General features: G+C 47.1%; 1 protein-coding gene across 1 annotated transcript; it reads right to left on the reverse strand.

Moving 5' to 3' along the window:
- Nucleotides 1-11,752: 11,752 nt before the first annotated feature.
- LOC147970422 (aminopeptidase M1-C-like) lies at nucleotides 11,753-54,914 on the reverse strand. The gene is made up of 5 exons (XM_087522651.1): nucleotides 54,774-54,914; nucleotides 51,679-51,945; nucleotides 51,416-51,570; nucleotides 11,959-12,036; nucleotides 11,753-11,837 (listed from the first exon to the last, which is right to left on the reverse strand). The coding sequence occupies exons 1-4, from the start codon at nucleotides 54,861-54,863 to the stop codon at nucleotides 12,015-12,017; spliced, it is 534 nt and encodes a 177-aa protein (XP_087378777.1). The 5' UTR covers nucleotides 54,864-54,914; the 3' UTR covers nucleotides 11,753-11,837; nucleotides 11,959-12,014.
- Nucleotides 54,915-72,089: the final 17,175 nt, after the last annotated feature.

The following is a 72,089-nucleotide window of genomic DNA, read 5'->3' on the forward strand; positions in this document are numbered from 1 at the left end:
GAGGAGAGTCATGCATGCAGATTAAATTAACCCCGCTAAAAACGATATTGTAAACGTGGCTACTCGGTCTGTGGCAACTGGCGAGCCACCGCGCTCCAAGTCGTTCACCTGTGGTCCCGACCATCAACTCCTACGGATCAAATTATCACACGAGCTGACTATTCATACAAAGGTGCTCCACCACGTACCCGGTACCCACGAATGCAGCAATCGTGCACCTAGGGTTTTAGGGTTTATTTCTTAATGTCACCTTTACGTAACACTCATGTGTGCGAGACAGCGAGAGGCCGACTGCGTGCGTGCGCCTCTTCTCTTCATATATGTACTCCACCGTTTGTCTGGTGTCCAAAAAATTATAATAACTACTAGCGATGTGCCAATGCGTTGCCACACGATCAAAGTAGATTAATACATATTCACCGATTTGATAGAAAAAAAAGTCTAGTTTTGAAATACATATATCACTAAAAATATGTTATGTTTCACTCAAAATATATTCCTTTGGCGGTTTTGATGAGATAAGGGAGGAATGTTGTTGGTTTCAAGATTCGATAAGTGGTATATGTCTAATTTCTACTCTTACTAGCAAGATGCCCGTGCGTTGCACGGAACATCAAGATCTTGTGGGAGAAAAGGATGAACGAGGGAAGGCCTTATCTGCAAATGTGGTGAAGAGTGCGGGTAAATTGCCATATTTTCCTTCCTGTCCGTCAGATATAAATCGGACGACCTACATTGCAAGATGGCAGGCCCACCATCATCACCAACTCTATTTTTTATCCCTACTCTTATAAAAAACATTGTTGGTGATGATGGTGTGCCTGCCATCCTGCAATATAGGCCATCCGATCTATATCTGATGGATAGGAAGGAAACTATGGCAATTTTGCAAAAAGATACCCACACCCCTCTCCACATTTGCAAATAAGGCCTTCCCTCGTTCATCCTTTTCCCCCACAAGATAAACTACTCATACAAATGCATCTTGATGTTCCGTGCAACGCATGGGCATCTTGCTAGTTGTTGCAAAAAGCCCATGTGTGTGAGAGAGACGGAGAGTGGAGGAGGACGGAGTGCATGTGTGACAAAGACACAAGGAGTGTGTGTGTGATAGGTATCAGCTTAAAATGAGGCGATAGTGTGTGTGTGCACGATCGAGAGGGCATGTCTCAAGAAGGGAAGAAAAATCTACATAGATACAAGGAGCGGGAGAGAGACATGTATGCGATGGTGGAAGCACGAGTGTGCGGGTGTATAAACCTATCTAGAGGCTAGCTAGTCGATAAATGTTTGTGAGAGAAATACGAGTCGGGGTGCGAAAGCGAGAGTTTTGTGTGTGTGAGAGAGACGGTAGTCGGGAAGGGGAGTGGAAGCAGGAGTTGTGTGTGTGTGTCTGTGAGAGAGAGAGAGAGAGAGAGAGGAGACGGTAGTCGGGGCTGTCTGATCGGTAAACAAATGAATAATGCCAGTCTGGGATGGAGATTAAAAGGAGACCGCAACAAATGTTGTGTCTATAGGAGAGAGAGAGTAATTTTAGTGGTATGAGTCATATGTAGAGACATACAGGGTGTGTGAGAGAATCCCATAGAGAGAAAGACAAAGTGAAAGACGAGTGGAAACTGTGTGTGACGGTGAAAAAGAAAGCTTAGGTACCGAGTGATACCAGAGAACAGTAGAGACGTGAGAGATAATGAAAACCGTGTAATGTATAATGATAGGGAGAGTGTGACACTTCTCAAGGGAGATGTCGAGAGACCATGTTTGCGAGGATAGGAGAAACATGAAGTGAGCGTGCGGGTGAGCTGGAGAAAAGAGAGTGATAGCTACCTGAAGGAGCATGCATGCGAGAGAGATGGGCGTGAAAGGAGTGAACAAAAAAGGGATTCAAATATTTGAATTTGAGATGATGATACATGTAATCCATACTTGAACCAAAATTGATCTATCAAACATGCATACTCATATGAATTCACGCACATCTATGTTATTTAATATGTCGATATTACTGATCCATATATTTTAGTAGAACATAATTCGGTTAAATTTTTTCGAATTCAACCTTAAGATTTCGAGATCGTTGTATTTGTAAATCATATTATACATATAAAGGATCACAATTCTTTGTTGTGCTTCTGAAAGTATATATAAAAAAATGACGTATATAGAATGTAATTCCAATTGAAAATGGATCCCGCCCGAAAAAAAGTAGAATACAAACGGGATTCGAATTGAGTTGGCACGGTAAACGTGCACTCTGCAAAATTTGAACAAAGCAGGAAAAGTCGCAGTAACCGCCCGAAACCAAAATCTGCGAGATGGAAATCACTACTGCCTATCCCTGCCACGCAAAGCCTATCTGCTGGATTTCTATAGGTTTCGATAGGGGTGGGTTTGTAATTTCACCCAAACGTGACGTAACCGCCTCTCACCTGGATTCATACACGGTGGGCACCAAAACACAGTGTGTCCTCAGCCGAAATCGACTCCCTCCCCGATTCATATTCATACACGGTGGGCGCCAAAAACAAACTCTCGTCGGCAATTATTCGGTGTATGCGAGATTACCGTCTTATCCCCAACCGACTAATGTTGCCGTGATGTAGTAGAAATTTGAAACGGAGGCTAAGTTTGTAAATTTCCTCGCATTTGAGACAAGCGCGCCCTGAATACATGGTTCCCCCCTTCCTCTCTACCTCCCTTTTCCCCATTCGTACTCCGTGGGCGCCAAAACACCCTCTCCACCCCACCCTCCTCCGTTCGCCGCCGTCCGCCACCCCATCCACCGCCGTCCTCCTCCACCATGCCGGAGCTAATACCCCGACGCTGCCGTCCATTACAAGAGATCGACCTCTCTCATCCATGGCTTCGGACTGGGATCCTTGCATCCCGTCCTCTCGCTTCATCCCCGTCGTCGTCCACCTTGCCGGCGCCGCTCCTACGACCGTCTCGTCCACCACGCCCCGCCACCACCGTCTACCCTCCTAGATGTGCTTCCACGCCGCCGACAGCCATCGCTGCCGCAGCACCGTCAAATTCTCAGCAGATGCATACACGGCGCCGCACCAGAGGCGGTACTCTTTCGTATCTGCTCAACTTATTTATCGCAGCAAGAAAATAGATCGCCACTGCTTTACTCTGATTTCTTGTCTTGGTTGTGAAGTTGCCTTTGTCCGGTTTGCACCTTCAGATCCTCCATGGCACGCTCAACACTATACTCCCAATGCTTATGGTTTTCCCCTTTTATATTCCACACTAGTTAAATCACAGTAGACTAAATTTCAAAATTGGGTCAGTCGATTTTTCAGAGCTCACCGGAGTTTGCCGGTCCGATCGAAGGGGCTCGGGTGGTTGTGGGGCCTCACCGAACGAAGAAAACTCGACGCGGATGGGGGTTGGGGCGGGGGTGGGGGTGGCGGAGGAACACAGGCGGTGGGGGCCGGTGGCCCGTGCGGTGTTCTGTATGGGAAGAATCAGAGACGAGGAAGAAGAAGGGTTAGGAGACGTAGGATCTTCATCCAACCGCCTGAAATGGTCGAGAGACAGCTGGGAGTTGCATTCTTAATGCGCTCTGGTTCATCATGTGTGGGCACTGCGCAACCAACATTTTATTATCCAAAATCTGCTTGCTCTTCTTTACCATGTTCCTCTTCTGTTCTTCTTTAATATGTACTCTCTCCGTTCCTAAATACAAGTCTTTGTATAGATTCCACCATGGACTACATATGGAGCAAAATGAGTGAATCTACACTCTAAAATGTATTTGGATACATCTGTATGTGATCCATAGTGGAAATCTCTACCAAGACTTTTATTTTGGAACGGAGGGAGTATGATAGTAGTACAGTATGTTCCTTGTACTGAAGATGAGCAGGGACATTTGCAGTGTAGAGTTCTATACGGTCGGTTGTGATGGACACTTTGAGCCTCTTTGATTCGTAGGATCTTGTAAACATAGGAATAGGATTTGTAGTGTCCTGCCCACTTGAATCCTATGAGAATAGCAAGGAAATGCGGGGAGTTGTGTCGCCTTTGAGAGTTACGCTGATATTAACAGTACCGCACCTTCACTTGAAGAGATCTGGTATCCGAAGCCTTTCTAGCCGTACCGGCAATACTAGCACATATATTCCAGCAAGTTCCACTTTGCTAATTTTACTCTGATGCTTAAGGTTTTCCCGTTATATCTACACGATGATCTGTGTAGCTGCTTTGTGTCGCACTAGCAGTAGTCCACTCTTGAAGCTAAACACTGCAATGACTTACAAAATTGGCACCAAGGCATTGAGTGCCATTCTGGATGCAATGAAACTCATACGCTCCCCACATGTTGATTCTTGTTCAGAATATGATCCTAATGACTATTCTAACCTCAAGGAGTCAAAGGCAGATGGCCTGTCCTATTCACCCATCAAGGTGTCTGTTCTAATTTGGCAATATTTTATTGATTGCGGGTATCTTGCATATGTTGTCTTGCATTTCTTCTACTTTGTTGCACCGCCATCTGCTTAGTTTACTCATCATATATGTCGAGATGCCATGCCCATCCATTATCAATACATATTCCAGCTGTCATCATACCATGTTTTTTCACTCAAATGTTGTTCTTGTGCATCAGACATCAAAAAGGAAGAGGGTGATTGCCGAACCTGAAGGAGCACTAGCAAAGTCCTTGAAAAACGTGGTGGTGCCGGAGAAATCAGACAACACCCCACTTATATTGGTTGTACAACCAATGAAACAAAACGTAGGACCGACTCCAGCAGACTGTACCCATACTTCACTGGCCACACCACTAGCCCCACCACACAGGACCTGCACTCCAGCAAAAGGTATACCGATTTCATTTGCCATAGCACCAGTTGTACCACAGAAAAATCCCACTCCAACAAAAAGTACAGCAAGTCCAGCGGCTGAAGACCTATCCCAACTGTAGAGACGGCCAATTCCTGCAAATTGGAACCCCATTCCATTTATTCCCAGTTTAAAAGACAATGCTTTCAATGTTGTTAGGGACTACGTGCATATATTCCCATCATGGGAAGATTATTGTGAAGACAAACACCATTTTCACATCTTCCTGTCCAACTTACGTGTAAGTGATATTATTCATGGTTATTATTTTCCTGTTTTCTGCTGATTGAACACATCAATGATTTACATTACATTGTTGTAACTAGGCGAGGGTCAATCTGGATAGTCATGACGAGCAAAGCTTGCTTGTGCTTTTCAAGGAAGCATTGCAGCAGTATCGGTGTTACCTGAGGAAATCACACTTTGATGGCAAGTCTATAAACGAATTTCTGGTGAAGTCTCCTGTGGTAAATTTAGAAGACATTGAATGGAAAAACCTTGTTATGCACTGGTCTTGTTCCCAGGATGAGGTACTGTCTATGAAATCACATGACAATTTGAACTTCTACTTTTCCGCATGTGCCTTACGGATCTTTTTTACAGGAAATCTGCTCGAAGAAGAATTCCGGTTTGACAAGAACGATAGGATATCGCAAATATGTTGCCCGCTGCTTTGCTCTTGTTAGTACCTGTTGTCCTGTATCACTATACTTGCATACATACCTGGTTCATTATGTGACAGCAGTATGCATGATAACTTGCTTATCAATTGTTCGCTCCAAATTATCTGATCTGTATGAATGGTTACATTAGTGTAGAATATATCCAATGTCAATGTTTTTTTAGCTCTGCATTGTTCTTGTAAGTACATGATGTCCTTTATCAGTGTACTTATAATGACAGGTAGTTGTTCATGTACCATCACTCTGCAGCTTATTTTCCTTTGCCCTCCATTTTCTACACATTAGATCTATATTTACTCTTACCATAAGGTTGGTACTGAACAAGTTTAGTTGTGCATTTCTCTTGGCTGTACCTTTTGCCTGTATCACTGCACTTACATTTATAGCTACTTGGTTATGTAGCATCACTGTTCATCTTATCTTAAATATTCTCCATTTGTTCGTATATTATCACATCTATATTTACTCTTAACAAAATGTAGAATAAAGGCAATGCTTTTGAAGAAGATTCTGTGGTAAACTTCTTGAATTGCCCCCCCCCATCAGCATGGACAAGGCCTTTATAGAGCCTGTCTTCACCAATAATGTAAGTTTGTCCATCTCAAGCCTTCAAACTTTGTTGTATATATTTGGTTGGGCATGACTGCAACAACTGTTTATTTTTGGTGTTTGCATCAAATTGCTTGTTTAAAGTTTATTATGTAGTTCATAAACAAAAGTTTGTCCTTTCTCAATTTAAGTTTTTAGTTGTACAACCAAGTTCCTTCTTCATACCATGTAAATTAAACTATACAGAGCAAGTGATCTTCTTTTGCACTGCATGTATGCTTCTGTTCTTCATCCGTAATCCAGTGGTGTGGTGAACCTACCCGCTACAACACAATGTCATATTCTGCAATGTCTTAACTATGAACAATGTCATATCATTCTACTATTATTTAAACCGTCTCTTTATTTGCCAATCTGAAATGGTATAAATTGACAACACACTAACCATTGATACTTATGAGTTCTTGATCTGTAATCCAGTGGTGTCGTGAAGCTGCCAACTCCTTCACAATGTCATTTCCTGCCATGTCTTGACCTGAACAATACCATATTGTGTTAATGCAATTTTAAATTGTGTCATTTTATTCGTCAGTAAGAAATGTGATGAATTGTCAGCACTGATACTTTTATGTGCAAAACATGTCATCTGTCTGCTTGTTTATCCTTCAGAGTGAGGAAGATATAAGTGTTGAACAAGCGCGGTTTCATCATCTTGCTCAGCTTCTTGCGCTGCAGCTCCCCAGTAGGGCTAACCTTTCTTGAACTCTATTGAAGTGCTGTCGGTTTTGTATATTATTTTGTCGGCGTGTTTATTTGCACTGGTGGCGATCTTTGATGCCCAGTGTATGTAATTTGTTGTCTGCTTGTGCTTTATTATCATAGTGGCGAACTTTGATGCCCAGTGGATGTAATATGACGTAATTTCTTTATTGTATAGTCTAGGTTTTTTCTTATTCACGATGCTGCAGTTATTTTACTGTATATATATCATGTCTTTGCAGTAAACCGGCCAAACCGTAAAATTACGGTACATAATCCGGCCGTCATGCAATCACGATGTAGGTTGGGCCTGAAACGCGCCGAACAGCTCACGGGCCGGCAGCAACCCGAAATGAACCCCGGCCCATGATTGTGTGAATCAAATCACAGACTTTTAACAGGCCAAAATTGTCTTGATCCTTATTTGTCCCAGTCAGATATCGACTGCGAGTAGGCCGGAGGCCGTAGTTAGGCCCAACTATATGACGGGCTTTTAACAGGCCGAAATTAATATAGAGCCGAAATGTTAAACGGACCCTTAACAGACCAAAACTAATATCAGGCCGAATTACTAAGTGGGCCTTTAGCAAGTGGGCCCAAAAGCATAGTGTCTAGTTAATGGGCCGAATCTGATATGGGCCATAATTGAGCCCAAAGCCTCTTAAAGGGTCGGACTTGATCTGGGCCGTAATTTGGCCCAAAACATGGTAGGCTTTTAACGGGCCGGATCTCATATGGGCCACTATTAGGCCCGGAGCGTGGCAGGCCATTAATGGACCGGATCAAATATGAGCCGGCATTTGGCCCAAAACATGGCAGCCAGTTAATGGGCCGGCCTACTAGGGTCCTCAAAATCTTGTGGCCCTACAGCTGGGCCGGCCCATTAATGTCGGCGAAATCTCATGGGCCTTTAGCTGGGCCGGCCCATTATGATCCGCAAGAATCTTGTGGGCCTTTACCTGGGCCGGCCCATTATGGCACACAAAAATCTTGTGGGCCTTTACATGGGCCGGCCCATTATGGCCCGCAAAATCTTGTGGGCCTTTAGATGGGCCAGCCCATTATGGTCCGCAGAATCTCGTGGGCCTTTAGCTAGGCCGGCCCATTATGGTCCGCAAAATCTTGTGGGCCTTCAGTTGGGCCGGCCCATTTAAACTTGATGGGCCAATCCACGTGTCAACATATCATAGGCGCGTCTCGCCCACTGGATGAGTGACACCTATGCCAACGCGGACCTGACACATGTCTCCTCCAGCCAATGATGATTTTACACGTGGAAAATCCCCATTGCCCGGGGCTGTTAACGGGTTATCGGATCCAAAACCCGACCCGATAGCTTAACGGTGTTCCGTTACGGTGGATGCCACGTGTCGGTCACCCTTGACGAAAGCACTTCTGTGACGCGCAATTTATTGTCATGGAAGTGGACACTTCCGTGATGATAACTTTCGTAATGTCATGGAACACTTCTACGACAGCACGGGTATGACTATCTTGATTCTGTCATAAAATCGTTATGGATGTACATGCATGACAGAAAACGCGACCTACTATGACAAACACGTATCATCACGGAAGTGTATTTTTTTAGTGTAATGAACAATTAATATATATATATATATTATGAATTCCATTTTCTATCTATTTTTGTATACTAATTTGAATCTAGCTGTTATCATCCACATATACAGAATGGAAAGCATATATACACACATTGAAAAAGAACATATAAGAATGAAAAACAGAGTACACATATTAAAACAAAGCAATAAACAGAGCAATACTATGATTGCTATGAATACATAGCTATCCACGTCGAAACGACTTTTCAAAATAAAACGTGTCCATGAGACCATGACCAGCAGCCCTTGCCTACGGTGGCTCTTGGCTCTGCCTGAACTCGTGCAGGCGTTCGTCCAAGCAGTCGACACGCTCGCGGTACATCTGGAGCGTGATCTCTAGCTTCAAGTTGGCTATTTCATCAAAGATCACCAGCTCGAGGATGCGGTTGCCATGTTTCTCTACTGCGCCCAGGTGGACACCTGGGCCAAGGAGGCGATGGAGCCTACGGACCAGTGCATTGGCATCCAGCGGGCCGCGGACAAGGCGAACGGCGGCACCCATGTGAACAGTGCGGCAGGCGTCCGGTGCAAGTACGGCGCGGCCGGCCTCTGGTGCAAGTATGGCGCTGAGGGCCTCTGTCCACTCCTGGCGAGGAATGGGGGTACTGATGGGATGTGTACCTAGCAAGCAAGAGCCGATGGATCCGCTCTTTTTGTGCGGCACACCGGGCATCTCGCTCTGCGGCGCTCCAACGGTCTCGCCGTGCGGTGAGCCGCAGCCTATCAGCGCGGACACGCCTAGCTTGCTCTGCGGTGTGCCATCGATCATGTTGTGCAGCGAGCTGCAGCCTGTCGGTGCTGACATGCCTATCTTGATCCGCGGCGCTCAAGCGCCATGCGCCAAAGGTCTGCTCAACCCTGGCGATGACGCGCATCACGGCATCGTCCATCGCGTTGCCGAGGAGCGCCTCGGCCTCGATGGACCGTGAGCCTGCTCGTTTTCCTCGTCGACGAGGTTGATGGCAGAGGCGGTGCTTTGGTGGGTTAGCATGCTTGGAAAAGGTGGATGTGCTATAGGCTGCGCTTGTCGCCTCTGTGTGTTGCACGCCGCCTATGCGTAATATCGCTGGGTGGCGGGAAACAGGTGAGGAAATGGCCGGAAACGGTGGTGTGTTCATAAAACGCCATCAATTAATGGAAACTTAGCATAGAAGAAACATCGAGCTAGCACAAGAAGTAGATGATGATCAGATGAACATGGACCACACTAGGGAACCCGTCGGTGATGAATTGATCAATCCCAAACGGAATTAGAAGCAATCGTCTGTGTCATTATCGGTCTTCGCACACATTTCTGATTACAGACCTATTTGCCGCGTATCACACACATCTTGTTATATTGAACCGTTTATGTTCTCTTGTCTCAACGCAAACAGTTCATCCGAGTGAACCGCATGCGGTATATCACACACACCTTCATCTGGCTGCCCGTTTCTTTTGTGTTTCCTAATCACAAATTGTTCATCCGAGTGAACCGTATGCTGTATATCGCACACACCTTCATCTGGCTGCCCGTTTCTTTTATTCCTCCTCATCGCAAATAGTTAATTGAGCTGAATCATATGCCCTGCATCGCACACGCAACTAAAATCTGAACCGTTTTTGATGCATCCTCCATCACAAACGTTTTGCACCTTTTTGACGGTTATTTTATGCCAACATTTGCAATTATGGCATCGCACATAGTTTCGTCGAAGGGTCTCTGATCGTAGTGTCGCGTTAGCAGCAACCTATAGTAGTGCATGCTGGATAGTGGTCGATGTGTGGAGTAATAGTAGTAGATGCAGGCAGGAGTCGGTCTACTAATCTTGGATGTGATGCCTATATAATGATCATTGCCTGGATATCGTCATGAGTATTTGAAGTTCTATCAATTGCCCAAGAGTAATTTGTTCACCCACCGTTTGCTATTTTTCTCGAGAGAAGCCACTAGTGAAACCTACGGCCCCCGGATCTTTTTCTCATATTATTTGCCTTTGCGGTCTACTTTTCCTTTTCTTTTATTTTCTTATCTATTAATCCAAAAATATAAAAATACTTTGCTGCACTTTATTTTATTTGCGATCTATTTATTCAATCTATTACAATTTTTTCCCGTCAACACACCAATTTCTGGCACCATTACCCGAAAGGGATTGACAACCCCTTTAACACGTTGGGTTGCGAGTATTTGTTATTTGTGTGCAGGGGTTGTTTACGTTGTGTTGCTTGGTTCTCCTACTGGTTCGATAACCTTGGTTTCATATCTGAGGGAAATACCTACCGCAGATGTGCTGCATCATCCCTTTGTCTTTGGGAAAATACCGACGTAGCTTTAAGAGACATCATGCATGCACTTAACAATGGGTATCAATGCAGTGTATTGCAATGTCTTATCTGTATCAATGCAATATTGCAGCCTATTGCTATTTTTATATGGGTATCAATGCTTTGTGTGCAAAATACCGCCATGACAACTTCTTTTTAATTTACTTGGGCGGGCTTTTCAGTGGCGGGCACTTAAAAAGTCCCACCACTCATGCAAACATTACCAATGGCGGGTGTCCCGTCGACCACTGATGCCATGTTAGAAATGATGGGATGTTAGTGGTCGGTGCCCTCCACAAGTAGACATTATGCGCCAACCACTACTAGCTTGTTGTGCACCCTTATTGCACTTCCATACTTGAATCACGTAAAAGGTTTAACCCACTGCTAGCTTGTTGTGCACCCTTATTGCACTTCCATACTTGAATCACGTAAAAGGTTTAACTGAGGAAACGATCTTCAAAATCTAGGTTCCATTATGTCCAATGAACATGCAAGGTGTTGTAACGGGTGAATCATGCTAGGGTATACAAATTTATGGAAATATGTGGGTGTTTAAACTTGTCTTAGAGATTTGAGAATGGTTACTTTAGGTTTGGGTACAAGAAAATCATTTTTTTGTTGATGTGAATGATATTTATCCCTAGGCATTCTCTTATTTACCACTATAGTTCATAGTTTAAGTGTAAATATTTCCTTGGTGCCTTTTGAACATCAACATAGATAGGTGGATTCTCATTCTAGAAAATAAGAGACATCTTCAATGCATAATAATTAAGAAAAACATGTTATTGCGGACAACAATAGTACATTCAAGAAGCAACTTGTAGCTTCCCCACTATTGTTGAGCACATAAATCATAACACTACAAGCAAACAACACATTAGGGCTTGTGAAGCAGTTCATCCACCATCTGTGCAAGGTTGGGCTCACTCTGGATACCGTCGATCCATCTCATGTTGATACGCACCATCTGAAGTTTCACTTGCAGTGCACTCTGAAGTTCCGGATCTGTGTAGTTTCTGAAGACCTTGGCAATCTCTTCTGCCTTTTCATTGGTAGTGAACTAACACCAAAAATAGGTAGTGCACTTAAGAAACGGTTAGATGTTAAAATTGACTAAGAGTCTTTTCAATGGGAAATTTAGAACTTGCCAACTAAAGCCATAAAAGTTCATGTGGATGTACCATTGGAAGAATGTTGTTCACAATACTCCACAATAGGTCTCTTTTGGGAATAACCTTCAGGACACGGTCCCAGTTTTCCTACAAATGTAATGAAAGACATAAATGTAATTATATTCAGCTAATTTTCTAAAATATGTAATGGCCTACTAGCACTAACATGAATCATTATCCATATCCCAAGGAAAAGCTGAATATATGAAAACTTGAAGCTTGTTTTAAAATTTCAGTGTCCCATGAGTACATTTCACGAGTTAGTTGAAGTTATAAGATATAAATAGTTTACAAAAGAAATATTCAAAACATTTGAGCTATTTTGTAAAGAATCTTCCTTGTGGTGCACCTGGTGACTTGTTGTAAATTCATAGGTTATATACAATTTTCTCTATGTGGTAATATGCTAGTTATCTTTTGGATTTAGTTAATAATAATTCCCTTTAACTATTTTCCTCTGCATTGATATACACAAACTAGTGACATACTGTTAGGAGCTAGGGTTCGGGCTCCTCTGGGTCGTAGGTGGTAGGGAAAAGAGGGAGCTGGGCGAGGGCTAGAACGCGGCGGCCGGCGGCGAGGCGCCATCCTTGCGGCTGGGTGGCGGCGGCGCAGGAGAGAGAGGCTAGGGTTTTAGGGTTCCGACTCCTCTGGGAGCCGGGCAATAGAATAGTCTTATTGCTTAATCCTCAAAATAGTCTTACAACTTGTATATATAACCATAATCTGAAAATAAACTAAGATAACTTGGACCTTAAGCCTGCCCAGTGGGCCCTCGGCGGCCATAGACCTGGCCGGTCATAACATCTCTCCCCGCCTGCGCAAACGGCTCGTCCTCGAGCTGAAAATCGGGGTAGTGCTGGCGGAACTCCTCGCGTTGCTCCCAAGTAGCGTCCTCCTCTGGTAGTCCAGCCCACCGAATCAACACGTACCAGGAGCCTCGGCGCAGCTGAGCCTTCAGCGCCTTCTCCGGTACAGGAAGGAGACGCAGCGCCGGCGGTGCCGCGGGTGGATCGCCCCGGAATGGCTTGAGCAGCCCGACATGGAAGACATCATGGATCCGTGCGCCTGCCGGAAGCTGAAGACGGTACGCCACTTTGCCAATGCATTCCAGGATAGCAAAGGGACCGGCATAGTGAGGACCGAGCTTCTTCCTCGCGCGTGGGTCCAACGACTGCGTAGAGCGGTGAAGTAGACGCAGCCAGACCCAATCACCCACCGTGAACTCTGCCTCACGATGGTGGCCATCATAGTATCGTTTGGCCAACTGCTGGGCCTGGAGGAGTCGTTGCTGGACCTCCGCGAGCATCTCATCACGGCTCCTCAAAAGAGCCCCGGCTGCCTTGGTCCGCGCCGAGGCCGGATCAACCGGCAGAATCGGCGGGGGCGGCCGGCCATACACCACCTCAAAGGGCGTATCACGGAGGGCGGAGTGGTAAGAGGTGTTGTAGCAGTACTCCGCCCACGAGAGCCAGTCCACCCAAGCGCGAGGGCGATCACCTGTAACACAACGCAAATACATGGCAATCACCTTGTTAACGATCTCAGACTGGCCGTCTGTCTGAGGGTGGAAGGCGGTACTCAGGCGAAGCTTCACACCCGCCAGTCAAAAGAGGACGCGCCATACATGGCCCGTGAACACAGGATCCCGATCACTGACGATCGAAGAAGGGAACCCGTGGAGACGGACAATGCCATCGAAGAAGGCCCGTGCGACAGATGCCGCTGAATATGGATGGCCAAGGGCGATGAAATGAGCATACTTGGAGAAGCGGTCGACCATCGTGAGAATGACGGATTTGCCGCCCACCTTGGGAAGGCCCTCGATGAAGTCCATGGAGATGTCCGCCCAAACCTGAGAAGGGACCTCCAAGGGCTGAAGCATACCAGCTGGCCGCAGTGTCTCCGTTTTGTTGCGCCGGCACGTCACACAAGACCGTACCTAGTCACGGACCAGGGCACGATCACCTGGAATGTAGAAGTTGGCACGGAGGCGATGGAGCGTCTTCTGCACGCCCTCATGGCCCACCGAGTGGGCGAGACACAGCACCTGCTGACGAAGATCGTCATGCGCCGAAACGAAGACGCGGCGCCCGTGGAGAAGCAGGCCGTCAGCTAGACGCCACGGCTCCTCCAGCTCGCCCGCCGCCAGCTGCTGCTGCAGGAGGAGGGCGTCGGCCGCGGCAGCGGTCGCCCGGCGGATGTCAGCGTAGAGGGCGAAAGAGGGACCGGTGATGATGCAGAAGGTAGCCCCTTCTGCCGCACCGTCGTCCACATCGGCGTCACGCCGAGACAGGGCGTCGATGACGGTGTTGAGGCGACCCGGCCAATACTCGATGGTGAAATCAAAGTCAAAGAGTTTACTGATCCACTGGTGCTGGGGAACCATCAAGAGCCTCTGATCCAGCATGAACTTGAGGCTGTAGTGGTTCGTGCGGATCAGGAAGGAACGGCCCCAAAGATAGGGCCGCCAATGGCGTACTGCCTGCACCAACCCAATGAGCTCACGCTCATACGCCGCCAATTTAAGATGGCGAGCAACAAAGGGGCGGCTGAAGAAGGCGAGGGGTCCATCGCCCTGGTGCAGGACCGCACCAAACCCCGCACCGGAAGCGTCGCAGTCGATGGTGAAGGGGAGGTCGAAGTCCGGCATCTGCAGTACGGGTCCCGTCGTGAGGGCCCCCTTGAGGGCCTTGAATGCTGAAGTGGCCTCCGCATCCCAAGAGAAGGCGTCGCGACGGAGCAGACGTGTGAGCGGGGCCGCGATAAGGCCAAACTCTCGGATGAACTTCCGGTAGTACCCGGCAAGACCAAGGAACCCGCGAAGAGCCCGCGGAGACTGCAGAATGGACCAGGCGGCGACGGCCGCCACCTTGTCAGCGTCGATGGCCACACCCTCGGCCGAGATGACGTGGCCGAGGTAAGCGACCGAAGGTGCCCCGAATGAGCACTTCGAGCGCTTAAGATGAAGATGATGCGCCCGAAGCTCGTTGAAGACGATGGCCAGAAGCTAGAGGTGCTCTGCCCAAGAGGCACTGTAGATAAGAATGTCATCAAAGAAAACGAGCACAACCCGACGTAAGTAGGGCCGGAGGACATCGTTCATCAAGGCCTGAAGTGTCGCCGGGGCGTTGGAGAGGCCAAAGGGAATCACCAAGAACTCGAAGTGGCCGTGATGGGTCCGGAACGCCGTCTTGGCGATGTCGTCGGGATGCATGCACACCTGATGATACCCCGACCGGAGGTCCAGTTTGGTGATGAAGCGCGCCCCATGTAGCTCATCCAGGAGTTCATCGACCACCGGAATAGGAAACTTATCCTTAAGTGTGAGAGCATTAAGGGCGCGGTAGTCGATGCAGAAGCGCCAAGTGCTGTCCGACTTACGTACGAGGAGGACCGGTGCCGTAAAGGGTGATGTAGAGATACGGATAATGCCCGCGGCAAGCATGATGGCACACTGCCGCTCCAACTCGTCCTTCTGCAACTGAGGGTACCGGTAGGGCCGTACTGCCACCGGAGCCGAGCCCGGCAGGAGATGAATACGGTGGTCGTAGACCCGGGCCAGCGGAAGGCCCTGGGGTTCCGCAAAAAGATCACCGTGCTGCTGCAGGAGGTGATCCAGCAGCAGATGCTCGGCCTCCCTGGTGGCCGCGGCTAGCTGGAGTGGGGGCGACGCCGGGGTGCCGCCAACGCCCTCCCACTGGATGCGGCGGCCGAGGCGCCAGAAGGTCATCGTCAGGGCATCGAAGTCCCAAAGGATGGGACCGAGAGTCCGCAAAAAGTCGACGCCAAGGATGAAGTCGAAACAGCCCAAGTCGATGCCGGCACACGTGATGGTGAAGTGCTCGTCGCCGATAGTAATAGGAACGTCCCGAGCGAGCCCATGGCATCGGAGGCGGTCACCATTAGCGACGGTGACCCGCAGCTGCTCCCCTCCTGTCGGCTGTAGTGCAAGGCGCCGCATAGTAGCCTCCGGAAGGAAGTTGTGTGTAGAGCCCGTGTCTAAGAGAGCCACCAGAGTCTCCCCGTGGATCGTGACTGGGATAAGCATAGTCCGCTCATTGCGGATGCCGGCCAACGCGTGGAGGGAGACGACAAGGGCCGTAGCCGGCGCGGGCGCGGGTGCCGGTGCGACCTCGGCGGCGGCTGGGTCGCCGAGTCCATCGTCGGTGGCAGCGTCCTCTGTCTCGTCGACTGTCTCCAAGTAGAAGAGGCGCGGGCAGACATGGCCCGGGGCATAGGGCGCATCACAGTTAAAGCACAGCCCCAGGCGGCGGCGCTCGAGCTGCTCGGCCTGCGAGAAGCGCCGGAAGGGCTACGTCGCGGCCAGAGTGGCCGTCGGTGAGGCGGCTGAAGAAGCTGGCGTGGCCGGCGGTGGTCGTAGAGGCACTCGGCTCCCCCGAGGTGGTGCGGGCCGTGTTAAGGCCTGGGCGCGCTGCTCGAACGCCCGATCGTAGTACATGGCCGTCTGCAGGTCCTGGGGTCCCTTCATCTCAACGTCCACGCGGATGTGGTCGGGAAGGCCGCCGACGAAGAGCTCAGCCCGCTGTAGTGCCGTCACCCCTGGTGCGTGACACGCCAGAGCCTGGAAGCGGTCGGCGAAATCCTGGACCATGGAGGTGAAGGGTAGGCGGCCCAGCTCGGACAAGCGGCTGCCACGCCGTGGTGGTCCGAAGCGAAGGAGACACAGCTCGCGGAAACGATCCCAGGGGGGCATGCCACCCTCGTCCTGCTCGAGGGCGTAGTACCATGTCTGGGCGGCACCCCGGAGGTGGTATGACGTGAGCCAAGTGCGCTCGGACGCAGGTGTGCGCTGCCCCCGGAAGAACTGATCACACTGGTTTAACCAGTTAAGAGGGTCCTCCGAGCCATCATACGTGGCAAAGTCGATCCGGGCGAAGCGAGGTGGTGTCGGGGTCGATGCGCCAGTGCCCACCGGTTCGTCGATGCGAAGGGCCGAGGATGGCGCGCCGAACTATAGCGTGGGCACCGCCGGGTCGCCGGCCTCCGTGTAGACCGGCGGTGGCGACGTTCCGGTGAGCCAAGCCGGAATCGGAGAGGGCGACGGTGGAAACCGCACCTGCTGGATCGGAAGCCCCCCGGAAGGGCCCTGACTCAGGCCGGCGCTAGGCGGTGGAGACGGCGTGGGGGCCGGCGCAGCCGGCGCGGAGGGGGCCGGGGCAGACCAGACCGGCCACGGGGTTGGGGCAGACGCGGCCGATGCCGCGGGTGCTGGCGCGGGCCAGTGTGGCCAGGCCGGCGCTGGAGCGGCCGGCTGCTGTAGTGCCGGGTAGCCGCCGGCGAGCACGGCAGGTACCGAGTACCACGGGAGCGCCGGCGGTCCGGAGGGCGCAGGCGGCGGGGGCGGCTGTGGCGGTCCGTACGGGCTGGCCCGGAAGAGCCGGATGCCCTGGACCGCGACGACCAAGTCGTTGAGGACCCCCGCCATGGCCTCCGAGGTGTAGTGGGCCAGTAGGGTTGATGGCGACGGCGGCGTAGCGGTGATGGGGACCGGCGAATGGCCGGTTGACGCGCCGGGGATGAGGTCCAGCGGCGCGGACGGGAGGAACGGCGGGAGTAGTATTTCTAGAGCATAACTTGTACTCTTTTACTTTTGGGGGATGGAAGGTTTTAATGAGGCAAGAGCTAATAAAACTCTAGATTTATCCCACATAATGCTCTACATTTTTTTGCATTTTTCTACATTTTTTGGACTTTTTTCACTGTACAGAGAGGAAAAATGCGCCATCCGAGGTAAATATGCGCCAGGTGGCCCAACGTGCGATAACGGGTCGGCGTGCCTGGGCGTGCTGCGTGCCGGCCCAGATAGGCTGCGTGACGTGCCTGGGCTGCGAGCTCCGCCCGTCGGCCGGCACGGCACGGCCCGACTAATAATCGTGTCATGGCGGGCCATGTCGTGCCAGGCACGATTGCAGTGGGCTGGGCCGGGCCGGCCCATTTGGCCAAGTATATCCAGCAGTGGTGGCGCGGGATGAGGGACTAGGCACCCCCGCTGATCTCCGGTTAGGTCCACTCGGATCTGGCCCCTTGGTCAATGACTGGTGCCTCGGGGGGATGGCAGCGGCCTGTCTGGTTGCTGGGACGGCATGGGCCACAACGGCTTGGTGGCAGTCCACAGTAGTGGTGCGGGCAGTTCGCGGCAGCGGCAGGATAGGCTCCAGCGTCGTGCCGTTGGTGAGCTGCTTGTGTGGATGCCCCTAGGTCCTCTCGCGGTGACAAGTTGTGCCATTTCCGGCACCTCGCGTTGTTGGGTGAGTGTCCTGTATCTACCAGATGCAGATCCAGGACGGGAGCCGAGGTCGGGCGTCGCAGGGGGTGGCGTTGGGAGAGGTGGCGGGAGTGATGGGCGGCCCCGATGCGGTTGGGCCACCCGTCACCGGTAGGGGTGTTGGACGTCGACATGGTCTGCTCCTGCTTCACCTCTTCTCTGACATGCTGGCTCCTCGATTGGTCGTTTTGGTTACTGCGGCCCTTTCATCGGCCGAAGCTTGTCGGTCGGTGCATTGCTTGCAGTCATGGAGGGCCTATGGTGTGATGAGGAGACTGGGAAGTAAAAAGAATTCCTAAACTCTCCGATATATAATTCCTAAATGACTCAAAACATTTTTTTCTAGACACAACTCGGCCGCTAATAACGATCAAGCAATGGGGCTCCTAAGGTCAGGGAAGGCTCTGATTACCAACATGTAACACCCTCAATGCGACTATAGCTCCCACGTGTTGAGGCACGATTTAGAGACATAATCGCATTGAAGGCATATGTCGCAAGTTAGGCAATCTTCACAACATCCCATGTGAAAGTGCAACTATCCCTAGGTGGTTTTGGTAATTCATAACAACATATAGCTCATTGAGCTAATACTATTCCAAGATAATTATTTCAAGAAAGCTCAATGATTGGCATGGCATGGATGTGAAAGTGGAACCCTCAAAATGCTAAGGACAATGGATTGGCTCAAGCTCAAAAGCTCAAGACGCTTCATTTTATATTTTAGTGATCCAAGATCACATTGAGTCTTTAGGAAAAGCCAATACTATTAAGGAGGGATGAGGTGTTGCTTAATGAGCCTCTTGCTTCATGTGCTTAGTGATATGCTCCAAAACCCTCAACTACTTTCCCATATCCACATATGACCTAAACTCTAAGCCAAACTCGGTCCTACCTATTCTTCCTATCCGGCGCCACCGAGTTTCACTTGTCATTAGCCACTGCCAAACCCTAGCAATTCGGTTCCACCGATAAGGATCTCGGTCTCACCGAGATGGGGTTGCAAACTCTCTGTTTCCCTTTCGTAACTTTTCGGTCCCACCGAAAGAGCGAATCGGTCCCACCGAGATTGCAATGTAAACTCAGTGTTTCCCCTTTGTAAATTTTCGGTCTCACCGAGTTCCACTCGGTCTCACCGAAAGAGCAAATCGGTCCCACCGAGTTTGCCTGACCAACTCTCTGGTTAGCTAATTACCAAATTTGGTCTCACCGAGTTTGTGTAATCGGTCTCACCGAGATTACGTTATGCCCAAACCCTAACCGAATCGGTCCTACCGAGTTGCATGTCAGTCCCACCGAAATTCCTAACGGTCACTAGGTTTACTATTTCGGTCAGACCGAGTTTTCTGATTCGGTCCCACCGAGATTGGTAAATTGTGTGTAATGGTTGGATTTTGTGTGGAGGCTATATATACCCCTCCACCTCTTTCTCATTCAGTGAGAGATCCATCAGAACACACACATCATTCCAACTCATATGTTCTGAGAGAGAACCACCTACTCATGTGTTGAGACCAAGACATTCCATTCCTACCATATGAATCTTGATCTCTAGCCTTCCCAAGTTGCTTTCCACTCAAATCTTCTTTCCACAAAATCCAAATCCTATGAGAGAGAGTTGAGTGTTGGGGAGACTATCATTTGAAGCACAAGAGCAAGGAGTTCATTACCTACACACCATTTGTTACTTCTTGGAGAGTGGTGTCTCCTAGATTGGCTAGGTGTCACTTGGGAGCCTCCGACAAGATTGTGGAGTTGAACCAAGGAGTTTTTAAGGGCAAGGAGATCGCCTACTTCGTGAAGATCTACCGCTAGTGAGGCAAGTCCTTCGTGGGCGATGGCCATGGTGGGATAGACGAGGTTGCTTCTTCGTGGACCCTTTGTGGGTGGTTTCTTCTTCGTGGACCCTTCGTGGGTGGAGCCCTGTGTGGACTCGCGCAACCGTTGCCCTTGGGTGGAGCCCTGTGTGAACTCGCGCAACCGTTACCCTTCGTGGGTTGAAGTCTCCATCAACGTGGATGTAGGATAGCACCACCTATCCGAACCACGGGAAAAACATCCATGTCTCCAATAGCGTTTGAATTCTCCAAACCCTTCCCTTTACATTCTTGCAAGTTGCATGCTTTACTTTTCGCTGCCTATAAACTCTTTGCATGCTTGCTTGAATTATGTTATGATTGCTTGACTTGTTCCAAAAATAGCTAAAATCTGCCAAGAACTAAAATTGGGAAAAGGTTAAGTTTTTATTTGGTCAAGTAGTCTAATCACCCCCCCTCTAGACATACTTTCGATCCTACAAGTGGTATCAGAGCTTTGGTCTCCATTTGCTTGATCTCCATATCTTTTGGTGGTCATAGCCTTGGTTTCACAACCTAGGAGAGTATGGCATCTAGCGAGGGAAATTATCACCGTAGAGGTCCTTACTTTGATGGCACTAATTTTGCTAGTTGGAAGCATAAAATGAAAATGCATATTCTTGGACATAACCCCACTGTTTGGGCTATTCTGTGTGTTGGTTTGCAAGGTGACTTCTTTGACGGGAGAGAACCAAACCATGAAGCTACCGCGGATGAGTTGAAGATGTTACAATACAATGCTCAAGCTTGTGATATTCTCTTCAACGGATTGTGCCCCGAAGAATTCAACAAAATCAGCCGCCTTGAGAATGCAAAGGTAATTTGGGACACTTTGATTGATATGCACGAAGGTACCGACTCCGTCAAGGAATCCAAGTTGGATGTGCTTCAAAGCCAACTTGACAAGTTCAAGATGAAGGATGGTGAAGGTGTCGCTGAAATGTACTCTATGCTTGCTCTCATCACAAATGAGATTTCCGGCTTAGGAAGTGAAGAGATGACCAATAGATTCATCATCAAGAAGATCCTAAGAGCCTTGGATGGAAAATATGATACCGTGTGCACATTGATCCAAATGATGCCCAATTACAAAGATTTCAAGCCAACGGAGGTGATTGGAAGAATTGTTGCTCATGAGATGTCACTTAAGGATAAAGAGGAACTTCACAACAAATCAAGTGGTGCCTATAAAGCCTCATGTGAAGCCCCTACATCATCAAGTGAGAAACAAGACTTCAATGAAGAATTGAGCCTAATGGTGAAGAACTTCAACAAGTTCTACAAGAGTAGAAGCAAAGATAGAAGCTCCAAGTCAAGGTCCTACAATGACAAAAGATCTTCCAGCCGAGAGCGAAACTGTTACAATTGTGGAAGACCCGGACACTATTCCAATGAGTGTACGGCTCCCTACAAGAGAAGAGAAGATTCTCCAAAAAGAAGAAGCAAAGGATCACCACCAAGAGAGAGAAGGAGTAGAGATGATCGTTATGAACGAAGATACTCACGGAGAAGCAAGGATTCAGAAAGGAAGGAGAAATCATCAAGGAGCTACACAAAACGAAGACATCAAGCTCATGTTGGTGAATGGGTATCCGGCTCCGACTCCGACAGCCACTCCGAGAGAAGTTATCACTCCGACTCCGAAGATACTCAAGATGAAGGTGTTGCCGGACTAGCACTTGTGTCAACCAACTCCTACGACATATTTGACTCACCAAATGAAGGAATCGGAAGATGCTTCATGGCCAAAGGTCCTAAAGTAACACACCCCGAGTATGTTGATTTCAATAGTGATGAAGATGACTTGTTAGGTGATGATTTGCTTGGTGACAACTCTAGTGATGAATACTATGATGAAAGACCAATTAATCATGCTAATCAAGATAAAATGAATGACAATGATAAGGAGAAGATTGAGGCTCTAACTAAAGAACTAAAAACTCTTAAGTTAGCTCATGACACTATCTTCGAAGATCATCGAGAACTTTTAAGAGCTCATGAGAAACTACGCTTTGAAAAGCTCAATCTTGAGCAAGAGCATGAGTTCTTAAAGGCAATCAATGATGATCTCCGCAAGAAAAGTTCTTCTTACATTGCCAAGCGTTTACTCTTATCCACTTACATGCCTCAAGTCAAGTCTAACAAGAAAGATTCTTCCTCTAGTAGTAACAATGATCATGCTAAATCCAATATTGTTGCTTCTAGTAGTTCTCTTGATTCCACTAATGATTCTCTTAGACAAGTTACACTTGAGCAAGAAAATAGCTTATTGAAGGGAATTATAGAGAAAGGAGTATACAAAAGCCTTGCGGGAGTAAGCAATTCGAGGAAATTGTGCGCAAGCAAGGAATGCACCGGAAGAATCAAGGTGTTGGTTTTGAACCAAAGTTCAATGCCAATGGAGTTGAATGGGAAGAAGATCAATACCCCAAGACAAAGTTTGTCCCTCAAAAAGAAAAGTGTACTTCTTTCAAGGGGACACAAGCTCAAGATGATCTTCCACCACAAGACTACGAGCAAAAAGGCAAGGACAAGCTTCAAGAGGAAATTGATGCATTTGAAGAAGCTCCTAAGACCTTAGTCAAGTGGATTCCCAAGACTACTTCAAGTTCCACTTCATCAAGTACGATTACAACTCCAAGGATTCCCATCAAGATGATGTGGATCCAAAAGAAGAAGAACTAGAGAATTCTTGAGGGTGACTCCGCCAACATACTCCACTCTTATCATTTTGGCAAGAACAAGTGCAATCAACTTCCACATCTTGCACTAGTTCAAGGAGTCACAAACCCTCTTGTTGGTAAGACAAGGGACAAGGTAACCTAAAAGTTTTCATGGACATCATCCTTTGTGTGCATCACTCTATGTCTATGGATATCCTTGTTTGTTCCTTGTGGGACTAACCCATGTAGGTATTGAAAGTGCAATTCACTCAAATGGATAGCTCCAAGAGATCTACATCAACATTGAGCATCCACATCTTCGATATCTACATGAAGTCATCATCGACAAAACCCAAGGTTAGTTCAGCCCTCTTAGGGGGGATATCACATCTAGGGGGAGCTTTACTCTAAGACTTGAACTAAAGCAACTCTAAAGATGTGAACACAACAATGCTTTATGTAAAAGTGGTAACCCCACTTGAGCTTAAACGATGAGTATGACCTATGATCAAGTGTTCTCACTTGACTCCTAAGTCAATATACTCATATATAGATGACCTAGTCATCGCAAATTGCTTGATAGATGCTAGAATTGGTTGTGCATGCCTTGCCACATATTTCATTCGCCATCTTATTGTGTGAGCATGCTGATTGCATATTTTACTCATTCGAGGACATCCACTTGTTGTTTTGATTGTTTGGCTTTATCTTCTCTTGCCAAGTGGATGGACAAGAATGCCTAAGAACCTCCTCTAGCTATCTATGTTTTTCTCGTCTCAAACTCTATTCATGCTGCATCACAAAATTTGATCAAGTCAGATTCGAACCACTCTGTGTGAGGAGCGCTCGGAGTCCCCGATTCGTCATAGACTTAAACTTCCAAAACCTCTTTATGATTCTCGGTCTGACCGATACTCCACTTTCGGTCCTACCGAGATCATTAAGTTGATCTAGGTTTTAGATCTCGGTGCAACCGATTTGAACCTTTCGGTCACACCGAGTTTCAGTAACTGCACGCAGTTATGAATCTCGGTGCCACCGAGTTGTTCCACTCGGTCACACTGACAGGGTCGGGCTATATATAGTCACGGGCAAAATTTGGAAATTTCTCCGAACCCCTTCGCCCGCGCGATAGCCTGCTCTGCCCTCGAGGTCTACGGATCGTCTTCTCGCCGCCAGCAGCCTCCAGTCGCTGGTCTCCGTCGCCGTCAACGGAAATTCTGCCCCGTCGTTGCCGCCGTAGCAAGTCCCCGCCGAACTAGGGTATGGACTTGATCTCTGTGCTATTCCTCAATCTGATTCCTAGCACATTGTGATCGTATTCATTCTTGCCACATTTGAGAAACTTCTATCCAGTCAAAACGCTCATAGATTAGGTTTGATTCGAAAATTCTAGGTTTAGGTTTCTGCCGAAACTATCTCGGACCCACCGAGTTGAAAAACTCGGTCCCACCGATTTGGCTTATGCCATTGCACAAGTGAGACTCGGTCTGACCGAGAATTACTTATCGGTGTGACCGATTTTTGAACCCAGTGAAACCCTAGCAGTCTCGGTGCCACCGAACTGTGACTCGGCCCTACCGAGTTCACTAGTTTAGGTTCCAAAACTGCTTCGGTATCACCGAGTTTGAAAATCGGTAGATCCGAGATGATTTCAGTGGGAAACTAAAACTAAGTTTTTGGATCATTCTTTTTGTAAAAATCTCTGCATTTTGTGATGCTCATCCACTCTATCTCCTCTATAATCTATTCACAGGGTCAGCAGTCAGTTTGCAACATGTCAGACCAGAGTGACAGCCAAAACTTGTTAGAGCAGCAAGTGCAGCTGAGTGAGGGCACTAGCCCCTCAAGTTCCTCAGATGATGGCAGCAGGAGCACACCCAGCAACCTGCCTAAAGCTGCCACGAGACAAAGGAAGAAGAAAACCTCAGATTCTGAAGATGAGGACTATGTGGCAGAGGAAGAGGCCACTTCCAAGAGAATTGAACCAGCTCAAGGCACTAAGCCAGGTATGAAAATCAAAAGGCCAGCAGGCAGGCAGCCCATGTCAAAGGCTAGAGCCTCAACTGAGAAGCCTGCTCCCATTGAGCCCGTTGCAGCTGAGGGCAAGAAGAGGAAAGAAAGAGTGAAGAAGACTGTGGCTAAAGTGCTTGGGAAGGCCTCCATCATGGTAGAAGAGGAGGAGGAAGAAGAGGCAGCTGCACCAGCGCCCAAGGCAGCCAAACTTATGGGATATGCCATAAGGTCAGGGGGAGCTGCATCCAAGCCCAAGGAAGCACCTAAGGCTGCATCTAAGCCTAAGAGTGCACCAAAGAGAAACACAAGAAGCATCCCAGCCACTGAGAAGAACAAGGCCCCAGTGCCTGAGACTGTTGCAGAGGAAGAAGAAGAGAGTGTCCTTCGGAAGCTCAAGCCCAAGATCCCAGACCACAACGATGTTCATCCTGTGGCTGAGGATATGAAGCTCAGGAGAGACTCAAGGCTCAGGAAGTGGAGAGAAGCAGATCCATATGCTTCTAGGAGAAGGACTGCAGTGGACTACAGGTTTCATACCAAGGAGCAGCAGGATTTCTATGAGACAGTGCTACTTGACAAGAAGCCAATTGTATGTGACATGAGATGGGTCGACTGGACCTATATCAAGGACAATGAAGAGTACTACCCAGGAGTTCAGGACAGCTTCATGGCGTGTGGAGTAGAGGACTTTGTTGGGCAGAAGCTCACAAAGTGGAACGAGGAACTCATCATGCAGTTCTACTCCACAGCTCACTTCTATCCAGATGGGAGGATTACATGGATGTCTGAGGGTACGAGGTACCACTCTACTGTTGAGGAATGGGCGAAGTTGATCAATGCCCTAGAGGAGCAAGCAGATGACTTGGACATTTATGCCAAGAAAAAGATGGACCACAACTCCATGTCCAACATGTACAAGGAGATTCCGAATGAAGCACTTGACACGTTCAAGTTTGGCTCAGTGCATTATCTGCTATCAGGATTGCCTACGATCAACTGGATCCTTAGGCACACCCTTCTTCCCAAGTCTGGAGATCACAAGATGATCAGAGGTCACGCGATCAACTTGCTTCATGTTTTTGACGTGCCTCAAAAATTCAAAGTCATGAGCCTCATAGTTGAAACAATCAAAAGGACTGCGGCAGATCAGAAGAGGAGCTGTGGATATGCCCCTCAGATTCAGGAGCTCATCAACTCCAAGATGGGCACGGGCATATATTTGTTGGATAAGGAACACCTGCCCATCCGTCCAGATTTTGAGAACAATGAAGTTGTTATGACTGAGAATGAACCATCATCTGTCCATGCACAAGCTCAGAAGGAGAAGGCGAAGAAGGAGAAAGCTGCCAGGATGCCTACTCAAGCGGAGGCATCTGATTACTTCCTGAAAACCAAACAAGAGCAGCTCAGTTACTTGATTGCGTCTAGCCTACGGATTGAGCAGAGTATAGCCACCCTGACTCAGAACCAGGCGAGTTTAGAGAGGATCATGGAACAGAGGTTCTATGACTTGGACATCAAGGTGACAGAGATACAGACTGCCGTAGAGCAGCTCCAGGAGGACATGAATGAGAGGAGAGGCAGGACCACGACTGATGCTTTTGCGAGGGTGCCACGAGGTCCGAGGTCGTCTGCACTGCCAGTTGCTGACACCAGAGCTACAACGTCTGCACCAGCCACAGCCTCAGTTCCACCAGCTCCAGCATCCACTACAGCCTCGACTCCGACCACGTCTACCGAAGGCTTCGTCCTTGGAGTGCTCCGGACTCCACCACCACCTGAAGATCAAGCCTGAGCGTCGATATAGTGCTATGCATTTTCTAGGAACTTTTTGGTAACTTGTTGCCAAAGGGGGAGAAGATGTATAGATCATAGGCTTCGAGAGAGAGTGTGTTGCTTGCTTTTCTCTCTTGCTTTATTTGGTGGTTTTTCGAACTTTGTTTGCTTCTGTGTGAGATACTACGTCCTTATGTTTGTGAGACATTGATGATCATGTGTTTGATCATAAGCTACACTTAATGCTTGCTTAAATATTATCATTCTATCTCTCATTTGTGATCATTCATTATTCTTGGTGATGAGTGCATGTATTTCATTCTTATCATTTTGAGCGCTCCACCAAGATGTATGTGACATGGAAGAGTAACCCATGACTCTAACTCTTTGTGCATTTGCAGTCCAAAGCAAATTTTAAATATGCACAAATTTAGGGGGAGCTCTTACTTATCACATACTTCTCAAAGCGACGATATATTTCATGCTTATTATCTTTTGTCGAAGCTTTGATCTATATGTTGTCATCAATTACCAAAAAGGGGGAGATTGAAAGTGCAACTATCCCTAGGTGGTTTTGGTAATTCATAACAACATATAGCTCATTGAGCTAATACTATTCCAAGATAATTATTTCAGGAAAGCTCAATGATTGGCATGGCATGGATGTGAAAGTGGAACCCTCAAAATGCTAAGGACAATGGATTGGCTCAAGCTCAAAAGCTCAAGACGCTTCATTTTATATTTTAGTGATCCAAGATCACATTGAGTCTTTAGGAAAAGCCAATACTATTAAGGAGGGATGAGGTGTTGCTTAATGAGCCTCTTGCTTCATGTGCTTAGTGATATGCTCCAAAACCCTCAACTACTTTCCCATATCCACATATGACCTAAACTCTAAGCCAAACTCGGTCCTACCGATTCTTCCTATCCGGCGCCACCGAGTTTCACTTGTCATTAGCCACTGCCAAACCCTAGCAATTCGGTTCCACCGATAAGGATCTCGGTCTCACCGAGATGGGGTTGCAAACTCTCTATTTCCCTTTCGTAACTTTTCGGTCCCACCGAAAGAGCGAATCGGTCCCACCGAGATTGCAATGTAAACTCAGTGTTTCCCCTTTGTAACTTTTCGGTCTCACCGAGTTCCACTCGGTCTCACCGAAAGAGCAAATCAGTCCCACCGAGTTTGCCTGACCAACTCTCTGGTTAGCTAATTACCAAATTCGGTCTCACCGAGTTTGTGTAATCGGTCTCACCGAGATTACGTTATGCCCAAACCCTAACCGAATCGGTCCTACCGAGTTGCATGTCAGTCCCACCGAAATTCCTAACGGTCACTAGGTTTACTATTTCGGTCAGACCGAGTTTTCTGATTCGGTCCAACCGAGATTGGTAAATTGTGTGTAACGGTTGGATTTTGTGTGGAGGCTATATATACCCCTCCACCTCTTTCTCATTCAGTGAGAGAGCCATCAGAACACACACATCATTCCAACTCATATGTTCTGAGAGAGAACCACCTACTCATGTGTTGAGACCAAGACATTCCGTTCCTACCATATGAATCTTGATCTCTAGCCTTCCCAAGTTGCTTTCCACTGAAATCTTCTTTCCACCAAATCCAAATCCTATGAGAGAGAGTTGAGTGTTGGGGAGACTATCATTTGAAGCACAAGAGCAAGGAGTTCATTACCTACACACCATTTGTTACTTCTTGGAGAGTGGTGTCTCCTAGATTGGCTAGGTGTCACTTGGGAGCCTCCGACAAGATTGTGGAGTTGAACCAAGGAGTTTGTAAGGGCAAGGAGATCGCCTACTTCGTGAAGATCTACCGCTAGTGAGGCAAGTCCTTCGTGGGCGATGGCCATGGTGGGATAGACAAGGTTGCTTCTTCGTGGACCCTTTGTGGGTGGTTGCTTCTTCGTGGACCCTTCGTGGGTGGAGCCCTGTGTGGACTCGCGCAACCGTTGCCCTTGGGTGGAGCCCTGTGTGGACTCGCGCAACCGTTACCCTTCGTGGGTTGAAGTCTCCATCAACGTGGATGTAGGATAGCACCACCTATCCGAACCATGGGAAAGACATCCGTGTCTCCAATAGCGTTTGAATTCTCCAAACCCTCCCTTTACATTCTTGCAAGTTGCATGCTTTACTTTTAGCTGCCTATAAACTCTTTGCATGCTTGCTTGAATTATGTTATGATTGCTTGACTTGTTCCAAAAATAGCTAAAATCTGCCAAGAACTAAAATTGGGAAAAGGTTAAGTTTTTATTTGGTGAAGTAGTCTAATCACCCCCCCTCTAGACATACTTTCGATCCTACACCATGTAATATAGATAATAAAAGGGGAGATAACATAGTTGGCTTACACTCGCCACGTCAATCAAGTACATAAATAACATTACATCATCCAAAACACTCATGGCCCGACTACGGTGCCAAAATAAAAGATAACCCAACATGCGACACGGTCCCGATCACCCCCAACTGGGCACCACTACTGATCATCAGGAAAGGAAACATAGTATCGTTGAGAGTCCTCGTCGAACTCCCACTTGAGCTCGAGCGCGTCACCTGGAGCGGAATCATCAGGCCCTGCATCTGGTGTAATAGTAATCTATGAGCCATAGGGACTCAGCAATCTCGCACCCTCGCGATCAAGACTATTTAAGCTTATAGGTAAGGCAAGGTAAAAAAATATATGTGGAGCTGCAGCAAGCAACTAGCATATGTGGTGGCTATCCTGTTCGCAAAAGAGAGCGAGAAGAGGAGGCAAAGCGCGAGCGAGAAACTAGAGAGCAACCTGCGCAAGCATTACTCCAACACCATGTCCACTTCCCGGACTCCGCCGAGAAGAGGCCATCACGGTAACACACTCAGTGGATTCATTTTAATTAAGTTAAGGTTCAAGTTATCTACAACCATACATTAACAAATTCCCATCTGCCCATAACCGCGGGCACGGCTTTCGAAAGTTCAAATCCTTGCAGGGGAGTCCCAACTTATCCCATGACAAGCTCTCACGGTCAACGAACGAATATACCTCCTCCCAAGACGTTCCGATCAGACTCGGTATCTTGGTTCTTCAAGACACTTCGACAGGTTAAAACAAGACCAGCAACACCGCCCGAATGTGCCGACAAATCCCGATAGGAGCTGCACATATCTCGTTCTCAGGGCACAATCAGATGAGCTCTCCATACAACTATAACCAAACCTCGAGTTTCCCCGAGGGGGCGCTGCACAGGACTCTAGTTTGGACCAACACTCAGAGGAGCACTGGCCCAGGGGGGGCTAAAATAAGATGACCCTCGGGCTCCGGAAACCCAAGGGAAAAAGAGGCTAGGTGGCAAATGGTAAAACCAAGGTTGGGCATTGCTGGAAAAGCTTTAATCAAGATGAAATATCAAGGGGTTCCCATTATAACCCAACCGCGTAAGGAACGCAAAAATCCGGGAACATAACACCGATATGACGGAAACTAGGGCGGCAAGAGTGGAACAAAACACTAGGCGAGAGGCCGAGCCTTCCACACTTTACCAAGTATATAGATGCATTAAGACAACAAGATAATATAATGATATCCCAACAAGTAAATAAATGTTCCAACAAGGAACGGCCTCCAATCTTCACCTGCAACTAGCAACGCTATAAGAGGGGCTGAGCAAAGCGGTAACATAGCCAATCAACGGTTTGCTAGGACATGGTGGGTTAGAGGTTTGACATGGCTATTTGGGAGGCTTGAAAGCAAGTGGTAGGCATCGTAGCATTGGCATAGCAAAAGAGCGAGCAATCTAGCATAGCAATGATAGTAGTGATTTCGAGGGTATGATCATCTTGCCTGCAAAGTGGTCAGAGTTGACTGGATCCTCGAAAGCAAACTCAACGGTCTCCTCGTTAGCGAACTCGTCTCCCGGCTCTACCCAAACAAGACAAACAAGCAACAAGGACACAATCAACCACGTGCAAGGATCAAACAATAGGATGCAAGGATGGTATGCTATGCGGGATGCGATGCGGGATGCATATGCAAGATTTGACAAGGAAAGCATGAACCTGGCCTCAACATGGAAATCCAAGTGTTCCACTGGAAAGATGAGATGAAATCGCTTGAAAACGATATAAAGAACGCCGGAATCGGAGTTACGGTTTGGAAATGGCAAGCGATTCAAATATGACATCGGTCTGCGATTTACAGCAAGTAGCCATCTAAATGCAAAGAGATGAACAAGCTACAGCACTCAAACATGGCATAAAAATACATGGCAGGGATGCATTCAAGATGCTTAACAAAAGTCTAGCACTAAGCTATGGCCAATTCATCCATTAACAGGTTCAAACAAGCATGGCAAAAATGCATATGGCAAACAGATTTCAGACTTAGTGAAATTAACACTTGTCTGGAATTTCAGATCAGGTAGCACTCTTCAGAGCAACAAAACTACATGCTACAGGACCTGAACATGGCAAAGTAAAGCATGGAATGGAGATACTCAAAGAGCTTAACAAAAGTCCCTTAGTGACCTTGAGCCGAAAGGGATCAGAAAATACAATTGCAAGCATGTGAACATGGCAAAAACATAATCAGTTCTCAGACTTAGTGAAAACTGGAGCATGCTGAAAACAGATATCAAGTAGGCATGTTTATGAGCTCGATGCACTCACTACGGAGCGAGTCATGACAAGCTAAGCATACACCCATCAAGAATACACAAAATGCAAGCTAGACATGGCAAGAACAATAGCATAGCATGCACGGATCAACTACAACATCCTCGGCAAAATCGCTAACAAGTAGACAATCTGCCCAGATTCACGAAGTAGCAAAAGTAGAGCTCGATTGACTCAAGCTAGGGGGCTGCATAATTGCAAACAAAGACATGGATGGATAGAGCACTACAAGATTAACAAAACATCCTTACTGATCATCCTCAAACGAGGCACGGATCACTAGGAAAAAACAAGAACATATGGCCATATGAGATAAACAGGTCAAGGACTTAGTGGAAATGCTAAGTCCCTGAAATCAGCATTACCAAGTGCCTCACTTTGCAAGCTTGTGCTAGTCACCACACACATCACAAAAATACATGGGTTGCACCTCTGGAAAGATGGCAAAACCCTTAACAAAACATATGTAGAGCTCATGGGCATATCATGCACACAATAATCATGGCAAAATGACAAATATCTAAATGGAGTAGCAGATCTGACAATTATCTCAAGTAGCCCTCTTCTAACAGCATTTCGGGCATCAAGATGAACTCAAATGAAAATGATGCAATGAGAAGAAATGATGTACTCTCTCAGACAAACATTTTGATATGCTATATGCCCAAAACGGAGCTACGGATGAGGAGTTACGATGCAATGAAGAGGAGCATATGAACTAGGGTTTCGGGCAAAAAGTCAACCGAGTTTTGGATCTCAGATCCAGATCGGGATCCGGGCGCGATTTACGAGGTTCGCCGGAGCTGTGGGAGACGGCGGCCGGACTTGACGCTTGGAGGATCTGGCGACGAGAGGAGGAGGAGGCCGGAGCCGGCGGTGGCGATGGCGGCGCCGGGAGGCGGCGGACGGCGGTGAGGCGGCGGCCGACGGGCGAGGCGGCGCGTCGGGCGGGCGCGCGGCGGCCGGCGTCGAGTGGCGGGGCGGCTGGCGTCGGCGGCCGCGGTCGGCGGCGGCTCGGAGTGGCCGGGCGTGGGGAAGACGCGGGCGGCGCCGGCTGGGGCGGCTCGGCCTAGTCGGGCGGCGGGAGGGCCGGCCACGGGCCTTGCGGGCCCGCGCGGCGCGGCGATGTGGGCACGGGCGGTGGCGAACAGGGTGGCGACACGTGGCGGCGGCGGGGCTGGGCGGACACATCCGGCTCCGTCCGGACACGTCCGGCGGCGGCGGAGACGGAATTTTAGGGTTTTGAAGAGGGGATCCGGGATTTGGAATGGGGGAGGTATATATAGGCATAGAGGGAGCTAGGAGTGTCCAAATGAGGTGCGGTTTTCGGCCACGCGATCGTGATCGAATGCTCTAGATGATGGAGAGGGTTTAGGTGGGTTTTGGGCCAAATTGGAGGGGTGTTGGGCTGCAACACACACGAGGCCTTTTCGGTCCCTCGGTTAACCGTTGGAGCATCAAACGAAGTCTAAATGGTACGAAACTTGATAGGCGGTCTACCGGTAGTAAACCAAGGCCGCTTGGCAAGTCTCGGTCCAATCCGGAAATGTTTAATCCCCACACATGAAAGAAAGCTAGAAATGACCACCGGAGGAGAACGGAGCGCCGGAATGCAAAACGGACAACGGGGAAAATGCTCGAATGCATGAGATGAACACGTATGCAAATGCAATGCACATGATGACATGATATGAGATACATGACAACGACAACAACACACAGAGACAAAAACCCGAACCCAAGAAAATGAAATAACTTAATGCCGGAAACGGCAAGAGTTGGAGTACAAATTGGGAAAGTCATATCCGGGGTGTTACAACACTCCACCACTACGAAAGGATCTCGTCCCGAGATCTTGGACAGAAAGAACACCGGGTACTCAGAACGGAGGTGATCCTTGCGTTCCCAGGTAGCTTCACGGTCAGAATGGTGTGACCACTTGACTTTGAGAAATTTGATTGACTTGTTGCGAGTCTTGCGTTCAGTCTCTTCAAGAATAGCCACTGGATGCTCATGATAAGAGAGATCTCCTTGGAGCTCAATGTCCTCGAAGTTGACGGTGCGGTCAGGAGTCTTGAAGCACTTTCGAAGCTGAGAGACATGGAACACGTCATGAACATTTGCAAAGTTTGAAGGAAGATCGAGTTGATAGGCGAGATCGCCTCTCTTGCTGACAATCTTGAAAGGTCCCACGTATCTGGGGGCAAGCTTCCCTTTGATACCGAAGTGACGAGTACCTTTCATAGGAGAGACGCGGAGGTAAACATGATCTCCGATCTCGAAAGCCAAATCATGGTGCTTACTATCATAGTAGCTCTTCTGGCGGGATTGGGCTGCTTTGAGGTTATCTCGAATGACTTTGCACATTTCCTCTGCCTCTGTGATTAAGTCATTACCCAAAAGCTGACGTTCACCGGTTTCGGACCAGTTGAGAGGGGTACGGCACTTCCTGCCATACAGAATTTCAAATGGGGCCTTGCCCGAACTTGCTTGAAAACTGTTGTTGTAGGAGAATTCAGCATAAGGAAGACAATCCTCCCACTTCATGCCGAAGGAAATCACACAAGCCCTGAGCATATCTTCAAGAATCTGGTTGACACGTTCGACTTGACCGCTAGTTTGAGGATGGAAAGCTATGCTAAAGCGGATGTTGGTGCCCATGGCCTTCTGAAAAGAATCCCAAAACTTGGAGGTAAAGATGCTGCCACGGTCTGCAGAGATCACTTGTGGAATACCATGCAGAGAGACAATCCGAGAGGTATAGAGCTCCGCCAATTGAGCTGCAGTGATTGACTCTTTGATAGGCAGAAAGTGAGCCACTTTGGTGAGCTTGTCGATGACAACGAATATAGCATCATTGCCACGCTTGGACTTTGGAAACCCAGTCACGAAGTCAATGTGGTCAAACTTCCATTCTGGAATGGCAAGAGGTTGGAGGAGACCAGCTGGCCTTTGGTGTTCTGCCTTCACTCTTCTGCAGACATCACACTCATTCACGAATTGAGCAATCTCGCGCTTCATTCGAGTCCACCAATAAGCCTGCTTGAGGTCCTGATACATCTTCGTGCTCCCAGGGTGGATGGAGAGGAGAGAATTGTGAGCCTCATCCATGATCACTTTACAGAGGTCACCTTTGGGTACAACAATAAGATCCTCGAAGAAGAGAGTGTCCTTGTCATCAAGGCGGTAGCACTTGTACTTGGGTTGACTCTTGGCAATCCCAATCTTCACCTTTTTCACCATAGCATCAAGAAGCTGGGCTTGGCGAATCTGGTCTTCCAAGGTAGGAGAGACTTGAAGGTTGGCGAGGAAACCTTGAGGAACAACTTGCAGGTTAAGTTTGCGGAAAGCTTCACAAAGCTCGGGTTGATAAGGCTTGAGAATAAGACTGTTGCAATAAGCCTTTCTGCTCAATGCGTCAGCAATCACATTGGCCTTGCCTGGAGTATACTCGATACTCGGATTATACTCTTGAATCATTTTGACCCATCGAGTTTCCCTGAGGTTGAGATTAGGCTGAGTGAAGATGTACTTGAGACTCTTGTGGTCAGTGAAGATGTCCACTTTTCTTCCCAATAAGAGATGTCTCCAAGTCAAAAGAGCGTGCACAACTGCCGCCAACTCGAGATCATGAGTGGGGTAGTTCTTCTCATTGGGCTTCAACTGGCGGGAGGTATAAGCAACAACTTTCTTCTCTTGCATCAATACTGCGCCAAGACCTTGGAGAGAGGCATCACAAAAGACCTCGTACGGCTTGGATTCATCAGGCGGAGTCGGAACTGGAGCAGTGATCAATTTCTCTTTCAAAGTGTTGAAAGCAATGTCACACTCCGGAGACCAAACGTACTTGACGTGCTTCTGGAGAAGATTTGAGAGAGGCTTCGCAATCTTAGAAAAGTTTTCAACGAATCTTCGACAGTAGCTTGCGAGACCGAGGAAGCTACGGAGTTGCTTCACGTTCTGAGGAGGTTCCCAATTCACAATTGCAGACACCTTCTCAGGATTCACCGCAATGCCCTTGGCAGAGATGATATGACCAAGATAAAGAACCTCATCGAGCCAAAATTCACACTTGGAGAACTTGGCGTAGAACTGGTGTTCCCTGAGCTTATCAAGAACCAAACGCAAGTGCTTGGCATGATCTTCCTTGTTCTTCGAGAAAACCAGAATGTCGTCAAGATAGACCAAAACGAAGTCATTGGTGTAGGCGTTGAAGATGAAGTTCATCATGCGAGAGAAAGTCCGAGGAGCGTTGACGAGGCCAAAAGACATGACAGTGTATTCATATGAACCATAGCTTGTCCTGAAAGCCGTCTTGGGAATATCTTGCTCACGGATTCGAATCTGATGATAACCCATACGGAGATCAAGCTTGGAGAATACTTGGGCACCTTTGAGTTGTTCGAACAGCTCATTGATGTTGGGAAGTGGGTATTTGTTCTTGATGGTCTTCTTGTTCAATGGACGGCAATCAACACAAAGTCGGTCCGTTCCATCCTTCTTCTTCACAAAAAGAACACCACAACCCCACGGAGAAGAACTAGGACGGATGAGACCCATTCTCTCTTGAATATCGAGTTGCTTCTTCAGCTCCTTCAACTCTTCAGGTCCGAGCTTGTAAGGATGCTTGCACACTGGTTCCGTGCCAGGCTCAAGATCAATAACGAATTCAACTGGCCGGTGCGGAGGCATTCCTGGAAGCTCTTCTGGAAAGACGTCTTGATATTCGCAAACGACTGGAATTTGCGAGATCGCATCCAGTTCACCCTTCTCATTGAGAGAAAACAGACGGACGGTATCATCATGAGCGGCAAAGACAATTACATCCTCAGACGAATGAGTCAATTGAATCTGCCTGACTGCACAATCAAGATGTGCCTTGTGCTTAGAAAGCCAATCCATTCCGAGAATAAGATCAATATCCGAATCACCCAGAACAATAGGAGAAGCTAGAAATTTGTAGTCGCCCAACATGATAGTAATATCCGGGACACAGAAATTAGCTGTCATTTGCTTGCCCGGTGACATGATTTGCAAAGAATTTTGCAGATACTGATAGTCGCATTGATACTTCGATGCAAAAGGTTTGGAAATGAAACAATGCGATGCACCAGTGTCAAAAAGAACTTTACCGGGAATATCATTAACAGGAAGGTTACCCATGATGACATCTGATGAATCCTCTGCCTGAGCTGCATTCATCAAGTTGACCTTGGCGTGCTTGGGGTTATGCTTGACCACAGTTGTACTCGCCGACCTCACAGGAGGAGGAGGAGGAAGACGCCTCTGGTTGAGACACTTGTTGGCATAGTGACCCTTCTGTTGGCACTTGTTGCACGTGACCTCTGAAAGCAGACGGTGGTACGGAGCACTTGATCTTGGAGCTTGAGACGAAGTCTTGTTCTGAAAGCCAGGGTTGGGTGGGTGGGAAGATCCACTGCCACCTTTGCTCTTCTGCTGATACGGCTGGCGGAATGGAGGAGGAGGAAGCCAATACTTCTGCTGCTTGGCCACTTGAGTAGAGGAAGAAGTAGTAACATCTCTGACTCGCTTCTTGGAAGCATCACACCTCAGTTAAGCAGCCTCTTGCTTCAATGCCATGTTGTAGAACTCATCGTACCTCAAGGGCTCAAAGAGAACAAGAGCTAGCTGAATTTCTTCTCTGAGACCACCCCTAAACTGGTATATCATGCTCTTCTCATCAGGGACGTCCTGCTTAGCAAAGCGGGCGAGCTTCTGAAACAACTTGTTGTAGTCATAGACAGACAAAGAGCCTTGCTTCAGGTTGCGGAATTCCTCACGCTTGCTTTCAACCACGCTCTGAGGGATATGGTGAGCTCTGAAATCTTGACGGAATTCATCCCAAGTGATAACACGTCCACCTCTGGAATCCTTGTACTGCTGGAACCATTCTGCAGCTTGATCTTTGAGTTGGAAGGAAGCGAACTTGACAAATTCCTCAGGCCTGACGTTACAGCACTCGAAATGCTTGCACAGATCCACAAGCCAATCGTCGACATCGGCTGGACCACTCGGTTGACCAACACCTTCACGTGCGCCTTCTCCTCCGGGAGCACCTTCAAAGGGGAGGGTTTTTCCACTCGGTCCATGGTAAAGGGAGGGAGGCCAGTCGATTGCCCTGGCGTCGACTGGTCTTTACAGTAAAACCAGGTCAACTGCCATCCGTGAACTGAGTCGGGAAGAATCATGGCCGAGAAGGAGCTTTTTCCCCTCGTCTGGATGCCAAGACCCCCACACATCTGGATCACTTGGGTCCTCTCGTCACTCGGATTAGCCTTTTTCACTGTCTGGGAGCGACAAGTGAAAATATGCTTGAAAAGACCCCAGTGAGGTCGACAACCCAAGAAGTTCTCACACAAGGAAATGAACGCTGCAAGATAAACGATTGAGTTGGGGGTAAAATGGTGGAGTTGAGCCCCAAAGAAGTTCAGAAACCCTCAGAAGAAAGGTTGAGGAGGCAAGGAAAACCCACGGTCGACGTGGGTGGCAAGAAGAACGCGCTCACCCTCCCGGGGTTGCGGCTCGGACTCCTTCCCCGGAAGCCGCGCCGAGTCGTAGGGGATCAGCCCTCCCTCAGCCAGGTCATCGAGGTCTTCTTGGGAGATCCTCGAGTGGATCCAGTCGCCCTGGATCCAACCCTTCGGCAGGCCAGTCCGCGAGGAAGATCCGCCCTGGCTCGTCGCCTTCCCCTTTGACCGCGCCGTCGCCTTCTTTGCCCGCTCCAGAGCCGCTGTCTTCTCCTTCACCATTGTCTCCGATGAGACGCATGTGGCGCGGTGGCGCTGGAGCGAGAGCGAGCGCAGAGAAGAGGCGTGAGGAGGAGAAGAGATAATGGGGCGCACTGTTTGGGAGACTCCGGTCCAACGCCTTATATGAGGCCGCTTCCGAGTGGCTAACAGGTAGGCCCAGATGGCTCTGTCAAAACCCGTAACGACCGCACGAGCGATACGTGGCGAAAAAGGTGGCGCGGGGATCGAGGCGGCTCCGCTCTACCTCATCCGATTACTGTGGCCTCCCCCGTCCCGCGCGCTTCCCAAAATTCGGATCCCACTAAATCCACGGGCAGCAAATAACTTGTCAGATCAAAGATCTCCTCCGCACCGTCACTCGGAGCCTTACAAGTAAAGAAACTCACTCGGCAAAGAATTAAGAATGGGTCAAGGCGACTGAAAAGGGAGTTGCTGTCATCACTCAGGTCCATTGATCCAAAACAATATATGCTCATGGCATAGAAAACGAGTCGGAGAAGTCCTCAGCTCCTTCCCCACTCAAACCTCGATCCATTCGGGGGCTAATGATGAAGCTATGTACCTAGGGTAGGGTCACGGACCTATCCTAACTGCCCTACCCAAGGACACCTCTAGAATAAATCACCTTTCAATTGACTTGGAGGTGTTCCACTCGACAGACTCGAAGACATTCGACCAAGAAGCAATTACTCGACCAAGATCCAACCACTCGACGGCCAGGAGACCTAAAGTCACTCCGCACGCTAACGGTCGGTCATTAAGTAGTTGTTATGGTCATCATAGCACTTTATTACTAGCGTTATCAGTAATGCCCTACCTTAATGTACATTGAACCCTTCGTAACGTGGGCTGGCCGGGGTCCTAGCGCACTCTATATAAGCCACCCCCCTCCTCCGAGACAAGGGTTCGCACCTCTATAACTCATACACACATAATCCAGTCGACCGCCTCCGGGCTCCGAGACGTAGGGCTTTTACTTCTTCCGAGAAGGGCCTGAACTCGTAAACCTTGCGTCCTTACAACCTCTCCATAGCTAAGACCTCGCCTCTCCATACTTACCCCCCTACATCACTGTCAGAGTTAGAACCACGACACCGGCCCCCCTAGGCCATTTGCACTCTAGGCCCAGCGCCATGCGCAAACCCTAGGCGCCCGAGCCAACCCCATCCCGATCGATCCTCTCCCTCGCATCTTCCCTCGCGCCGCCAGAGGGATCAAGAGATCCCTCGACCTCTCCCCTTCGCCCGATACCTTCTCTCACTCGCAGTTCCTCTCCTCCCTCTGCTTCGCGCCTCCCGAAGACGACTGGGACGTTCTTCCTCCCGCTAGAACCAGGAGCGACGCCTCCCTTGACCCACATCACCGTTGCCATGGCTGGAAGCCGCCTCGGTTGCTTCTTGTATCGCAGCCGCCGGCCTCTCCTCTCCTGCATCATCCCCGACGCCGGCAATCCCGCCGCCGCGCCAGGACCAGCGCCTCCCCTGCGTTAACTCTGCCCGCCAGGAGCCCGCGACCCGTGCACCTCCTCCATGGTCTTCCTCCTTGCCGCCATGGGCGCGAGGGTCGAGCTCGCTCGCCCTACCGCGTCGCCAGGGCCGCCGGGCACCACAACCTGCCGGCTTCTTCTCTGCTTGAGGATCTCCAGCAGCCGCGCATGGCTACGCCTCCCATGGAGCTCCGCCGTTGGGGCTGCTCCTCGCCTGCGTCGCTGCCTTCCCTCGCGCTGCTACTCCTCTGCTTGTCCTCTGCCGCACGCAGCGCGCGTGGCCGAGCTGCCCTGCCTTGTTCGACCACCGGAACCGTGCCAAGTCGTTGCCTCTTTGCATCAAGTACCAGGACACTACGAAATCTGAATCGCCAAGGCCGGACCCGTCAAGTACCCCTTTGGATTCGTCAAGACCCTCATGTACAACTACACCCGATGATGTGACAAGTACCCCGACAACGTGTACATCTACGCCGCGAAGACCGGACCGACAAGTACCCCGACGTCACATGTACCACTACCGTCGCCGAGATCGCGAGAACCTCTACCACCGACCCTAGAACGTGCGAGAACGACTACTTCCACTACCGCCGTCGTGAGAACGGCTACTTCCTCCACTTTGCACTGAATGAGTACTGTCCCGCTCGCACGCTTCGAAGGTATAACCCCGAGACGACCGCCCGTGAACGAATGCATGTGTGGTGTATGAGATGCTCGTGTTTGCTCCATGCTCAAATTTTCGGTGCACGTTGCCCCTCTTTTGCCTTGTCACCGTCGTCGGCCCATGGGAACCCGGTAACCGGGAGCACCCCACCGTTCATTGCATGACATGCTCCCGTCACACTCGTTCTTTTCCACCGGCATCTCAATTGAGTTTCCGGAACCGGAACGTTGCCGTGGCACCGTTTTATTTATCGTTGCCATGGCACCTATTTACTCTCCACCACGGTGACAAGTGCTTCATAATGCTCTTGTCAACTTTTAATAAAAATTGCATAATCTTGTTCATGTCATTCGCATCATGTTAACAACATCAAGAATGTTTAAAATTGTTGTTTGCATTAATTTGCTAAATGCATATGCGGATTTACCGAATTTGTTGTTTGCTATATCCGGCCCCAATCAAATTGTTTAGATAGATAATTCCTTTATGTTTCACCTCTTGACATGCTTAACAACATTTAATATTGTTGGGTACATAAACAAGATCGAACTAAATAATGGATTGTGGTGTTTTGTCAATATGCATCCCGTTGCATATTGAGCTCCACTTAATTTGTAGGATTGTTTGTGCATTTTTGACATGCCATGCTTCATTAAACCGGACATGCATCATACTTGTTTGTGCATCATGCCATGTTATGTGATGGTTGTTTACTATGTTGTTTGCTTCTTTCCGGGTTGTTTCCCTCGTTAGCTTCCGTTCCGTTCTGGAGTTGTGAGGATCCGTTCGGCTACGTCCATTTGTCTTCTTCATGGACTCGTTCTTCTTCCTTGCGGGATCTCAGGCAAGATGACCATACCCTCGAAATCACGTCTATCTTTGCTTGCTAGTTGCTCGCTCTTTTGCTATGCCTATGCTACGATACCTACCACTTGCTTATCATGCCTCCCATATTGTTAAACCAAGCCTCTAACCACCTTGTCCTAGCAAACCGTTGTTTGGCCATGTTACCGCTTGCTCAGCCCCTCTTATAGCGTTGTTAGTTGCAGGTGAAGATTGAAGTTTGTTCCTTGTTGGAACATGGAGATCGTTCCTTGTTAGAACATTGTTCTGCGTGTTGGGGTATCACAATATCTCTTATTTAATTAATGCATCTATATACTTGGTAAAGGGTGGAAGGCTCGGCCTTATGCCTGGTGTTTTGTTCCACTCTTGCCGCCCTAGTTTCCGTCATATCGGTGTTATGTTCCCGGATTTTGCGTTCCTTACGCGGTTGGGCTATTATGGGAACCCCTTGACAGTTCGCCTTGAATAGAACTCTTCCAGCAATGCCCAACATTGGTTTTACCATTCACCACCTAGCATTTTCTTTTCCCTTGGGGGTCGCGCGCCCAAGGGTCATCATTATTTTAACCCCCCCCCCCCCCGGGCCAGTGCTCCTCTGAGTGTTGGTCCGACCGAGCAGACTGCGGGGCCACCTCGGGGCAACTTGAGGTTTGGTTTTACTCGTAGGATGTCTCATCTGACTGTGCCCTGAGAACGAGATATGTGCAGCTCCTATCGGGATTTGTCGGCACATTTGGGCGGTGTTGCTGGACTTGTTTTACCATTGTCGAAATGTCTTGTAACCGGGATTCTGAGTCTGATCGGGTCTTCCCGCTAGAAGGAATATCCTTCGTTGACCGTGAGAGCTTGTCATGGGCTAAGTTGGGACACCCCTGCAGGGTTTTGAACTTTCGAAAGTCGTGCCCGCGGTTATGCGCAGATGGGAATTTGTTAATGTCCGGTTGTATATAACTTGAACCTTAACTTAATTAAAATGCATCAACCACATGTGTAACCGTGATGGTCTCTTTCCGGCGGAGTCCGGGAAGTGAACACGGTGTTGGAGTTATGCTTGACGTAGGTTGTTCTAGGATCACTTTTTGATCATAGTTTTCTCGATCGTGCTTTGCCTTCTCTTCTCGCTCTCATTTGCGTATGTTAGCCACCATATATGCTAGTCGCTTGCTGCAGCTCCACCTCATACCTTTTACCTTACCCATAAGCTTAAATAGTCTTGATCGTGAGGGTGTGAGATTGCTGAGTCCCCGTGACTCACAGATACTTCCAAAACTAGTTTGCAGGTGCCGATGTTATAGAGTAGGTGACGCAACCAAGCTCAAGGAGGAGCTCGATGAAGATCTTGTCCTTTGTGTTGTTTCGTTCTAGTTGATCAGTAGTGGAGCCCAGTTGGGGTCGATCGGGGACCTTGTCGCATTTGGGGTTCTTCTTTTATTTTGGTTCCGTAGTCGGACCTTGATTGTATTTGGATGTTGTAATGCTTTATTCATGTTTTGTGTGAAGTGGCGATTGTAAGCCAACTATGTATTTTTTCCCCTTTACTTATCTACATGGGTTGTGTGAAGATTACCTCACTTGCGACATTGCTTTCAATGCGGTTATGCCTCTAAGTCGTGCTTCGACACGTGCGAGATATAGCCGCATCGAGGGCATTACAAGTTGGTAATCAGAGCCTTCCCCGACCTTAGGAGCCCCCCTGCTTGATCGAATAGCTGGCGTTTTTGAGTCTAGAAAAATGTTTTGAGTCATTTAGGAATTATATATATCGGAGAGTTTGGACTTCTTTTTACTCCTTAGTCCCTTCGTCGCTCTGGTGAGGCATCCTGACGTAGATTTTTGACTCTTCTCTTCTCAAATTTCACTAAAAAAAATGAGGATCACGCGGGTATCTTGGAATCGTTCCAATCGATTTGTGACGAGAACATTGTTCTTGGTGCCTCCTGTCATTTAGGGGTTGTGGCAGTGTCCCGGGGAGTTGAGCTCCGAGGTGTTGTCATCACAATTTTATCGTTGCAGTTCTGGAATACCTGAGTTTAATTTCGCCGACATCGAAAAACTCTTTTATGCAGTTGTTGGTGAGATAACCTCGATGCCACCCAGTACTGGGGCGGGAGTTCGGGAGTATTGCCATAACTCGTATAACGGATGCTTTTCAAAAGTTGAGGTAAACGATTTCCGAAGGTTTCTTGGTTATGTGTTGAAGGATGGATACAGCTGGATGTAGGATTTGCTAGTTTTGGGTGAGATATTATGCTTCCCCTGTATCCCCAACACCTGATTGCATAACTGGGAAAATTTCGGGAGTTTATAAGTGGGAATTCAAGTAGCTCTTAGGATATCTTTCCGCCAGATGTATGATTTGAAATTGGGGTTCGACGTCTAGTGGTCCGCCTATCCATAGTTGGTTTTACAGTGGTCTCGTTGTGTCTTAAAGAGTCCTTTGCTATGCCGACTCGGGGACGCTTCGTATGTCATGTGCACTGCCTTGTACATGATGGTGTTGTACGATCGAGCCCGTGTAGGCCCCACCACGAAAACTTCGGACGAAATCTCTATCATATGTTTGTTCCGGCTTATACTGCGAGCCAATCCTTTGTTTTGTTTTCAGTTGTGGTATTCGAGTTGCTTCAATGTCAAATGTTGATTCCATACCTTTCATAAGTGGTGTTCTCACATTTCTATGTGAATGCAAATCCTTCATGACAATTGAGATTGTCATGTTAATTCTTTTTCAATCGGTGTGTTTTCTCTTCAAGTGAAGCCGATCATTTCAACATCCGCAAGATTAAGTATCAGTTTCTTCTGAATGGTGTTTGTTTCATCCGTCTCCAAGTTGCCTTTGTTTTCCCTCCCTCCCACCCTTTTCTTCAAGGAACCAGATTTCTTATTCAAGTATCATTTTATTGTTGTGAAGCCTCTCCATTCCTTTTCCGTCAATGTTCTTATCCGGCTATTCTCATGAAGATTCTAACGGAGCTTCAAGTTCGTCACTCTTCACTCATTTTCTTCTCCGGTGGATTCAATTCAAACTTTGGTATTGAGCATAGTCTTTTCTTTTGCCCAATGTTTTTTATGCCGGTGCACCTCATAACCATTCCACTTCTCGCTATTCAATTGTTCCGGAGTGCTGAAGATATCTCGAAGATTTGTGTTTTCCACTCTGCTTTCATTCAAGCTATTTCGAGGTCCTATCGTATTCAAGCCTTCTAATTCAACTGGTGCAATCTTTCTTTTAAATCGTTCAACGATGTATCTTTTGAGTGGGCCCTAACCCATAGGTTTTTTTCCAGGATCTTACCTGACTCTTCTTATTCTTCCGGAGTTATTCTCAAATTCATTTCAAAGTTTAACGTAAGAATGAGTTATCATCAGTTAAATGCTTTTCTCCAAGGTCATTCTTTTCTTTCATCGTTGGTTCAACCTTTCTAATTTTTCATCCCGGAGTATCTCAACAATTTAGTGGTGTTTCTCGTCGTCATTCTCAGATTTTGAAGACCGAAGAAGATTCTTCTTTCAACCTTGCTCCATTCTCTTCAAGATTCGTCATTCGAGATTGTTGCCATCCTCTCATAATTGTTTTCGATTGTCAGAATTCTTTTTCACCCATCCGGAGTAATTCATGAGTCTTTTCAGTTTGATTCTCCGAAGGCCATCATTTCGGGATTATTCATTCTCAGCTTTCAGCTATCATTCTCCAATTTTACCGGTGCTTCATTCAAGTGATCTCTAATCGGCTCGTGATCTCTTCGTTCTCATGTATCTAAATCCTCTCAAGCATCTTCGTTCATTTTATAATTCTTCCCGGTGTTTCTTTATCTTCTCTTCGTTCATTTTCAATTCTTACGGTGGTTCGTTCAAGATTTCTATTCCTTCATTATCATATCAATGTATTCGTTGGTTAAATCTTACCGGTGGTCCATTGAGTTTATGTTATATCTCTTTTAATCTTTTCTACGAGAATAAGTTATATGCCAGATCCGTTGTTTGTCATCAATTTAATTGGTGAAGGTTAAACATAGTATAATTCTTATTCTTGTTTCATCCATATGTTAATCTTTTCTTCCGGAGTTTGTTCACGATGATTAAATTCTTGGTTTCAAGTGCTCGTCTTTCTTTCCCGGAGTTCCAAGCTCTAATTATCACGGAAATCCATCTAAATCATTGCAAGGATTCACCTTGTGCTTTCAACTTCTCTTTCTTTTCGTTTGATCATTCTTTCATTACCGGAGTTCTTCATGAAGGTTCTACATGATGGTTTCATCAAGGATTTAATTCGTTCTTGAAGTGTTCATCAAGATTCTTTTCAGAGGAGTTCAAGCATTCTTCATCTTGCTATCCGGAGTGCAATTCTTTCTACAGTATCATCGGAGGTGGTATTATGTCATTCTTGATAATTTGAGTTCATGTTTCATGATTCACATCTTGTCAAGAATGATGTATTTTAAAACCATCAATCTCGTCGTTGGAATTATCTTGGGTCATATTTCACCTAAAGCTTTCCCTAAGGATTGTTGCTATTTATGGTGCTCATAAATGACCCAAGTTCTTCTTTTATCCTCCCGGTGAAATAAGTTTCTCGTCTCCTTGTTCTTATCAATCCAATTCTTTTTCCCGTGAGTGGCAGGTTGTCACCTCATAATTGGAGATGTATTCCATAAGACCATATCAAGCTTATTCTTTTCGTTGTTGATTTTCCTACAACTCCGTTCAATCCTTCTTTTTAAGGATGCTATCTCAAATTCATCTCAGGCAGAACTTGTTCTTTTGGGTCCATTCTTATATTTTTCTTCCGGAGGCTTTGTGAGGTTGCTCTCTTCAACTCATCTTCTTGTTTGTCAGGACCTTATTCTTTTCGTGCTTATCCTTTTAACCGGAGTGTTTGGATGTACCTCTTGTCCATTGCAACCCTTTTCTCATGTTTTTCAACCTACGGGGTTCTAGTAATGATCCTTGTTCCACTTTTCTAACGGAGTGTTTTCAACTTTGTGCATCTTCGTTGTTTTTTTTCCGTTCAACTTGTTCAACATCTAAAGGTTCTTTGGTTTCATTCGTTTGTCAAAGAAGCAACTTAGTTTTTACCTCTTCTCTTTCCCTTCCGTTTTTCCCTCTGGTGCCATCCTAGATCTCGGGACGAGATCCTCTCGTAGTGGTGGAGTGTTGTAATGCCCCAAGACCAGAGCTTCAGATGCCTTCGAGGGTTTCCGGGTTTCGTTGTGGGATTTGTTTGGTTCGTTGCATCATGTGCATTGCATCATGTCATCATGCCATCTTTTCTCAAAGCTAACTAAAACTCTCTAAATAAATTGCATGGATCTTTGGTCCATTTAAACCGAGGGAATTCACATGGTGATTCTCTTTATAACATATCCTCCCGTTATTAGGGAGCTATATTTAAAATTCCATTGTTTTGGAATCACCCGTGAACCCACTTGCATATTAAATCCCTTGGCCTTTTTCTTCTTCAAGTTTCGACTCTCTAGTCTTGCCAATAATTCTTTCACCATTTTCCGGAGCTCTAACAAAATCCCCAACATTTTTGAACCTATCGAATACCGACTTCCTTCTCACACTCATTTGAACTAAATTCAAATGAGTTGGAATTCAAACTTCACACGTGTGCTCTTTCCTATTTTCTTGGTACAAGCTCATCTTTATGAGTCCGGGGAAATTAACCTCCCGCGCAAATTCTATCACTTCCTTTATTCTCTTTTTTCTTCGATATTTTTTTCCTGTTTTGGGAGATAAAAGGAGAAGTTTTAGAGAGGAGTGAGAGAGAGCAGCAGGCCCATTCTCCTTCTAAGGCCCAGCCGGCGCCCTCCACACTGGGCCTCCTGCACCGACCCCCTAGGCCATTTGCACCCTAGGCCCAGCGCCCTGCGCTAACCCTAGGCGCCCGAGCCAACCCCATCCCGATCGATCCTCTCCCTCGCATCTTCCCTCGCGCCGCCAGAGGGATCAAGAGATCCCTCGACCTCTCCCCTTCGCCCGATACCTTCTCTCGCTCGCAGTTCCTCTCCTCCCTCTGCTTTGCGCCTCCCGAAGACGACTGGGACATTCTTCCTCCTGCTGGAACCAGGAGCGACGCCGCCCTTGACCCGCATCACCGTCGCCATGGCCGGAAGCCACCTCGGTTGCTTCTTGTATCGCAGCCGCCGGCCTCTCCTCTCCTGCATCATCCCCGACGCCGGAAAGCCCGTCGCCGCGCCAGGACCAGCGCCTCCCCTGCGTTAACTCTGCCCGCCAGGAGCCCGCGACCCGTGCACCTCCTCCATGGTCTTCCTCCTTGCCGCCATGGGCGTGAGGGTCGAGCTCGCTCGCCCTACCGCGTCGCCAGGGCCGCCGGGCACCACAGCCTGCCGGCTTCTTCTCTGCTTGAGGATCTCCAGCAGCCGCGCATGGCTACGCCTCCCATGGAGCTCCGTCGTTGGGGCTGCTCCTCGCCTGCGTCGCTGCCTTCCCTCGCGCTGCTACTCCTCTGCTTGTCCTCTGTCGCACGCAGCGCGCGTGGCCGAGCTTCCCTGCCTTGTTCGACCACCGGAACCGTGCCAAGTCGTTGCCTCTTTGCATCAAGTACCAGGACACTACGAAATCTGAATCGCCAAGGCCGGACCCGTCAAGTACCCCTTCGGATTCGTCAAGACCCTCATGTACAACTACACCCGATGATGTGACAAGTACCGCGACAACGTGTACATCTACGCCGCCAAGATCGGACCGACAAGTACCCCGACGTCACATGTACCACTACCGTCGCCGAGATCGCGAGAACCTCTACCGCCAACCCTAGAGCGTGCGAGAATGACTACTTCCACTACCGCCGTCGTGAGAACGGCTACTTCCTCTACTTTGCACTGAACGAGTACTGTCCCGCTCGCACGCTTCGAAGGTATAACCCCGAGACGACCGCCGTGAACGAATGCATGTGTGGTGTATGAGATGCTCGTGTTTGCTCCATGCTCAAATTGTCGGTGCACGTTGCCCCTCTTTTGCCTTGTCACCGTCGTCGGCCCGTGGGAACCCGGTAACCGGGAGCACCCCACCGTTCATCGCATGACATGCTCCCGTCACACTTGTTCTTTTCCACCGGCATCTCAATCAAGTTTCCGGAACTGGAACGTTGACGTGGCACCGTTTTCTTTATCGTTGCCGTGGCACCTCTTTACTCTCCACCACGGTGACAAGTGCTTCATAATGCTCTTGTCAACTTTTAATAAAAATTGCATAATCTTGTTCATGTCATTCGCATCATGTTAACAACATCAAGAATGTTTAAAATTGTTGTTTGCATTAATTTGCTAAATGCATATGCGGATTTACCGGATTTGTTGTTTGCTATATCCAGCCCCAATCAAATTGTTTAGATAGATAATTCCTTTATGTTTCACCTCTTGACATGCTTAACAACATTTAATATTGTTGGGTACATAAACAAGATCGAACTAAATAATGGATTGTGGTGTTTTGTCAATATGCATCCCGTTGCATATTGAGCTCCACTTAATTTGTAGGATTGTTTGTGCATTTTTGACATGCCATGCTTCATTAAACCGGACATGGATCATACTTGTTTGTGCATCATGCCATGTTATGTGATGGTTGTTTACTATGTTGTTTGCTTCTTTCCGGGTTGTTTCCCTCGTTAGCTTCGGTTCCATTCTGGAGTTGTGAGGATCCGTTCGGCTACGTCCATTTGTCTTCTTCATGGACTCGTTCTTCTTCCTTGCGGGATCTCAGGCAAGATGACCATACCCTCGAAATCACTTCTATCTTTGCTTGCTAGTTGCTCGCTCTTTTGCTATGCCTATGCTGCGATACCTACCACTTGCTTATCATGCCTCCCATATTGTTAAACCAAGCCTCTAACCACCTTGTCCTAGAAAACCGTTTTTTGGCCATGTTACCGCTTGCTCAGCCCCTCTTATAGCGTTGTTAGTTGCAGGTGAAGATTGAAGTTTGTTCCTTGTTGGAACATTGTTCTGCGTGTTGGGGTATCACAATATCTCTTATTTAATTAATGCATCTATATACTTGGTAAAGGGTGGAAGGCTCGGCCTTATGCCTGGTGTTTTGTTCCACTCTTGCCGCCCTAGTTTCCGTCATATCGGTGTTATGTTCCCGGATTTTGCGTTCCTTACGCGGTTGGGCTATTATGGGAACCCCTTGACAGTTCGCCTTGAATAAAACTCTTCCAGCAATGCCCAACATTGGTTTTACCATTCGCCACCTAGCATTTTCTTTTCCCTTGGGGGTCGTGCGCCCAAGGGTCATCATTATTTTAACCCCCCCCCCCCCCCCGGGGCCAGTGCTCCTCTGAGTGTTGGTCCGACCGAGCAGACTGCGGGGCCACCTCGGGGCAACTTGAGGTTTGGTTTTACTCGTAGGATGTCTCATTTGACTGTGCCCTGAGAACGAGATATGTGCAGCTCCTATCGGGATTTGTCGGCACATTCGGGCGGTGTTGCTGGACTTGTTTTACCATTGTCGAAATGTCTTGTAACCGGGATTCCGAGTCTGATCGGGTCTTCCCGCTAGAAGGAATATCCTTCGTTGACCGTGAGAGCTTGTCATGGGCTAAGTTGGGACACCCCTGCAGGGTTTTGAACTTTCGAAAGCCGTGCCCGCGGTTATGGGCAGATGGGAATTTGTTAATGTCTGGTTGTAGATAACTTGAACCTTAACTTAATTAAAATGCATCAACCGCGTGTGTAACCGTGATGGTCTCTTTCTGGCGGAGTCCGGGAAGTGAACACGGTGTTGGAGTTATGCTTGACGTAGGTTGTTCTAGGATCACTTCTTGATCATAGTTTTCTCGATCGTGCTTTGCCTTCTCTTCTCGCTCTCATACGCGTATGTTAGCCACCATATATGCTAGTCGTTTGCTGCAGCTCCACCTCATACCTTTTACCTTACCCATAAGCTTAAATAGTCTTGATCGCGAGGGTGTGAGATTGCTGAGTCCCCGTGACTCACAGATACTTCCAAAACCAGTTTGCAGGTGCCGATGTTACAGAGCAGGTGACGCAACCAAGCTCAAGGAGGAGCTCGATGAAGATCTTGTCCTTTGTGTTGTTTCGTTCTAGTTGATCAGTAGTGGAGCTCAGTTGGGGTCGATCGGGGACCTTGTCGCATTTGGGGTTCTTCTTTTATTTTGGTTCCGTAGTCGGACCTTGATTGTATTTGGATGTTGTAATGCTTTATTCATGTTTTGTGTGAAGTGGCGATTGTAAGCCAACTATGTATTTTTTTCCCTTTACTTATCTACATGGGTTGTGTGAAAATTACCTCACTTGCGACATTGCTTTCAATGCGGTTATGCCTCTAAGTCGTGCTTCGACACATGGGAGATATAGCCGCATCGAGGGCGTTACACTGGAGTTTTGTTGATCTGTGGCCGTGAAGACGGAGTTTGCTGCCGGGGTGAAAACCCTGTCTGGCTTGACCAGGCCGATGGAGGCGACGTCCGTGGGCATCGTCATCTTCCTGAAGTCTCCGTTGTGGTTACTCCTTTTCCTTTCGCCGTGCTCCAGATGAAAATCTAGATCTTTGGATCGGACGGTGGCGGCGCTTTGGTGTTGTGTCCTTCATGAAGGCACAGTCTTGGAGCTCCCATTTCTTCGTCTTTCAACTTCACCTCTTTGCGGGTTCTCCGGAAAGAGCTCCAACGGCTCCTTATAGTTCATATCGATCGGGCTGATGTTGTTGTAAGCCTATCACACCTATGTATCCGGTCTTGGGTGAGTTTGTGTTGGTGTGTTGTGTTGTGGTCTGTCTCGATCGATGTGTTGGCAATTGTTTTACATATAAAGCGGGGTGAAAGCCTTTTTTGGGTATATAGCTCCATGGATTCATATACAACATTATATATTTTCTGCTTTTCTGAGCATGAGAATTAAATTGATGTGTGTTCTGCTATTTTGTTCATGTCTAACCTATAATTTTGTTACAAACAACATGGCTTTTCCTGGTGCACCATAACCTACTAAAACTCATGTTTGTTTACTAAGTATTAAACAAGTTGCTAATACAAAGAAACATCATTAATTTTTGCCTCGATTACCGTTATTGGCCTTGTATATATACAAAAGGTATTTTTTATAATAGCCTTGTATAAGGGAATTGAGGGAGTACTATTTTAACGTGGCTTGCAACTTTATCCACATGATGTCTTATTAATTTTATTACACATCTTACAAGGTTTCTGCATGACTTACTAATTTTCCTACTACATGACTTGCGGTTTTTTCTGCCTCGTATGTAGAATAAATATTCTACTCGTAGGAATAGAATTATAAAATGAAATACATAAACAGACATGAATGCGCGTGCACACACACATACCCCTTTAGTTTTATTGGAGTATATTGTTTCACACTTCTAATACCAATTGGTAATATTACGCTTTCGTGCATGAAATACAAATGCAAAAAGGATGTCATACCTCCTGTAAAATCCCATCATCTCATGATTGAGGGTGCCATTGAAGTGCACCCTAAGAACACCCTCACCTAGTGGAAGCTCTTTACGGAACCTGAGCACCATAATTTGGTCATCCTTGAAAAACACCACCTCGGTTGGCACCAAACATTGGGACAACTGGGAACCATGACACTATTCAAGACGGGGTTTAATATATGTGACGTGAGGATGGAAGGATCTTTGAAAGCTGCCTTTGGTTTACAGATGGGTGCACCATTTACATACCTTGAAGTAAATGGATGCAAGGTCAATGGTGAGTTCCATAACATTGAGCACGAGGAATCGGGTCGGTGCTAAGACGACGACAGTAATTGCCACCACACCAGAGGTGTAGGACATGAGGTCAGGGCGGAAATTGAGCTCATAGTGGCTTGGCAAAGCAAAACGTGGAAGTCGAAGCTTGCCGCGGAACTGATCTGGTGAGTCAGCCGTGATTGTCGGCATGGGCACCGAGACGAGTGCAGGCACAACAGCTCCTCTGAGACCTGCCGCCTATGAAAATTTACATGTATTAGCTTTCAAGAGTGACGAAAGCTAGTAGGTGGTAGTACCCCTGATGTAGAAGTATTTTGGACCTAAATAATCTGATTATTCCATCTTAAAGTTATGATAAACTATTTGTTTTGTCGACACAGAATTATTGTACTGACTGAATTTGGTAAATTAATACATAGAAGTGTGGGTAAAATTTCCTGATGTGAATTTGCATGGACATAAATACCAGCAATGAGAGTATGAAGTGTATTCTATAGCTGGATAAAAAAGTACTACTATACCCGAGCATGTTCAATTTTTTTATTTTAAAACTTGCTTGAAAGCATATTATTCTACATTCAGAAACCTGAAAAAAAATATTAATGTGAGGTCATACATGAATTTAAAATTATCTGTCCCACTAAAGTAGGTCAAGTTACACACTGCAATCATTCCTTTGTCATTATACTCTATAGCTTGAATTGTTTTATTTGCGGATGTAGTTGGGTCATGGAAAAAAAGTGTACGCACAATAGAATAAATTTCACAAAACCCCAAACTTTGGGGTATTAATAACGAGGAAACCATGACTTTTTTCTTGTTTGTGTCATTGAGCCCAACAATTTCATTTCCACTACCGTTTGGCAAAGAAAAAAATGAACGGCTTGTAGTACATGCTTGTTGAAAGAGCAGCTAATGAAATCACCATATTAACAAACTATGGACGCCAGGCTGAGGGCAGGGAAACTGCACCCTTTTGGATTGGCGGCCACATGATGGACGTCAGAGCACCAAGCCCTCAGGGCCCAGCAATTGTTGTATCGGGCTAAGAAATTTGGGCGGTTATTGATGAGCACCATAGTTCGTTGGCCGCCTGATCCTTCCCCTCCCATCTCTTTCCTTCCTCCACAACGATAGCTATGAAAATCCGTGTAAGGGTTGTACCAAGCACAAGTTCTAGGAATCTTGTGACCTTATTGAGGAGGATGACACCGAAGATTCCCTCGACTACATCTCGCTCCGATCAAAGGAGCAACTCGGCTAGAAGAATCGTTATCGTCTACTACCTCTGTCCGGCATCGAGTAGATCCGCAAGCAACAACAAACTTGGCCCTGTGTTTTACAAACTTGTTAAAAAAGGCAAAAACAAAAAAGGTCAACCGGTATCCTATGTATGCATAGATGCTTTTTTTCTATTGATGAGACGTGTGGTGGATAGCTAGCATTAAATAAACTTAAGACCACACAGTGGTGGCACGGATGGCGCTACGCTTTCGGCAGTTTTTTTAAGGGAAAACCTGCTCGACACTTTATTATAAGTGCCATTGAAGGATGATTCTCAGGTGCATACTACTTTGTTTGTTGCGCAATTGTAGCATAGCTAACTGCATGACGCTGCACATGTGAGTTGTCACATAAATAGTGCCACATCGTTGACCGAGTGGAGGTTCTATCTGGGAGCGTATAGTATGACAAAACACACCTCAGCTCAATTGATGACGAGTCGAGGTCCTACCAGGAGGGTAGAGTAAGAAATAAGAACAGCTCAACTCGATTCATGATTTTGCCAGATTGTAGCATAAACATCAATTGATTAATTTCCATGATTCTGTCATATCTTGAAAATAATCAATTTCCCTTTACAGCACTATAAGCACCAATAGGTTAATTTGCTAGATTCTTCCGTATCTCAAAAATAATTGATTTTCTTCTGTGAAAGATAATATTCCGTATCTTGAAATGGTTAATTTTATTCATTAGAAGATATAATACGCATATATTTCCCTAGCTAAAAAATGATTAATTTCATGATTAAATGATATGCCCTAGGTTTACAATTGGGATAAGAATGGATGAGGGCGGTACCAGAAAATGGCGGTGCTCGATGTAGCGCAATCGCGCCATCGAAAGCATGGGGGTAGGCCTCCTTCATGTTCTTGCTCCGTTGATTTCTTCCCTATGGGGGGTCTCTCTCGTCAGGTTTTCGTGGTTATGGAGGGTGCAAAAATTCAAAATTCTATAATTAGTCAACACCTTATCGTAATTACGGACCATTTTCAGTGCTCGCACTAGATCCAGCGGAGCGGCATCCTCTCCCATACCCGCTCCGGCCAGTGAGGCCGTTGGAGGAGGCAAGAAACTTGTGAAGACTCTCATGATGGGAGAGGAGTGGGAACGAGATAGAATAAGGTCATTTCTTTTTTCCATCGCGATCATGTACTATAGGCAGTTCATTGCATAAATAACATGATTAACACCTTCTAGATTCACTGGGTTTGCGATTCAAAATTCGTGCATGATTAACATGATCCTCGAATCAACTTTGCGGTTCATGAATCAGAGATAATATTCAATCTTATGAGGAAGTGGAAAAATCAAATATTAGAGTCTAGATGACCAAGCAGCCCAACGACAGTCTCACTCTCCCAAGAAAAACAAAAAAAGGGATGTGCTCACTCTCCCAACCTGTTTCCTCCTACCCAACCATGCATCCCAACTCCCGAGCTCTATCCACAACTAAGAGGACCTCAGATGCCACATACAAATTCTACTCAACGACAATGTCATCAGAGCAACTAGTATATGGACACAAAATTGAAGAGAATGTGGGATAAATATGATATACTCTCTCTGTTCCTAAATATAAGCCTTTTTAACGATTCCATTATAGAGATTATATCCGGATGTATATAGACGTATTTTAGATAATAGGTTCATTCATTTTGCTCCATATGTAATCTATGATGAAATCTTTAAAAAAACTTATATTTAGAAACAGAGGGAGTACTATAAGGCAGATTCAAATACATATTATTATTGACTTGTTTGTGGAATACTAATTGGACCTGTTGGCTGCTGCAGGTGGCAACGATGAGGTGAGTGACGAGGAGAAGTTGCAGCATCGCCGTCGCCGCACCTCCGGCCACTGGTGCCATGGAAGGATTACGCTCAGATTCACACGCTGGCTTTTTGTTGCGCAATGATAGCCTATAGGTCACTGTGGTGCACCACCGGCGAGCTGGCATATAAATAGCGCCGCGAGATTGACCGAGTCGAGGTCCTAGCTGGGAGCGTAGAGTAAGACAAAGGACACCTCAGCTCAATTTATGATAGTGCCAGACAGTACAATAAATACTACGTATAGTCTTTCTATATCTAAATAGGAGCCTCCCATTATTTTTTTTGGCCTCTCATGCAGCCACGTCACCCTAATTAATGTTAGCCATTGGATCAATTATGCATGCAATCCACTGGCCGTGCACTAACTCTTGCTGCGTTGCGTATCGACTGTTGGAAGGCGAAGCTACCTATTCTGTGCCCGTGGGCTGCCCGAGCCAAGTACGTGGGCTGTGTAGCCCGTGGGTGTTTGCTACCCCTACGAAATGTTACACATTGTTGCTAAGTAACGCGCGATCCTATTTTACGTTGCTAAGTTCCTTTATTCCTTTCATTTTTTTTCTTTCTTTTACGTTTCCTTTTTTATTTTCTGTTTCTGTTCTTCTTCTCTTTATTGTGTATTATATAAAAAGTTCACTGCGTATTACAAAAATCTTCATCGTATTAAGAAAATGTGCATCATATAATATGAAATAGTTCACCTTGCAATATAAAAATGTTCATCATGTATTATAGAAATACTCATTGTATATTATTAAATTGTTCAGCATATATTAGAGAAATGTTAATTGTGTATTTAAATTTTGTTCATCGTATATTAAGAAATTGTTCAATGTATACTATAAATTGTTCATTTGTATATTTTATATTTGTTCAGTGTATTTTTTCAAAAAGTTTCACCGTATTTGATTTTTTTCAACATATACTGTAAAGATGTTGAATTTTTTTTTAAGGATTTGCCGCTGTCCTTTCTACTTTTAGCGTGGCGCTGGGACTATGACGTTTGAGCTCGCTAGCCCAGCTGGCTAGCCTCGCTAGAATCAACCGTGAGGTCGGAAGCTCGATCCTTCATGAGCTCTTCTATTTTTTTGCGCCGAGCGAATAGCAAAAATAAAAGCGCTACGGTTGGGAGTCGAACTCCGAAACTAGGCAGTGATAGCGAGCTGAGTATGGCTTCTAACTTTTTTTTGATTTTTTTCCTCACCGCGTGATAATTAGGCCGACCCGTGTGTGCATAGCTTCAGCGAAGCCGCCATGTTCGGACGCACACGAGCGGCGTATAAGAGGGGAGCTCCTGCTGGACGCTCGTTAGCGTCAAAATGAGCTGCTTTCGCTAAGGTGGCGCGCAAATGGGCCAGCCCAGTTCGCAGGCGCCAAGCTAATCACAAAAATAAAAGTGCTACGGTTGGGAGTCGAACTCTGAAACTAGCGATGCTTACTAGCAGTGATAGCTAGCTGAGCTAGGGGCTGAGTATGGCTTCTATTTTTTTTTTAATTTTTGCTCACCGCGTGATAATTAGGCTGGCCCGTGTGCGCATCGCTTCAGCGAAGCCGCGACGTTCGGACGCACACGGGCTGCGTATAGGAGGGGAGGTCCTGCTGGACCCTCGTTAGCGTCAAAACGAGCTGCTTTCGCTAAGGTGGCGCGCAAATGGGCCAGCCCAATTCGCAGGCACCGAGCGAATCGCAAAAATAAAAGCGCTACAGTTGGTAGTCGAACTCCGAAAGTAGCGATGCTTACTAGCAGTGATAGCGAGCTGAGCTAGGGGCTGAGTATGTCCGTTATGGAGCACTATTAGTAAAATCTGAAAAGTGGAAGGTCCGGGGTTTTTCAACATATTTTGGCCAAAAAATTGAATTTTTTTAATAATGCGACAAAATGTTTGGAAACCATATTTTTTTTCAAATATTCATTTTTAAAACATGAACATTTCCTAAGATTGTGAATAAATTTTGAAAACTGAACAATTTTCTGAAACTTGAAACACTGAACATTTTCTTAGTATACCTTGAACATTATTCAATTACTCACTGAACATTCTTTAAAATATACAATGAACTTTTTCTCAAATGCACTTGAACAAAATCTCTATACACAATGAACTTTTTTTATACAGGAGTGAACATTTTATTAAATGTACGGTGAACATTTTTCTTCAATACGATGAACAAAAAAGAAATTCTGAACAAAATTTGAAGACGTGATTTTTTTGGAATTTCAAACATTTTCTGAAAATTCAAACGATTTTTTTATATTCCTGCACATTTTGCAGAGAAATTTGACTTTAGGGGAAAACAGAAAAACAATAAATCAGAAAAAAGGAAGAAATAAGCAGGAAAAAAATAAAAGGAAAACGAAAAACAAAAATAATGAAGAAAGCCAGAAAAACCTGTAAGACAAAACAAAAAAGGAAAGAAAAACCGGTTTAGGGAACCTTCTAGAAAGTTCCCCAAACAGTTCCGCTGTAAGTGGGCCGGCCCGTGTTGGTCGCTCGCTTCGCTCGGCTTCAACGAAGCTGCGGCGATTTGACGCTAACAGGCATCATATAGGATCCACCGTATTTTGATAGGGGGAGCCACTAGTAAATGAGCGCTCCTTCGCGAGCCTCGCAACGACCAACGTCACTTGGCACGCTCTCAGCCATTCGCCACGTGTCGCACTCTGGACGCTCCCTTCGAATTTTATTTTATTTTATTTTTTCGCACGTGTTTTCGGCTATTAAACGGTTTTTATTTTGTTTTTTTCGACGTTTTGGTTTCCCACCGGTCTTGCTTAGCTTTTCGACAAAAAAAATTGCGCGAAAAAATGCTTTTTTTTTCCTTTCGAGAGAGTCAAGGTTTTCCTTCCGCGAGAGGCACGGTTTTGCTTTCGCGAGAGTCACGGCCGTGCCTCTCGGAAACAAAACAAAAAACGTGTTTTCTATTATTTTTTCTTTCGCGGGAGTCACGGTTTTGCTTCCGCGAGAGTCATGGTCGTGCCTCTCGAAAACGAAAAAAAACATGTTTTCTGTTTTTCCTTTCGTGAGAGTCACGGTTTTGCTTCCGCGAGAGGCACGGTTGTGCTTTCGCGAGAGTCACGGCCATGCCTCTCGGAAATGGAAAAAGAGCGTTTTCTGTTTTTTCCTTCCACGAGAGTCACGATTTTGCTTCCGCGCGAGGCACGGTTATGATTTCGTGAGAGGCACGGGCGTGCCTCTTTTGGAAAAGGAAAAAACCCGTGCTCCCGGTTTTGTTTTTTTGTCCAGTCTTTTTGGCCGATTTTTTCTTGAAAAAAAAGTTCGTCAAAACCTATCAACATGGGGTCTAGTTTTGAAGATCTCGACGCGAGGAATCCAACGGTGAAAGCGGTTTGAAATTTGGACGCACGGTTTGAGAGATAAAACGTTTTGAATAAACAGATCTACGAAAAAAGGGAAAACTCCCTGGTTGCGACAAGTGGCGCGCTGCATGTGTGCCACTTGTCGCAATGTGGGAGTTGGAGTGATCTTTGCAACGAGTACTCCTCGACAAATGATTGTGATAGGAGATCCCCTAAATAACACCTCAAAAAGAAACATGGAGTTGCTAAGTTAATATTTGGTACATTGGCTGTATAGTCCATGGGTGTCAACTACTTGTAACACTCCGGATGTGACTTTTTCAATATGTATTCCAACTCTTGCCGTTTCCGGCCTTAAGTTATTTTATTTTCTCGGGTTCGGGTTTTTGTCTCCGTGTGTTGTTATCGTTGTCATGCATCTCATATCATGTCATCATGTGCATTGCATTTGCATACGTGTTCATCTCATGCATTCGAGCTTTTTCCCCGTTGTCCGTTTTGCATTCCGGCGCTTCGTTCTCCTCCGGTGGTCATTTCTACCTTTCTTTCGTGTGTGGGGATTAAACATTTCCGGATTGGACCGAGACTTGTCAAACGGCCTTGGTTTACTACCGATAGACCGCCTGTCAAGTTTCGTATCATTTGGACTTCGTTTGATACTCCAACGGTTAACCGAGGGACCGAAAAGGCCTCGTGTGTGTTGCAGCCCAACACCCCTCCAAGTTGGGCCAAAACCCACCTAAACCCTCTCCATCATCTAGAGCGTTCGATCACGATCGCGTGGCCGAAAACCGCACCTTATTTGGACTCTCCTAACTCCTCCTATGCCTATTTAAAGACCACTCCCTGAAATTTTCGGGCAAACCCTAGATCTCTCTCTCCTCGCGCGCCGGACAATTCCTCCCGCGCCGACGGACATGTCTGGCTAGCCCCGCTGCCGCCACGTGTCACTTCCTCATTGGCCCGGCCGCATCTCCTCCGCCGCCGGCCCGCGAAGCCCACCGACGGCCCTCCCGCGCCGCCAACCGGGCCGCGCCCCGCCGCCACCTACCTCCCTCGCCGCGCCGCCCGCACTCCGCATGACGCCGCCCTTCGCCGCCATCGCCGGCCACCGTCGTCCGGCAACAACCGCAAGTCCGGCCGGCAGCCGCCGCCCCGCCACTCGCCGCCTCACCGCCGTCCGCCGCCTCCCGGCGCCGCCATCGCCACCGCCGGCTCCGGCCTCACCTTGCCTCGGTCTTCTTCTTCCATTCCGGCGAGACCGAGCGAACTCCGGCCAACCTCGTGCAACGCGCCAGATCTGGATCTGGATCTAGATCTCGGTTGACCTAATCTCGCCGGAAACCCTAACTTTTTACGTTTTTCCTCATGCTATAACTCCCCATCCGTAACTCCGTTTTTGGCATATAGCATATCAAAATGTTCATCTCAGAGAGTACATCATTTCATCTCATTGCATCATTTTCATTTGAGTTCATCTTGATGCCCGAAATGCTGTTAGAAGAGTGCTACTTGAGATAATTGTCAGATCTGCTGCTCCATTTAGATATTTGTCATTTTTACCATGATTATTGTGTGCATTATATGCCCATGAGCTCTAAATATGTTTTGTTAAGGGTTTTGCCATCTTTCCAGAGGTGCAACCCATGTATTTTTGTGATGTGTGTGGTGACTAGTACAAGGTTGCAAAATGAGGCACTTGGTAATGCTGATTTCAGGGACTTAGCATTTCCACTAAGTCCTTGAGCTGTTTATCTCATATGGCCATATGTTCATGTTGTTTCCTAGTGATCCGTGCCTCTTTTGAGGATGATCAGTAAGGATGTTTTGTTAATCTTGTAGTGCTCTATCCATCTATGTCTTTGTTTGCAATTATGGAGCACCCTAGCTTGAGTCAATCGAGCTCTACTTTTGTCATTTCGTGAATCTGGGCAGATTGTCTACTTGTTAGCAATTTTGCCGAGGATGTTGTAGTTGATCCGTGCATGCTATGGTATTGTTCTTGCCATGTCTAGCTTGCATTTTGTGTATTCTTGATGGGTGTATGCTTAGATTGTCATGACATGCTCTGTAGTGAGTGCATCGAGCTCGTAAACATGCCTACTTGATATCTGTTTTCAGCATGCTCCAGTTTTCACTAAGTCTGAGAACTGATTATGTTTTTGCCATGTTCACATGCTTGCAAATGTATTTTTTGATCCCTTTTGGCTCAAGGTCACTAAGGGACTTTTGTTAAGCTCTTTGAGTAGCTCCATGACATGATTTACTTTGCCATGTTCAGGTCCTGTAGCATATTGTTTTCATGCTCCAAAAGAGTGCTATCTGATCTGAAATTCCAGACAAGTGTTAATTTCACCAAGTCTGAAATCTGTTTACCATATGCATTTTTGCCATGCTTGTTTGAACCTGTTAATGGATGAATTGGCCGTAACTCAGTGCTAGACTTTTGTTAAGCATCTTGAATGCATCCCTGCCATGTATTTTGTTGTCATGTTTAAGTGTTGTAGCATGTTCATCTCATTGCATTTAGATGGCTACTTGCTGTAAATCGCAGAACGTGGCCATATTTGAATCGCTTGCCATTTTCAAACCGTAACTCCGATTCCGGCGTTCTTTATATCATTTTCAAGCAATTTCATCTCATCTTTCCAGTGGCACACTTGGATTTCCAAGTTGAGGCCAGGTTCATGCATCCCTTGTCAAATCTTGCATATGCTTCCCGCATCGCATTCCGCATAGCATACCATCTTTGCATCATATTGTTTGAGCTTGCACGTGGTTGATTGTGTTCCGTTTGCTTGTTTGTCTTATTTGGGTAGAGCCAGGAGACGAGTTCGCTAACGAGGAGCCCGTTGAGTTTGCTTTCGAGGATCCAGTCAACTCTGACAACTTTGCAGGCAAGATGATCATACCCTTGAAATCACTACTATCTTTGCTTTGCTAGATGCTCGCTCTTTTGCTATGCCAATGCTACGATGCCTACCACTTGCTTTCAAGCCTCCCAAATTTCCATGTTCAACCTCTAACCCACTATGTCCTAGCAAACTGTTGATTGGCTATGTTACCGCTTTGCTCAGCCCCTTTTATAGCGTTGCTAGTTGCAGGTGAAGATTGGAGACCGTTCCTTGTTGGAACATTTATTTATTTGTTGGGATATCATTATATTGCCATGTTATCTTAATGCATCTATATACTTGGTAAAGGGTGGAAGGCTCGGCCTCTCGCCTAGTGTTTTGTTCCACTCTTGCCGCCCTAGTTTCCGTCATATCGGTGTTATGTTCCCGGATTTTTGCTTGCCGCAGGTTTGCCCTCTCTAGTTATCCGTTCGTGCTTTGCCTCCTCTTCTCGCTCTCTTTTGCGAACAGTTTAGCCACCATATATGCTAGTCGCTTGCTGCAGCTCCACCATATTTACCTTGCCTTACCTATAAGCTTAAATAGTCTTGATCGCGAGGGTGCGAGATTGCTGAGTCCCTGTGGCTCACAGATTACTGTTACCCCAGATGCAGGGCCTGATGATTCCGCTCTAGGTGACGCGCTCGAGCTCAAGTGGGAGTTCGACGAGGACTCTCAACGATACTACGTGTCTTTCCCTGATGATCAGTAGTGGTGCCCAGTTGGGGGTGATCGGGACCGTGTCGCTTGTTGGGTTATCTTTTATTTTGGCGCTGTAGTCGGGCCATGAGTGTTTGGATGATGTAATGTTATTTATGTACTTGATTGACGTGGCGAGTGTAAGCCAACTATGTTATCTCCCCTTTTATTATCTATATTACATGGGATGTTGTGAAGATTGCCTAACTTGCGACATATGCCTTCAATGCGATTATGCCTCTAAGTCGTGCCTCGACACGTGGGAGATATAGTCGCATCGAGGGTGTTACACTACTGCAGGTCACGCTTGACTCATCATCGTCGTCGCCGCTATCTCTTCCGCTGCTGCAACCGAACATCTTGCGGACGCAAATGCACATGAAATTGTAGCATTCATCGCCCCTCATTACCTCACCCTTAGTTTTCCAGAAAAAGCCAGATTAAATGTGCAGCCACCACCTTCACGTTTACAAACATGTCTGTGCTACCATTGTCATGTACCATCGGTCGTCTGTCTTTGTTTCGATGCTACTCCGGGCACGGGCGGAGATGCAATTCCGTTGCCGAGCACCCACATCATCGAGGAAGACACGTCATCCTCTGCTTCGATCTGCCTCCCTCACGCCAGGCCGGTCTTCCTCGACTCACCTCCGATGGCCTCTCTGATTGTGGGAACAAAGGACAGGCGTTCCATTCTCGGACAACCAGAATCCTAGATCACCGAAGAAGGCACAACCAACGAGGCCTCCACGCGACATTGCTATGTTCCCGTGGCCGCCATCAGCGGCGATGAGAGTTGGGGAGTCCGACTCAATTAGCAAATAGGACTTCCTAAGGGACTCGACCTTTGGGGCTAGCGCATCAGCTTATTGGTTGAGCACCTCCACTCTTTTTAGAGAAAAGGCCGCATCCCGACTTTAAATTAATAAAGCCATCAGGGGGTGAACACCTCCACTCTTTTTAGAGGAAAAGCCGCATCCCGACTTTAAATTAATAAAGCCACTAGGCAACAAGAGTACTAGCCGAACATCCAGTACAGACAAAGTATCGAACCAATGAGCAGAGGTAAAACAGCCACAACCGGCAATATGGCACGCATGCCAGGGGAAGAACCCAACAAAAACAGACTAAGACGAAGGTAGACCAGAAGATGCAACACAAAGTAAGATGACCTGGACCGAACACTCCCAGAGATAGAAGTGTTGGGGAACGTTGTAGAAAACAAAAAATTTCCTACGGTTTCACCAAGATCCATCTATGAGTCATCTAGCAATGAGTGATTGGATTGTATCTACATACCTTTGTAGATCACGCGCGGAAGCGTTCAAAGAACGGGGATGAGGAAGACGTACTCGACGTGATCCAAATCACCGGAGATCCTAGTGCCGAACGGACGGCACCTCCGTGTTCAACACACGTATGGTCAGCGTGACGTCTCCTCCTTCTTGATCCAGCAAGGGGGAAGGAGAGGTTGATGAAGATCCAGCAGCACGACGGCGTGGTGGTGGATGCAGGGCGTCACATCAGCAGGGCTTCGCCGTATACTGCGAGAGAGAGAGAGAGGTGTAGCAAGGGAGAGGGAGGCGCCAAGACTCAAGGTATGGCTGCCCCCTCCCTCCCCCCTTTATATAGGCTCTCATAGGGGGAGCGCCGGCCCTAGGAGATGGGATCTCCTAGGGGGGCGCCGGCCAAGGGTGGAGTAGGCCCCAAGGCAAGGTGGGGCGCCCCCCCCCCCACCCCCACCCCTAGGGTTCCAACCCTAGGTGCATGGGGTGGGCCTAGGGGGGCGCACCAGCCCACTATGGGCTGGTTCCCCTCCCCACTTTGGCCCATGGGGCCCTCCAGGATGGGTGGCCCCACCCGGTGGACCCCCGGGACCCTTCCGGTGGTCCCGGTACAATACCGGTGACCCCGAAACTCTCCCGATGGCCGAAACTGCACTTCCTATATATAATTCTTCACCTCCGGACCATTCCGGAACTCCTCGTGACGTCCAGGATCTCATCCGGGACTTCGAACAACTTTCGGGTTACTGCATATTCATATCTCTACAACCCTAGCGTCACCGAACCTTAAGTGTGTAGACCCTATGGGTTCGGGAGACATGTAGACATGACCGAGACGGCTCTCCGGTCAATAACCAACAGCGGGATCTGGATACCCATGTTGGCTCCCACATGCTCCTCAATGATCTCATCGGATGAACCACGATGTCGAGGATTCAAGCAACCCCGTATACAATTCCCTTTGTCAATCGGTACATTACTTGCCCGAGATTCGATCGTCGGTATCCCAATACCTCGTTCAATCTCGTTACCGGCAAGTCACTTTACTCGTACCGTAATGCATGATCCCGTGACCAGACACTTGGTCACTTTGAGCTCATTATGATGATGCATTACCGAGTGGGCCCAGAGATACCTCTCCGTCATATGGAGTGACAAATCCCAGTCTTGATCCGTGTCAACCCAACAGACACTTTCAGAGATACCCGTAGTATACCTTTATAGTCACCCAGTTACGTTGTGACATTTGGTATACCCAGAGCACTCCTACGGTATCCGGGAGTTACACGATCTCATGGTCTAAGGAAAAGATACTTGACACTGGAAAAACTCTAGCAAACGAACTATACGATCTTTGTGCTATGCTTAGGTTTGGGTCTTGTCCATCACATCATTCTCCTAATGATGTGATCCCGCTATCAATGACATCCCCATGTCCATAGCCAGGAAACCATGACTATCTGTTGATCAACGAGCTAGTCAACTAGAGGCTCACTAGGGACACATTATGGTCTATGTATTCACACATGTATTACGATTTCCGGATAACACAATTATAGCATGAATAAAAGACAATTATCATGAACAAGGAAATATAATAATAATCCTTTTATTATTGCCTCTAGGGCATATTTCCAACAGTCTCCCACTTGCACTAGAGTCAATAATCTAGTTACATTGTGATGAATCGAACACCCATGGAATGTTGGTGTTGATCATGTTTTGCTCTAGGGAGAGGTTTAGTCAATGGATCTGCTACATTCAGGTCCGTATGCACTTTACAAATATCTATGTCTCCATCTTGAACATTTTCACGAATGGAGTTGAAGCGACGCTTGATGTGCCTGGTCTTCTTGTGAAACCTGGGCTCCTTGGCAAGTGCAATAGCTCCAGTGTTGTCACAGAAGAGTTTGATCGGCCTCGGCGCATTGGGTATGACTCCTAGGTCGGTGATGAACTCCTTCACCCAAATTGCTTCATGCGCTGCCTCCGAGGCTGCCATGTACTCCGCTTCACATGTAGATCCCGCCACGATGCTCTGCTTGCAACTGCACCAGCTTACTGCCCCACCATTCAAAATATACACGTATCCGGTTTGTACTTAGAGTCATCCAGATCTGTGTCGAAGCTAGAGTCGACGTAACCCTTTACGACGAGCTCTTCGTCACCTCCATAAACGAGAAACATTTCCTTAGTCCTTTTCAGGTACTTCAGGATATTCTTGACCGCTGTCCAGTGTTCCTTGCCGAGATTACTTTGGTACCTACCTACCAAACTTACGGCAAGGTTTACATCAGGTCTGGTACACAGCATGGCATACATAATAGAACCTATGGCTGAGGCATAGGGGATGACACTCATCTCTTCTATATCTTCTGCCGTGGTCGGACATTGAGCTGAGCTCAATTTCACACCTTGCAACACAGGCAAGAACCCCTTCTTAGACTAATCCATATTGAACTTCTTCAATATCTTATCAAGGTATGTGCTTTGTGAAAGACCTATGAGGCGTCTTGATCTATCTCTATAGATCTTGATGCCTAATATATAAGCAACTTCTCCAAGGTCCTTCATTGAAAAACTCTTATTCAAGTAGGCCTTAATGCTGTCCAAAAGCTCTATATCATTTCCCATCAAAAGTATGTCATCTACATATAATATGAGAAATGCTACAGAGCTCCCACTCACTTTCTTGTAAACGCAGGCTTCTCCATAAGTCTGCATAAACCCAAACGCTTTGATCATCTCATCAAAGCGAATGTTCCAACTCCGAGATGCTTGCACCAGCCCATAAATCGAGCGTTGGAGCTTGCACACCTTGTCAGCATTCTTAGGATCGACAAAACCTTCCGGCTGCATCATATACAGTTCTTCCTTAAGATAACCGTTAAGGAATTCCGTTTTGACGTCCATTTGCCATATCTCATAATCATAGTATGTGGCAATTGCTAACATGATTCGGACGGACTTCAACTTTGCTACGGGAGAGAATGTCTCATCGTAGTCAACCCCTTGAACTTGTCAATAACCCTTAGCGACAAGCCTAGCTTTATAGATGATCACATTACCATCCGCGTCTGTCTTCTTCTTAAAGATCCATTTATTTTCTATGGCTCGCCGATCATCGGGCAAGTCAGTCAAAGTCCATACTTCATTTTCATACATGGATCCTATCTCGGATTTCATGGCTTCCAGCCATTTTTCGGAATCCGGGCCCGCCATCGCTTCTTCATAGTTCGAAGGTTCACCGTTGTCTAACAACATGATTTCCAAGACAGGGTTGCCGTACCACTCTGGTGCGGAACGTGTCCTTGTGGACCTTTGAAGTTCAGTAGGAGCTTGATCAGAAGTATCTTGATCATCATCATTAACTTCCTCTCTAATTGGTGCAGGCACCACAGAAACATTTTCTTGAGTTGCGCCACTTTCCGGTTCAAGAGGCAATACTTCATCAAGCTCTACTTTCCTCCTACTTACTTCTTTCGAGAGAAACTCCTTCTCTAGAAAGGATCCATTCTTGGCAACAAAGATCTTGCCTTCGGATCTGAGGTAGAAGGTATACCCGATAGTTTCTTTAGGGTATCCTATGAAGACGCATTTTTCCGACTTGGGTTCGAGCTTTTCAGGTTGAAGTTTCTTGACATAAGCATCGCATCCCCAAACTTTTAGAAACGACAGCTTAGGCTTCTTCCCAAACCATAATTCATACAGTGTCGTCTCAATGGATTTCGACGGAGCCCTATTTAAAGTGAATGTGGCAGTCTCTAAAGCATAGCCCCAAAAAGATAGCGGTAAATCGGTAAGAGACATCATAGATCGCACCATATCTAATAGAGTGCGATTACGACGTTCGGACACACCATTACGCTGAGGTGTTCCAGGTGGCGTGAGTTGTGAAACTATTCCACATTTTCTTAAGTGTGTACCAAATTCGTGACTCAAGTATTCTCCTCCACGATCTGATCGCAAAAACTTGATTTTTCTGTCACGTTGATTCTCAACCTCACTCTGAAATTCCTTGAACTTTTCAAAGGTTTCAGACTTGTGTTTCATTAAGTAGATATACCCATATCTACTCAAGTCATCAGTGAGGGTGAGAACATAACGATAGCCACCACGAGCCTCAACACTCATTGGACCGCACACATCAGTATGTATGATTTCCAATAGGTTGGTTGCTCGCTCCATTGTTCCTGAGAACGGAGTCTTGGTCATCTTACCCATGAGGTATGGTTCGCACGTGTCAAATGATTCGTAATAAAGAGACTCTAAAAGTCCATCTGTATGGAGCTTCTTCATGCGTTTGACACCTATGTGACCAAGGCGGCAGTGCCACAAGTATGTGGGACTATCATTATCAACCTTACATCTTTTCGCATTCACACTATGAATATGTGTAGCATTACGCTCGAGATTCATTAAGAATAAACCATTCACCATAGGAGCATGACCATAAAACATATCTCTCATATAAATAGAACAACCATTATTCTCGGATTTAAATGAGTAGCCATCTCGTATTAAACGAGATCCTGATACAATGCTCATGCTCAAACTTGGCACTAAATAACAATTATTGAGGTTCAAAACTAATCCGTAGGTAAATGTAGAGGTAGCGTGCCGACGGCGATCACATCGACCTTGGAACCATTCCTGACGCGCATCGTCACCTCGTCCTTCGCCAATCTCCGCTTATTCCGCAGCTCCTGCTTTGAGTTACAAATGTGAGCAACTGCACCGGTATCAAATACCCAGGAGCTACTACGAGTATTGTTAAGGTACACATCAATTACATGTATATCACATATACCTTTCGTTTTGCCGGCCTTCTTGTCCGCTAAGTATTTGGGGTAGTTCCGCTTCCAGTGACCACTTCCCTTGCAATAAAAACACTCAGTCTCGGGCTTGGGTCCATTCTTTGGCTTCTTCCCAGCAGCTTGCTTACCGGGCGCGGCAACTCCCTTGCCGTCCTTCTTGAAGTTCTTCTTACCCTTGCCTTTCTTGAACTTAGTGGTTTTATTCACCATCAACACTTGATGGTCCTTTTTGACTTCTACCTCTGCTGATTTCAGCATTGCAAATACTTCAGGAATGGTCTTTTCCATCCCCTGCATATTGAAGTTCATCACAAAGCTCTTGTAGCTTGGTGGAAGCGACTGGAGGATTCTGTCAATGACCGCGTCATCCGGGAGATTAACTCCCAGCTGAGTCAAGCGGTTATGTAACCCAGACATAGTGAGTATGTGCTCACTGACAGAACTATTTTCCTCCATCTTACAGCTGAAGAACTTGTCGGAGACTTCATATCTCTCGACCCGGGCATGAGCTTGGAAAACCATTTTCAGCTCTTCGAACATCTCATATGCTCCGTGTCGCTCAAAACGCTTTTGGAGCCCCGGTTCTAAGTTGTAAAGCATGCCGCACTGAACGAGGGAGTAATCATCAGCACGTGTATGCCAAGCGTTCATAACGTCTTGGTTCTGTGGGACGGGTGCGTCACCTAGCGGTGCTTCTAGGACATAATCTTTCTTGGCAGCTATGAGGATGATCCTCAGGTTCCGGACCCAGTCCGTATAGTTGATGCCATCGTCTTTCAGCTTGGTTTTCTCTAGGAACGCGTTGAAGTTGAGGACAACGTTGGCCATTTGATCTACAAGACATATTGTAAAGATTTTAGACTAAGTTCATGATAATTAAGTTCATCTAATCAAATTATTCAATGAACTCCCACTTAGATAGACATCCCTCCAGTCATCTAAGTATAACATGATCCGAGTTGACTAGGCCGTGTCCGATCATCACGTGAGACGGACTAGTCAACATCGGTGAACATCTTCATGTTGATCGTATCTTCTATACGACTCATGCTCGACCTTTCGGTCTTCTGTGTTCCGAGGCCATGTCTGTACATGCTAGGCTCGTCAAGTCAACCTAAGTGTATTGCGTGTGTAAATCTGTCTTACACCCGTTGTATGTGAACGTTGGAATCTATCACACCCGATCATCACGTGGTGCTTCGAAACAACAAACTGTCGCAACGGTGCACAGTTAGGGGGAACACTTTCTTGAAATTATTATGAGGGATCATCTTATTTACTACCGCCGTTCTAAGTAAACAAGATGCAAAAACATGATAAACATCACATGCAATCAAATAACAATAGTGACATGATCTGGCCAATATCACATAGCTCCATTGATCTCCATCTTGGGGCTCCATGATCATCTTGTCACCGGCATGACACCATGATCTCCATCATCATGATCTCCATCATCGTGTCTCCATGAAGTTGCTCGCCAACTATTACTTCTACTACTATGGCTAACGCGTTTAGCAATAAAGTAAAGTAATTTACATGGCGTTTCTCAATGACACGCAGGTCATACAAAAAATAAAGACAACTCCTATGGCTCCTGCCGGTTGTCATACTCATTGACATGCAAGTCGTGATTCCTATTACAAGAACATGATCTCATACATCACATATATATCATTCATCATTCATCACAACTTTGGCCATATCACATCACAAATCACTTGCTGCAAAAACAAGTTAGACGTCCTCTAATTGTTGTTGCAAGTTTTACGTGGCTGCAAAAGGGTTCTAGCAAGAACGTTTTCTTACCTACGTAATAGCCACAACGTGATTTGTCAACTTCTATTTACCCTTCATAAGGACCCTTTTCATCGAATCCGCTCCAACTAAAGTGGGAGAGACAGACACCCGCTAGCCACCTTATGCAACTAGTGCATGTCAGTCGGTGGAACCAGTCTCACGTAAGCGTACGTGTAAGGTCGGTCCGGGCCGCTTCATCCCACAATACCGCTGAAGCAAGATAAGACTAGTAGCGGCAAGAAAGTTGACAACATCTACGCCCACAACAAATTGTGTTCTACTCGTGCAAGGAGAACTACGCATAGACCTAGCTCATGATGCCACTTTTGGGGAACGTTGCAGAAAACAAAAAAATTCCTACGGTTTCACCAAGATGAAGGAAATATGCCCTAGAGGCAATAATAAAGTTATTATTTATTTCCTTATATCATGATAAATGTTTATTATTCATGCTAGAATTGCATTAACCGAAAACATAATACATGTGTGAATACATAGACAAACTTAGTGTCACTAGTATGCCTCTACTTGACTAGCTCGTTAATCAAAGATGGTTATGTTTCCTAACCATGAACAAAGTGTTGTTATTTGATTAACGAGGTCACATCATTAGTTGAATGATCTGATTGACATGACCCATTCCATTAGCTTAGCACCCGATCGTTTAGTATGTTGCTATTGCTTTCTTCATGACTTATACATGTTCCTATGACTATGAGATTATGCAACTCCCGTTTGCCGGAGGAACACTTTGTGTGCTACCAAACGTCACAACGTAACTGGGTGATTATAAAGGAGCTCTACAGGTGTCTCCAATGGTATATGTTGGGTTGGCGTATTTCGAGAATAGGATTTGTCACTCCGATTGTCGGAGAGGTATCTCTGGGCCCTCTCGGTAATGCACATCACATAAGCCTTGCAAGCATTGCAACTAATGAGTTAGTTGCGGGATGATGTATTACGGAACGAGTAAAGAGACTTGTTGGTAACGAGATTGAACTAGGTATTGGATATCGACGATCGAATCTCGGACAAGTAACATACCGATGACAAAGGGAACAACGTATGTTGTTATGCGGTCTGACCGATAAAGATCTTCGTAGAATATGTAGGAGCCAATATGGGCATCCAGGTCCCGCTATTGGTTATTGACCGGAGACGTGTCTCGGTCATGTCTACATTGTTCTCGAACCGTAGGGTCCGCACGCTTAACGTTACGATGACAGTTATTATGAGTTTATGCATTTTGATGTACCGAAGATTGTTCGGAGTCCCGGATGTGATCATGGACATGACGAGGGGTCTCGAAATGGTCGAGACATAAAGATTGATATATTGGAAGCCTATGTTTGGATATCGGAAGTGTTCTGGGTGAAATCGGGATTTTACCGGAGTATCGGGAGGTTACCGGAACCCCCCGGGAGCTATATGGGCCTTAGTGGGCTTTAGTGGAAAGGAGAAAGGGGCAGCCCAAGGTGGGCCGTGCGCCTCCCCCCTCCCCTAGTCCTGTTAGGACAAGGAGAGGTGGTCGGCCCCCTCTCTCTCTTCCCCCCCTCGAGGAATCCTATTCCAACTAGGATTGGGGGGGAATCCTACTCCCAGAGGGAGTAGGACTCCTTTGGCACGCCCTCCTTGGCCGGCCGCCCCCTCCCCCTTGGCTCCTTTATATACGGAGGCAGGGGGCACCCTAGGACACACAAGTTGATCCTTGAGATCGTTCCTTAGCCGTGTGCGGTGCCCCTGCCACCATATTCCACCTCGATCATATTGTAGCGGTGCTTAGGCGAAGCCCTGCGACGGTAGAACATCAAGATCGTCACCACGCCGTCGTGCTGACGGAACTCCTCCCCGACGCTTTGCTGGATCGGAGCCCAGGATTGTCATTGAGCTGTACGTGTGCTAAGAACTCGGAGGTGCCGGAGTAACGGTGCTTGGATCGGTCGGATCGGGAAGACGTACGACTACTTCCTCTACGTTGTGTCAACGCTTCCACAGTCGGTCTGCGTGGGTACGTAGACAACACTCTCCCCTCTCGTTGCTGTGCATCATCATGATCTTGCGTGTGCGTAGGAAAATTTTGAAATTACTACGTTCCCCAACAGTGGCATCCGAGCCAGGTTTTATATGTTGATGTTATATGCACGAGTAGAACACAAGTGAGTTGTGGGCGATATAAGTCATACTGCCTACCAGCATGTCATACTTTGGTTCAGCGGTATTGTTGGACGAGACGACCCGAACCAACATTACGCGTACGCTTACGCGAGACCGGTTCCCCCGACGTGCTTTGCACATAGGTGGCTTGCGGGCGACTGTCTCTCCAACTTTAGTTGAACCGAGTATGGCTACGCCCGGTCCTTGCGAAGGTTAAAACAGAGTCAAATTGACAAACTATCATTGTGGTTTTGATGCGTAGGTGAGATTGGTTCTTGCTTAAGCCCATAGCAGC

This window comes from Triticum urartu, chromosome 5A, assembly GCF_056163025.1.
Source record: "Triticum urartu cultivar PI428250 chromosome 5A, HENAU_Tu73, whole genome shotgun sequence".
NCBI classification, from domain to species: Eukaryota; Viridiplantae; Streptophyta; class Magnoliopsida; order Poales; family Poaceae; genus Triticum; species Triticum urartu.

Excerpts from the sequence above, each read along its gene's own strand:
- LOC147970422 (XM_087522651.1), bottom strand. The coding sequence starts at position 54,863 with ATGGCACCAGTGGCCGGAGGTGCGGCGACGGCGATGCTGCAACTTCTC. Across the intron at positions 51,946-54,773 it reads CCACCTGCAGCAGCCAACAG|GCGGCAGGTCTCAGAGGAGC; the intron begins GTCCAATTAGTA and ends AAATTTTCATAG. Across the intron at positions 51,571-51,678 it reads TTGCATCCATTTACTTCAAG|TTGTCCCAATGTTTGGTGCC; the intron begins GTATGTAAATGG and ends CATGGTTCCCAG.